This window comes from Balaenoptera musculus, chromosome X (assembly GCF_009873245.2).
Source record: "Balaenoptera musculus isolate JJ_BM4_2016_0621 chromosome X, mBalMus1.pri.v3, whole genome shotgun sequence".
Classification (NCBI taxonomy): domain Eukaryota; kingdom Metazoa; phylum Chordata; class Mammalia; order Artiodactyla; family Balaenopteridae; genus Balaenoptera; species Balaenoptera musculus.
In genome coordinates this window covers 117,377,678-117,449,766 of record NC_045806.1, presented here as the reverse complement: position 1 = coordinate 117,449,766, position 72,089 = coordinate 117,377,678, and the positions used below count along the sequence as shown (strand labels likewise).

The 72,089-nt window shown below is 40.7% G+C and overlaps 1 protein-coding gene and 2 long non-coding RNA genes across 3 annotated transcripts; 1 reads left to right on the top strand and 2 right to left on the bottom strand.

Annotated features, from left to right (window-relative positions):
* Positions 1-14,542: 14,542 nt before the first annotated feature.
* CDR1 (cerebellar degeneration related protein 1) lies at positions 14,543-15,478 on the top strand. The gene is given in 1 exon segment (XM_036840408.1): positions 14,543-15,478. A coding segment is annotated over 1 exon segment (900 nt). The 5' UTR covers positions 14,543-14,554; the 3' UTR covers positions 15,455-15,478.
* Positions 15,479-15,691: 213 nt separating this feature from the next.
* On the bottom strand, positions 15,692-21,181 carry LOC118888878. Its single transcript, XR_005018378.1, has 3 exons — positions 20,829-21,181; positions 18,366-18,465; positions 15,692-15,760 (listed from the first exon to the last, which is right to left on the bottom strand). It is a non-coding gene; the product is annotated as an uncharacterized LOC118888878 (long non-coding RNA).
* Positions 21,182-22,822: 1,641 nt separating this feature from the next.
* Positions 22,823-71,201, bottom strand: LOC118888879. The gene is made up of 5 exons (XR_005018379.1): positions 71,167-71,201; positions 70,724-70,828; positions 70,282-70,349; positions 55,619-55,705; positions 22,823-24,703 (listed from the first exon to the last, which is right to left on the bottom strand). It is a non-coding gene; the product is annotated as an uncharacterized LOC118888879 (long non-coding RNA).
* Positions 71,202-72,089: the final 888 nt, after the last annotated feature.

Here is a 72,089-nt window from a genome sequence, read left to right as displayed (position 1 = left end):
TAATATTTTGAAAGGAGTCTTTTATTCTCAGCAATAGGTCTCAACAGTGAGCTTAAAATATTCAGTAAATCATGTTGTCAACAGATGTGCTGTCATCCAGGCTTTGTTGTTCCATTTATAGAGCACAAGCAGAGTAGATGTAGCATAATTCTTAAGGGCCCTAGGATTTTCAGAATGGTAATTGAGCACTTGCTTCAACTGAAAATCACAAGCTACATTAGCCTCAAACAAGAGAGTCAGCCTTGTCCTTTGAAGCCAGGCATTGACTTCTCCTCTCTAGTTATGAAAGTCCTAGATGGCATCTTCTTCTAATAGAAGGCTGTTTCATCTATTGAAAATCTGTTGTTTCGTGTAGCCACCTTCATTAATTACCTTAGCTAGATTTTCTGGATAACTTGCTGCAGCTTCTACATCAGAAAATGCGGCTTCACTTTGCACTTTTAAGTTATGGAGATGGCTTTTTTCCTTAAGCCTCATGAACCAACCTCTGCTAGCTTCAAACTTTTCCTCTGCAGCTTCCTCACCTCTCTCAGCCTTCATAGAATTGAAGAGTTAGGGCCTTGCTCTGGATTAGGTAAGGTTATGGCTGGTTTGATCTTCTATCCAGATCCCTAAAACTTTCTCCATATCAGCAATGAGGCTGTTTTGCTTTCTTATCATTTGTGTGTTCACTGGAGTAGCGCTTTTAATTTCCTTCAAGAACTTTTCTTTTGCATTCACAACTTGGCTACCTGTTTGGTGCAAGAGGCTTAGCTTTTGGCCTATCTCAGCTTTCAACGTGCCTTCCTCACTAAGCTTAATTATTTCCAGCTTTTGATTTAAAGTGAGAGACTTGTGACTCTTCCTTTCACTTGAACACTTGGAGGTCATTGTAGGAATATTAATTGACATAATTTCAATATTGTTGTATCTCAGGGAATAGGGAGGCCTGAGAAGAGGGAAAGAGATGGTGGAAACAGCTGTTCAGTGGAAGAGTCAAAACACACACATTTATTGATTAAATTCACTATCTTATTTGGACACAGTTTGTGACACCCCAAAACAATGACAATAGTAACATCAAAAATCACTGATCACAGATCACCATAACAAATATAATAATAATGAAAAAGTTTGAAATATTGCAAGAGTTACCAAAATGTGACACAGAGACACGAAGTGAACAAATGCTGTTGGAAAAATGGCACTGATAGATTTGCTTGATGCAGGGTTGTCACAAACCTTCAATTTGTAAAAAAAACACAATATCTGTGAAGTGCAATAAAGTGAAGTAGAATAAAACAAGGTATGCCCATTACTACACACACACACACACCACACTACATTTTCTTTATCCATTTGTTCATCAATGGACACTTAGGTTGTTTCCATGTCTTGGTTATTGTGAATGATGCTGAAATGAATGTGGGAGTGTAGATATCCTTCTGAGATCCTGATTCCATTTCCTTTGGATATATACCCAGAAGTGGGATTGCTAGGTCATATGGTAGTGCTATTTTTAATTTTTTGAGAAAACTCCATGCTGTAGTGGCTACATCGTTTTGCATTTCAGCCAACAGTGTACAAGGGTTCCTTTTTCTCCACATCCTCACCAACACTTGTTGTCTTTTGTCTTTCAGTAATAGCCACTCTAACAGTAGCGAAGTGTTATTCTATTATGGATTTGATTTCCCTGATGACTAGTGGTGCTGAGAAACTTTTCATGTACTTGTGGGCCATTTGTATGTCTTCTTTTGAGAAATATCTATTCATGTCTTTGCTCATTTTTCATTGAGTTATTTGCTGTTTTGTTTTTGCTGTTGAGTTGTATGTGTTTCTTATACATTTTAGATATTAACCACTTATCAAATACGTGATTTACAAATATTTTCTCCCATTCCGTAGGTTGCCTTTTCACTCCATTGATTGTTTTGTTTGCTGTGCAGAAGCTTTTTAGTTTAATATAATCCCATTCGTTGATTTTTGCTTTTGTTGCCAGTGCTTTTCCTGTCATATACAAAATATCCTTCCCCAGACCAATGTCAAGGAACTTCTACCCTAAGTTTTCTTCTAGGAGTTTTATGGTTTCAGGTCTTACATTTAAACCTTTAATCCTTTTAGAGTTGATCTTTGTATATAGTGTGAGATACTAATATGTATTCTTCTGCTCTAAATGGAAAGTTCTGTATATGTCAGTTAGGCTCATTTGGTCTAGAGTTCAAGTCAGCTGTTTCTTTATTGATTTTCTGTCTGTATTTTCTATCCATTATTGTAAATGGGGGTATTGAAGTCTTTTGCTTTTATTTATTGCTCTCAATTTCTGCCTTCAAATCTGTCAGTATTTGCTTTATATATTTAAGTGTTCTGATGTTGGATGCATATACATTTATAACTGTTATATCTTCCTGTTGAATCACCTTTTTAATCATTATATAATGACTTTCTCTGTTCCTAGAGATAGTTTTAGACTTAAAGTCTATTTTGCATGATATAAATTTAGCCACCCCTGCTTTCTTATGGTTACCATTTGCATGAAATATCTTTTTCCACCCCTTCACTCTCAGCTTATGTGTGTATTTAATTCTAATGTGAGTCTCTTGTAGGTAGCATATGACTAGATCATGTTTACTTATCCATTCATCCATTCTATACCTTTTGTTTGGTAAGTTTAATGTTTACATTGAAGGTAATTATTGATAAGTGAGAACTTACTGTTGCCATTTTGTTAATTGTTTTATGTTTATCTTGCAGTTGTTTTGTTCCTCTCTTTCAGCTTCTTTATTGTACTTCTTTTTTGTACTCTGGAGCTCTCCTAGAGGTATTCTCATTGGCATGTAGTTCACTATTTTTGTTGTTTTTGTGGGAGAGATGAGTGTTGGGACCTCCTAGTTTGCCGTCTTGCAACAGGACAGAGACAATTTTCAGTAACTCATCAGGGCAGAGACATAAAGGCCGAGACAATTTTCAATAACTCAGGGATTCTATTTGAATATATTCTCTGAAATGGAAACATCCATTCATGAGGGCTTTACCCTCATAACCTAATCACCTCCCAAAGGCCCCATCTCCAAATACCTGCACCTTGGGGATTAGGTTTCAACATATGAGTTTGGAGGGGGACACAAACATTCAGTCGATAACACCCTGTAACTTGCTTTGGCCAATAGAATGTGGCAGAGGGATGATGTGCCAGTTCCATCTCTAGGCATCAAAAGGCTTAGTCCTTCTAAATCCTCTCTTGGATCCCTGCCACATCTTGAGAACAAGACTGCTGAAGAACAAGAAAATGTGGAACAAACCCCAGTTGTCCCAGCTGAGGTCATCCTAGGGCAGCATAAGGCTAGTGACCCCCAAATATGTAAGAGCACAGTGAAGAGCTCATCCACAGCTGATGGCCACCATTAATACACTCCCTATATCCATACCTGCTGCAATGTGACTTTGCAGTTCTTCCCATTAAAAGGTGGAGTTTATTTCCCCACACCTTGAATCTGGGATCCATTGCAACTTCCTTTGGCCAGCTGAATGTGGCAGAAGTGATAATGTGCCAGTTCCATCTATAGGCCTCAAGAGGACTTGCACAATTCTATTCTCCTTCTTGGAAGTTTGCCACGCTGTGAGAACATACTTGGGCTAGTCTGATGGAGAAGGAAAGGCCATGTAAATGGGCAACTGATTATTCTAACAAATTCCCAAATATGAGAGAGAACCCAGGCAAGATCAGCAGAGCTGCTTCCTAACTTACCCATAGCTGACTGCAGACACATAAGTGAGTCTAGCAAAGATAAGAAGGCATGCCCAGCTAACTCATAGGCTCATGATAATAAAAGATTATCAACTTAAGCCACTGTATTTTGAAGTGGTTTGTTATACCACAGTAAGTAAGCAATACAGGTCCTATCAGCAAAGTAACCCAGAAAAGAGTGACTTTGTATATCTTTTCTGTAGTGATCAAGTTACCACTGAACTCAAAATTGGGCTTACTGAAATGAGACATCTTAATCCATGTTGATCTTTGCACTAAAACTTTAAATAGCTGTTTTGTCCTTGTTTTAATAAGAAACCATGTAAAGAATGTCACTACTTGGATTAGTGGGAATCAGGGGAGGGTGAGAAAAAGGAGGGTAAGTAAATGTGACTTGGACATAAAATTGCAATTGAAGTTTGCTTTCTTAATTTTCTGGCATTTTATGTTTTGGTGCTTATAGTAAACAAACAGAATTGTGAATTATACAGGACTACAGAAATAAGCCCACTTGAACTTTCTGGATAAAATTTAAGTCTGATGATTTTTTATATTGGCTACATTTTCTGATATTCTTACTTGCTATTTGCAAAGATGCACTGGTACAGTACTGAGATAATAAATATCTGTGTTTATCTAAAAGCCTTTAAGAAACTGGAGCTCAACATTAAAGCTGCCTGCAACAACAGAAAAACACTAGTTCCCGTAAAAATAAAGCACTAATGATAACTTTTAGACAACTGCTTGATAATCTATTTGAGCTATTCATGTCCCACACTTCTGGATTCCTTTGGTGGGGGTGAAGATTTTTCTTTTCAGATCACTGGGGTTTGAAGACTATTGATGGAGATTGTCTGGAGCTACACAAATTGTGGCCTTTTTTTTTTTTTTTTAACTTCTTTATTGGAGTATAATTGCTTTACAGTGGTGTGTTAGTTTCTGCTGTATAACAAAGTGAATCAGCTATACGTATACATATATCCACATACCTCCTCCCTCTTGCGTCTCCCTCTCACCCTCCCTATCCCACTCCTCTAGGTGGTCACAAAGCACCAAGCTGATCTCCCTGTGCTATGCGCCTGCTTCCCACTACCTATCTATTTTACATTTGGTAGTGTATATATGTCCATGCCACTCTCTCACTTTGTGCCAGCTTACCCTTCCCCCTCCCCATGTCCTCAAGTCCATTCTCTACGTCTGTGTCTTTATTCCTGTCCTGCCCCTAGGTTCTTCAAAACCTTTTTTTTTTTTTAGATTCTATATATATGTGTTAGCATACAGTATTTGTTTTTCTCTTTCTGACTTACTTCACTCTGTATGACAGTCTCTAGGTCCATCCACCTCTCTACAAATAATTCAATTTCGTTTCTTTTTACGGCTGAGTAATATTCCATTGTATACATGTGAATTGTGGCCTTTTCAAAGAAATATAAGGCTTCCAGTGCTGTCATTTGAACTCATGGTTTTATAACACCTATCATGGTATAATAAAGCCAGTAGAAAAGGAAAAAAATTAGTAGCTTAAAAACACAACTGAAAAAATGGATTAATAAGCCCTCATTAAACCAGATAAAAAGAAACAGTGGCTTAAAAGCAATAACATGAACTTGGGTGTATTTTGGAAAAAAAAAATATTTTTGATTCATCATGAAAGTGAATAGTAGCCACCATGCTACTGTGTTCTACCCCAAGCAGTCATGTGAAACTATTTCCACTCTTAGCATCCTGAGTTTGCTCTCTCAGTTTTTCAATAAAAAGGAACTGGGGTCCTTATATAGTAGCATACTTTAAAATCAGCCTGAAACATCCTGTTCCTGGAGGAAGCAAGGACACTTTCGAAGGTGTCTGAGTTGTGACATAAGAGTCAGCGTAAAGTCATCACCACTGGTCTATGAAAATTTGAACATTAAAAAAGTGATTTTGGTCTCCTGGAACCAATGGAGTCTGTGAACGGCCAAATGTCCATGACGATACTCAACAGGGACGACATAAAGTAAGCAGGCAATACAAAATGCATATATGATTACAATCCTCAGACAAACTCTGTATTAGGACCATCTGAGTCTGGATATTAAATTGAATCTGTGGGCTTTCTCACCTGCTGGGGACTTGGGGGCAGATACAGCATGAACACCTGAGCTCGTCCTCATTTTTCACGTTGCTGATGAGGATGGAAACTTTCTGATTCTGAGCTTGGTTCAGAATGGAGGCACCAATTTTGCTGTGTTCTTCAGGAATGACATAAGACCCACGTATAAAAAGGTGGTTGCTGTAGTGAGTTTAGACATGTGAGGACCTGTGTGGACTTTTGCACCTATATGTTCCTGGTGATCTAGGTACCCAAGAGAAGCTTGGTTGCAATATGAAAAAGCTGAGACTTTATACCACACTCCAGGGAGGGAAAATGTGTTTTATTCACTAAAAATGAGAAATGCATGCAAGAAGGGAGACGACTTGGTGCTAACAATGGTAACCAGGAAAACATATTTTCTCAATAATTACTGGTAATGTGGTTATGAAATTAAGTCAACTATTAAGTTAAAGTCATAAAGTAGAAAGAGCATAGTGTAAACAACCAAAAATATTTTGAAGTCTAGAAAAGGGGCAGTGGTTCATCAAGAATTCAGCTTTGTTGATCCAGAGAACACCACATCATGAGAATAGCATTACTTACAGCTGTACTCCCTTCTAGGAACTTTGGGGGCAGAGTGATGTGGAGGAGGTGGTAAGGGAAATAAAAGTACAAAGTACGCTAAAGACCTTGTCTTTTGGGGGTGGGAGCACTGTAGATGAATGATTATTTCTTGGCATTGATAAGAAAATGTTTCCTCAGTGCCTAGAGATTTGGGGCCCCATTCCCAGCTCCATTCTGGGGAAGGAAGGGTCACACTGACTGAAATGGAAGCAAAGGCTCTGTTGAGGAATCAGGCCTGGAGCAGTTGACAGAAACTTCCAGAGGAGCTTAAGGTCATGGACTAAATGATGATATGCCCCCAAATAACTCTCAACGAAATGAGAGACTGACTATCCTCTGTTAGAGAGGATCCAGAAACTACAGAAACTGGGGAAAGGTTTACATTGAGGTGATGTTGTCCTGCACTGTTATTAAGGAAGAATTGTAAAGAAACCTTTGGTTTGGGTGAGGGGTTAATATCAATCTCAATGTTAAAGCATTTTAGGACACAGTCAAAATTGTCCCTCTTCAATAGACATCAAATGCTTTAAGGTTTCCTGGTCAAAAATGAAGTCTGTTCCCATAGTTTTGTGACCAGAATGTTGCATCCCTGAAGATGTAGGTCTCCCCTAATGGAAAACTATCATGACAGAAGAATAACATCTTCTAAGACAGGTATCTACACTCTTTGTGGTTGGGTAGGACTCCAAGAAAACATAGGGAAAAAGTAAATGAAAGTAAAGGAAGGAACAAATGCTGATTTGTAAGGGAGTGAGGAAACCAGCCTGCCTGGAATAGATGGTCCATGGTCAAGTAGAGAATAGGAACGGTTATGGTTATAGGGATAAGGTCATGGAGGACTTGGATGTCAGGTGTAGGAGTTTAGATTTAGTTAGGAATTGAGTTATATGGAGAAAATTATATTTTAAGGAGATGATCTGGTAGCAGTATACAAGATGGACAGGTGTAGTGAGAGAGTAAGAGGTTTGTGGAAGGATATAAAATCTAGATGATGAGAGCCTGAGCAAGGAGAATGAGACTGGTAAGGAATGAACAAATACTGGACACATTTAAAAGCAGATGCTTTTTTTTATTACAAAAGTATTATATGCTCACCTTAAACATATTTTTAACATATAAATTTTTAACAATATAAAAATACATGAACTAAAATATGTATATATCAGTGCAACCACTCTTAGAAGCTATATTTCAAACTCCAAAACCACTATATAGGAAAAAAGAGGAAACACACTTTGACAAATCTAGGAAGAAGAAAAAACCAAAACAATTTAATTGACAGAATTATTAATAAATATTTTACAGTTGTAATCTATGTAAAGGGTTTAATTATGAATTAAGAGGCAGACATTCTCAGATGAAGTTTAAAAAAATCGCATCACATGCTGTTTTGAAAAGATACGCCTAAAACAAAACACAAAAATGTTGAAAATATGGGAGTGGATAAAGATACACCAGACAAATGCTAACAAAAATCAAGTGTGGGGGGGGGAGAAATGTAAGGCAAAAAGCATTAAATGGGTTAAAGAAGGTTTCTTTATGTTGTGAATTAACACAATGCAATAAGAAAATCATGAAATTTAACACAATGAAAAAGAAGTTCAAATATGTAAAGCAGAAAAGGTTAAAAATAGGAGGCTGTGATAAAACAACAGTGGGAGATTTTACATACTTTTATCTGAAAAATTAGATCAAGCAGTTAAAAAGGGAAAATCTAAATAACAATTAACAAGTTTGATTTAATATGTAGAAATATGATATAATATTACCAAACAAAAAGAAAATACACATTTGCTTTAATTGACATGATTTGAAAAAGGTAAGGAGGCACTGCTCTAGGGACTTATTAATACAGAGAATTATATTCTAAATGAAATATCAACATAGTCAAAACATCACTACCAAGTCAGTTTTATTCCAAGAATGCAAGAATAGATCAACATTAGGAAATCTATTAGTGTAATTAATACATTAACGGATTAAAAAGAATAACAATATTATCACCTTGGCAGATACGAGGAAAGGTCTTTGATAACATTCTATATCCGTTCCTGACAAAACTATAAGTCAATCAGGAATAAGGACCAGAAGGGCATTTCCATAACTTGAAAAAGGGTATCTATCGGAAACAATGGCAATCATCATATTTTAGAGTGAAACAGTGAGTTACTTCTATTAAGGTCAAAAACAAGAGAAGGATGCCTACTCTTTATTAAGCCATATAAATCTGCACTGTCTTGGAAGTCATAAGATCTTTACCAATGTGCTAAAAACGAATAAAATTAGATGTAAACATTAGCAAGGAAAAGACAAATGTTTCATTATTTACTGCTGACATGATTACATATCTAAGAATTCAAGATAACTAACTGGAAAACCCCCCACAGAACTGAGTTTAATATGATGCCTATATACAAGATAAATGCAAAACTCTATATTGTAAAGATGCCAATTTTGACACATTACTCAAAAGGTCCAAGGCACTTCCAGGGATTTTTTTGTTTTACAGAAGTTGATGAGTTGATTCTAAAATTCGTCTGGAAAAAGAAAATGTACAAAAACAGCCAAGTAAATTCTAGGAAAAAAAAAAGAATAATAAAGGGGGGACAGATTTCAAAAATATATTACAATGCTACAATAATTAAAGCAGTGAGGTACTAGCTCAGTAACAGACAAAAATTGAATAGAAAAGAAACATAAGCAGCATACCCATAGAGAGAATTCCAAATCAGTGCAGATATAATTCAATACAATAAATAAGTTGGGAAGACTAGCTATCTCTTCTGAAAAAATAAACATAGGTTCCTACTTTCCACCATACACAACATATATGGATTAAAGCACTAAGCTATAAAAATATATAAACTAGTAGAGGAAAATAATTTTGGGTACAGAAGCCTACCTAAATATAAGACAAAACCAAGAAACTGTAAATGAAAGATTACAATGTTTACCTTTTTACATAATTAAAATCTATGTCAAATACCATCATAAATAAACTTTTAAAAAGACAAATGACAGACATTGGCAACATATAGCAGGCAAAAGGATACCAGCTCTAATATCCAGAGACCTCCTACAAATCAAGAAGGAAAAAAGACAAATGACTCAACAGAAAAAATAGGCAAAGGATATGAACAAGCAATCTCCCACAGAAGAAATACAAATAGCTAATAAATATATTAAAAGGTGCTTAACTTCACTGGCGTTTAGGGGAAAATAAAGGAATGAGATTCGATTTTTCATCCAAAGTGCTGACAAAAATTTAAAAGAATAATAGTGTCCAGCATGCCGGGAGGCAATTTAGCTCAAACCCTTTGATCTATCAATTACACTTCTAAGGTACTGGCCTATGGAAATACTTCTAAATGTGCAAAAGATAGATTCAAAAGACCATTTTTTATAGCATTATCTGTAATAGTTAGAAGAAAAAAAAACTTAACAACCTAAAGATGTATCATGTGGAAAGAGTTGAATAAATTATATAGTACACCCTACTATAGAATTCTACTAGCTGTTACAATGACTTTCTATTGATCTGGGGATGAGAAGTATGGGTTGATCAAGTTGTAGAAAGAATAACATGCATAGGATAATTTCGTTTTGTAAGACACACAAGAACACATAAACAGAAAAAGTACTTGGAAGATACAAAACAAACAAATAATCATGCCTGTCTCTGGGCTGTGAGACTAGGAGAGGGATATTTTCACTTGCTACCTTATAAACCACTGTACTTTTTACTTTTATAATAAGCATGTATTACTTTTCTAACAGAAAAAAAATATAAGCTCACTGTATAACATTTGGATTTTTAAAAAACTGTAAGGAAACAGAAGAAAAGCGATATGAATTCTCACCACACAGAGGCATTAATGTCACCACTTGTCTTTTCAGTCCCTGTTATGCATTTTTAACATACTTGAGATCTTACTCTACATAATTTGGGGCTTGTCTTTCAATTAAGATAATATTGTATTTTCCCTATAGAAAATTCAGAGAATAAGGAGACACAAGAGAATAAAAAGCACATGTATTTCCACCACGCAGAGATAATTGCTTAAGAAAATGTGAAATTCAAGTGCACAGAACTGAATTATGAGTCATGTATCCACACTGTCATAGAACATGCACACTATTTCACTGATCCGTGCCCTCTTTTATTTTGATCCAAGAAAAGATTGTTCTTTTATTTAATTTTCATAATACTCATACAATCATTAAATAGTCAATGATATGTTTTTAGTTATAGAATGAATACCCACCTACCCACCCACCCATCAAATCTGAGCACTAGAATACTGACAATAACTTCCACCTACTTCTATGATCCCCTCCTATTCCAACCCCCTTTCCTCAGCCCCAATGGCCATTATCCTGAAGTTTTCCTTGCTATTCCTTTGATTTCTAATAAAATATTTTTAATCCCAAATATATATGTACACCTAAATAATATAGCCTTCAGTTTTACTTGTTTTTGAATAATAAAAAAAGAATATCCTATTATATGTAGTCTTCTGGGACTTGATACCTTAATTTAACATGATAGAAGTAAAATCTACCCATATTATTATTATTATTATTATTTACCTGTAGTGCCTTCTTTTCTCTGCTGTATAATATTCCATTGTGTAAATATACCACAATCCTTTTTGGACTTTCACTACTAATACTTTAGTGTATATTCTACTGGTCATTTTTCTGAAGACATTTATATAGTTTTCTTTCTACAAAATTGGAATATTATACATACTTTCATGTGACCTGTTTCTCTCACTACTGAGATCTTGTGAACATATTCCTATTTCAGTAAATATTCTTCTGAATATTAAATGGCTGCATAATATGTCATCATACTGTTGCAACATAATTTTAGTTAACCACCCCCAACTGTCGGACATCCAGATTGCTTTTAATTTTTTTGCGATGATAAGCAATATGGATGCATATACCCTTTGACTCAGCAACTCTCCTTTTCAGAATTTATCCTAAGTAATATCTGAACATTTATGCACACAGTCATGTACAGGGCTACCACGTGGGACAACACAGTTTGTGTTCTGCACAACTTACACAATGTATGTGCTCATCACAGCAGTTTTTAGAATACAAAACAAATTGGAAAGAATTTAATGCCCACCAGTAGGAGACGAAGTAAATAAGTTATGTATTAAAATTATAATACAGATGCATGTTTACTGACATGAAGAGATGTTTACAATTTATTAGGTGGAAAAAATAGGATAAAAGGCAGTATGATTCCATTTTGTAAAAGAAAATAAACATACATAGAGTGTGGAAGAGCGTACACCAAAAATTTTACAGTGTTTGAGTATTGAGTTTATTTTTTTAATTTTTTCACTTTGCTTACTTACATTTTGAAGTGTTTTCAACAGTAAAACTTGATTACATGTATAATAAAAAGATGAATAAATAATGAATTTTATGCACAATCATTTAAATATCTTTCCTGAATATAAAATACTTCCACACTGTAAGAACTTTCGCAGAAAATAAGAACATAGAGAAGTAAACAAAAATCACACATAATCCTACCCACCTAGAGATAATTAGTTCACAATCTCCAATGTGTTTATTTCTAGTCATTTTTCTCTGATTATATATATTTAAAATAATTGCAACCATACTCCATATAATCTTATATGCTGATTTATCACTTAACATTATATAATATGAACATACCATAAATATTTTAATGGAAGAATAGTCTATCACATGGAAATAGCACATTTACTTAATCATGCCCTTAAAGTTAGACCCTTAGGTTTTTCTGTTTTTCACTATACCAAATAACTTTGGGAGGAATATCTTTGTGCATGAATTATCCATATTTTAGATCATTTCCTTGAGTAAATTTATTGAAGTGAAAATACTAAGTCAAAGAGTACCAACATTTTCATATACCTTGATATATATTGCCAAAACTGTATTTACTATATATTTTAAGGCAGCATGGAGAAGTAGAAAAAAAAAGTCAAAATATGTGGATCCCATGCCTGTCTTTAGTACTTGCTGTTTAACCTCTAGTTAGGTAAAAGTGATATAGAGACATCTGTCTTAGCTTAGTCACAAGGTTATTTTGATAATCAAATAAGAAAATAGATCCTCCAGCAACCATATATGTTACTTCCTCAGGGATGCTTTCCTTAACTTTCTGGACTCTTACAGCATCCTATACTTAATTTTCCTTCATGGCTTTACAGCAACTGATAAATAATTGTTCAATTATTTGTACATTGTCTGTTTCCCCCAAATGATTTTAAGCTCCATTAAAATATGCCTGGCACACAGTTGACGCTCAATAAATATTTGTTGAATGAAAGAATGAATGGATGGATGGAGATGGATGAATGAAGTGACAGCACTTTGTAAACTAAATCACTAGACATTTATTTGGAAGATATTTCAATTATTATTATTATTCATTTGTATAGATGATTCTAGATCTTTAGAGGTTCCTTGCCTAACCATAATTTCATTATGTAGCGTTAATGGTTGCCATGCCAGCCAGAGGCACAGGTAGCAACGTTGCTGGAAGCACCTGGTAGGAGCTGAGACTTGGAGAACCAAGTAGTTAGTTCTCTAGGTCACCAAGCTGGGAGTTAAGGAGTTGTAGTTACCATTAATCAAACACAAGGCAGTGGTCAGGAATCCAGGATGTCAGTGATATTTGAAGAAGCAGGTGGATCCTGGAGGTCAGAAACAAACTAATGGTAAATGGTCTAGATAGTAAGGTGCAAACTGGAGAATGGATTAAAGTAGATGGGAGAGTTAAATTCCAGGCATCAGTGCTCAAAGCATGGAGTTATGAATATGATTCTAAAGCAAAGGGTACTTGAATTCAGTGCTCCCTTGTGTTATTTCTGCCCAAACTGAAAATGATATCAGGAAATGTTTGTGCCTAGTTCCATATACATGAGCAAGGAAATGATAGTAGCTAGTTGAGGAATGAGATTTGTGAACACAAATAGGTTCTGATAAGTGACAGGATAAAGTGAGACCATTTATATATAAGATCTTATAATAGTTTACACATAAAATGGGAGCAATCAAGCTTCGGATCCTCTAATTCTCATCTTGATTTTCAATAGCAGATATTATGGCATAATGGATAGGGTCATAGACTCTGGAAACAGGCTAGCTGTGTTCAAATCCCAGTGCTGTACTTTATTAGTTGTGTCCTTTGGACAAGTTACTTCTCCTTTGTGTGCTAGTTTCCTCATCTGTAAAACAGGGATGAGAGTATCTACCTCAATGAGTTCTTGTGAAGATTAAATGAGTTGATGCATGTAAGGACCTTAGAACAGTGCCTGGACATAGTAAATGCTATGTTAACGTTATTATTATTATTATTTATGTCACATAAGACCAAACAACAAAAATTGATGTTATAAAAAAATGGATAAATACACTGTATGTCAGCTTTATCTAAAATAATAAAGTCTCTAAACAGGAATTTTTGTCATTAAAATAAGAATTTGACTTGTACCTAAACAGAGTTGACTGTATAACATATATGAGCATTAGTAAATTAGCAAAATTTATCACAGCAATCCCATCTATGTGTTTATTCTATAGAAGCTGTTTTATGAACACTATCTTTAAAAGTTGTCAAGAATGAATGCACATTTCCTAGAAGCAAAAACACTATTAAGCTGAAGTACAGTTGATCCATAAGATCTGGTCTATAAGAAGGAATGCCCTATTCAATTTTTTGAAGCTAATTCTACTAGAAGCAGAAATATTTGAGTTGGAAGGCTTGTCTATGGAAAAATCTGAACATGGAAAGGCTTGAACTTGGGAAGACTAATTTTGAAAACGTCTGGACCTGGGGAAAGGTCGGAAGGCCTGGACTATGGAACATGTTAAAATACCTGGATATCGTAGACACTGGAAGACCTGAATGTTAGAAGACCGGTACACTGGAGACGCTGGAAGACGTGGATATTGAGCCTGCTTTTGGAAGACTGAGTAGTTGTTTGGAAGACATGGAGATGCTGGAAGACGTGGAGATGTTGGAAGACGTGGAGATGCTGGAAGACACAGAGATGCTGGAAGACGAGCAGATGCTGGAAGCCCTGGAGATGCTGGAAGACCTGGAGATGTAGGAAGACATGGATTTTCTGGAAGACATGGTTTTTTTGGAAGATGTGGATTTTCTGGAAGACACCCCTTTGTTGGAAGACATGGATTTTCTGGAAGACGCACCTTTTTTGGAAGACGTGAATTTTCTGGAAGACACACCTTTGTTGGAAGACGTGGATTTTCTGGAAGACACGGCTTTGTTGGAAGACGTGGATTTTCTGGAAGATGCCGCTTTGTTGGAAGACATGGATTTTCTGGAAGACGCACCTTTGTTGGAAGACATGGATTTTCTGGAAGACGTGGATTTTCTGGAAGACATGGGTAGGTTGGAAGACATGAATTTGATGGAAGACACAGTTTTGTTGGAAGACAAGGATTTGCTGGAAGACATGGATTTCCTGGAAGACGTGGATTTTCTGGAAGCCATGGATTTGATGGAAGACATGGATTTTCTGGAAGACTTGGATAGGCTGGAAGACCTGGAGGTCATTGGAAGACATGGATTTCCTGGAAGACATGGCTTTTCTGGAAGACATCAATTTTCAGGAAGACCCGAATTGTCCGGAAGACCTGGATTATTTGGAAGACATAGATTTGCTGGAAGACTTGGAAGTTACTGGAAGACATGAATTTTCTGGAAGACGTTAATCTCTAGGAAGACATAAGTTTGCTGGAAGACCTGAATTTACTGGAAGACATGAATTTTCTGGAAGACGTGGCTTTATTGGAAGACCTGGATTTAGTGGAAGACATAGATTTTGTCTGGAAGACATGGATTGATTGGAAGACTGGATTTGGTGGAAGACCTGGATTTTTCTGGAAGATCGGGATTTGGTGGAAGACGTGGATTTTTCTGGAAGACGTGGACTGAGAGGAAGACCTGGATTTCTTTCTGGAAGACTTGGATTTTTACGGAAGACGTAAATTAGCTGGAAGACTTGGATCTGGTGGAAGACATAGATTTTTCTGGAAGACGTGGATTGGCTGGAAGACTTGAAATTGTTGGAAGACATGGATTTTCCTGGAAGATATGGATTTTGTGGAAGACTTATAATTGCTGGAAGACTGGATTTGCTGGAAGACATAGATTGTCTGGAAGACGTGGATTTTCTGGAAGACTGGGTTAGCTGGAAGACCTTGATGTTGTTGGAAGACTTGGAATTAGTTGGAAGACTTGGAGTTGCTGGAAGACTTGGAGTCGTTGGAAGACCTTGACACTGGCGCCATTGGAAACCCTGGACATTGGAGACATTGGAAGCACAGGATGTTGGAGACATTGGAAGCCTTAGATTTTGAGGACATTCGTTATTCTGGACATTGGAGACTTTGGAGGCCCTGAGTGTTGGAATTAATGGATATGGAAGCCATGGATACTGGAAGCCCTGAACACTAGAGACATTGTAAGTCCTGTACCTTGGAAGCCCTAAACATTGGAAGGTATGGACAGTAGAAGACCTAGACATTTAGAAATCTTAAATCAGAATCCCTGGATATTGGGAGACACTAGAAAACCTGGATATTGACATATTCATGTTAAAAGACATAGAATTTGGAAGATGTACTTTTCATGATGCTGGAAGTCAAAAGTGTTGGCAGCCCTGAACATTAGGACACCTGGACACTAAAAGATCAGGATATTAAGAGAGACCTAGTTATTCAGACACTGGGGATGTTGGAACACCTGAATGTTAGAAGACCAGGCTCTTGGAGATATTGAAAGACTTGGGCATTAGAGGAACTTGTGATGACAAGACATTGTAAAATCAGGATTTAGAAGATACTATAAATTGTAGGAACTGAATTATTTATGTGCTGGAAGATATTAGAAGAGCTAGACTTGGACACAATGAAATAAATGGACTCTAGAAGACCTGTAGCTAGGAGGCATTGGAGGATTGGGAACATAGAAAAATTGGAAGTTAGAACTCTGGCCCCTGAAAGACAAGACCTGGAACTTGAAGATTGATTTTTGGAGTTATTAGAAGACCCAGACTTTTAATGACTCCGATATTGAGGAGACTAAAAACATTAGCACTGGAGATGCTGCAAGCCAGAGAGTAGAAGACATGGATATTGTAACATTTAGAAGATCTGGCAATTGGAGATATCAGAAGCTATGTAGCTCAGAAGACCTGATATTAGAGACACTGAAGAATTGAAAGGCCTAATCTTAGAGCTATTGGAAGGTCATGTTGAAAAATATTGGCAATGTTGAAAGACTATCATATTAGGACCTGATGTAACATTAAAAGACATAATAAGGCTACTCAGTCTTTATGACTATGGCATCTCTTTCACTAAAAAGTAAAACACAGAGAAAGGACTTCTTAGGAAGATGACAAAGAGGAAGCAGGGAAATTCAATTAAAAGTGAGTAGTTTCAGTGGATTGGAACCTACTTCATAGTCTCAACGAACTGGGATTCTGGGGGTATACTGATTGACAGCATGAGGAATGAGGAATTATCAAAGAATAAGCAACAACATGGCAGGGGAACTACTTGACTTCGGGTCAGGGGTCAGCAAAAGTTTTCTGTAAAGGATCAGATAGTAAATATTTAAGGTTTTGCAGGCCATATGGTTTCTGTTGCAACTACTCAACTCTGCCATTGTAGTGCAGCCTTAGACAATACGTAAATGAGTTGGGCCAGATTTGGCCCACGGGCCTTAGTTTGCCAGGCCCAGCTCTAGATGCCAAATCAAGGGAATGGTAAACTTAACTACTTCCAGGCTAGCATTCACATGCAAAAGAATGGATAGAGCAATCTGAAGCCCAATGGTAAATAAAGATAGTATTTATGTGATGATATTCAGAGATGAAGCTGGCAAGAACCTAAGAATGTAGTTTAGATCTCCAATTAATTGTTTCAGGGCCCTAAACAAGGAGATTTGTATTCAGAGCCAAAATTAAGTGGGTAGCATTCAAGGCCCCTGGCCAGGGGGATAAGGTTCAGTGAGGATGCCCTAATTTAGTAGGTTGGAAGCTTAAGAAGAAACTCACAAAAAATATTTTTTTTAAAAAAAGAAGAAACTCACCCCTACAGACTGGGGTTATCCTGCCAAGACTAAGCACCACTCACCCAAAGAGAGAGAGAGTACCCAGCCAGTGAGAGACAAGAAGCCAGTGGCAAAGCCTTCATTCTATGTCCCATGTTCTTGTCATCATACCACTGCCAAATAATCAAGGGCCAACTCTAGGTGTTTGCAATGATAGAGAACAGGAAGGAGATTACAGCTTGGTAGGCTCATCTCAGGCACTCTGGCTTTAGATAATCTGATTTCTGATCTTACCCACCCAAGACTGACAAGCTTAAGAGATCAGGATTGAGCTGTAGGCCGAAGATCTTTAGTACTTAGATAGGGCTGAGGAAGAGAGGGACTATCACATATATTGCATAAAAGAGAACACTGGTAGATAAAACTGGTTAAGGTACACTGGGATTAGGCCTGGACTTAAAGGTTAAATAATGGAATATATAGACAATGGGCAGCCATTGATAATTTTTGAACAAGAAAGTACCAGAATCAGAATTGTGCATAAGGAAAGTTAGTCAAGCAGCAAGATGCTGAATGCCAAAGACCACTAGATAAATATACTAGAACACCAAAGACTCCAAATTAAAACACTTAAAAGGTTAGGATGTGAGTTATAACATTACAGTTGAATTAAGGTTGAATTAAGTTGAATTACAGTTCTGTTGCTCAGCACACATAGCGTCAGAGTTACGATGAATGCTCAGAATTCTGAATACCACTATTTCAAACTTCTTGATTGCCAACACAGAATACATGAAATACAAAGAAGTTCAGAAGCTAGTTTTAAGGAATTGTCTTGTTCTCACCTAGTAAGATTACTTAGACATCCAATTTTTCTCAAAAGCAACTGAGCTAATACTTTGTGGTTTCAGCAAAGTAGGTCCTATATAGCTTTATCTTTGGCTCCTATAACACAGAGTGACTGAATTACCTTAAAAGTGGGATCAAGTGGATGAATTCATTTCTAAAGAATAGGAATACATCCATGTGAGAAAAGTCATTACTTCTAATCACTACTTAAATAAATAACCACATTATAAATATAGTATATAGAATCTCTGTAGGTCAAGGTGTAACAGGGACGGAGGAATTATTGTTTCAGGTATCTCTCATAAGCAAACAAAGAAAAATATTTAACATCAATTTTTAGTCATTCTCTCTTAAAACCATCATGCATAACTTATTTTGAGGGAAATTAGATAAAATATCAAAATGGTAAAATTTGGCAAAGAGTAAACGATCAGGGCTTCCCTGGTGGTGCAGTGGTTGAGAATCCGCCTGCCAATGCAGGGGACACGGGTTCGAGCCCTGGTCTGGGAAGATCCCACATGCCGCAGAACAACTGGGCCCGTGAACCACAATTACTGAGCCTGCGCGTCTGGAGCCTGTGCTCCGCAACAAGAGAGGCCGCGATAGTGAGAGGCCCGCGCACCGCGATGAAGAGTGGCCCCCGCTCGCCGCATCTAGAAAAAGCCCTGGCACAGAAACGAAGACCCAACACAGCCAAAAATAAATAAATAAATAAATAAATTTTAAAAAAAAGAGTAAACGATCATATTCTAGTTCTATAATGATTATTCATGTTATAATAATAATAATAATAGCAACAATTTATTGAGCGCTTACTATGTGCCAGGCACTGTACTAAACATTTCACACAATCTCATAGCAATCCTATAATGCAAGTATTTTCGACCCTGTTTTACAGATTAGAAGCCCAAGTTTGAAATGGTTTAAAAACATGGCCACAGTTAAACAGCTGGTAATTGGCAGGGAGAGACAGGATTGAAAGTAGGCAGATCTGTCTGATTCCAAAGCCTAGGCCCATGCTGACTTCTCACACCCCAATAGGCTAAGGGTTATCCTGCCAGGACTAAGCACCATTCACCCAAAGAGAGGGAGTCCCCAGCCCAGGGCAGACAAGAAGCCGTTGGCAAAGCCCTAACTCTAACTTCCATGTTCCTGTCATTAGGGCACTCATCATACCACTGCCAGTTAATCAAAAGCCAACTCTGGGTGTTTGCAATGATAGGTTAATTATATCTTTGGCTTTATGTAGTAATGAAAGAAAAATGAAGTGCAGTGTCTCAAGCACACTAGATTCATATTTAATTTCTCAATATTTGTTATTCATGCTAATGAAATGTACTATTAATCCTTTCATCTATTTCTACTTGATTTTATGGTTCCCGAGAACATATACATCTGTTCATAGCACATCATATTTTTTTCTGAATTCTTAGAAAAACAACCATAACAAACTGACATCAAAGGCCATTAAAAGGTAATAAAAACTATGTAAAGTTCAGTGAGTAATGTATTTCACAGCACAAATATGACCCACGCACTCTTAGACTATACACACTGTAGAAGCCCTTTATTAGCATTCAGGTGCCGGCAGCTATGTAATCCAAATGTGTAGTTTAAAGAGCCTTCTCTGCATTTTGATCTTAAAAGATTTTAAGTAAACAAAAAGCTCTTTTTTAATGTAATGCCAGTTTTCTAATATTTTCTACAAATTTCAGCAAACTGGACTGTCCTTTCTCTCTACCCCTTTTTTCTTTCTTTTTTTCTTTTTGCCAGTTGTTAAATGTCTGTAAAGGAGGAAATTTCCATGCACTTCATAATATTGACCACAAGAACTTACCTGAACCATTTGACAACAGAAAGATTCTTTCTGCTCAAACTGTGTATAAAATATACTAAAAGAAATTTCAATTTTTCAATTTTAGGGACTATTCTTAACTTAAAAAAGAAAAAAGAAACACCCATGTACATGGCACTGTTGTCATTAACTTCTATTTCTACCACTTAGCCTAAACCAACTTTCACATCCTCCTATAAGTTCTGCTGACTTGTTAAACTGAACCATATTAAAATGTTCTTTTACCCTCATCAATGATACTTCTCAGATTATTTTAACTGGATATTACCTTAAACAAGAATTAGATCTATCCCAATATTTTATTTCAAATGGCCTGGGCCCTAGACAAATGTTTCCATATATCAAGCCAAAGTCTAGGCATTCCTACCACAATCAAAATCATACAATAGTCAGTTTCCCATTGTATTATTTTATACTAACTGGTCCCGATGGATGCTATTCAACTCAAAATTTGATTTGTCTAATTCTGGTCAAATTAAGACCAAAAAATTGCCAACACAATAATCTCAATAAATGGTAAAATTATCAAGAAACTACATTCTTTAAAAGCATATGGAACTACTGATTATGCTGGTAAAATAATCATTAACTTAAAAATATTTACCTCTAGGTATGATTAAGAGTACACCGATCATCCATGGAACCTTGAAACAGTTAACACAGATTTCTCTGCTTTGGTTTATGCAAATGATACAAAATGTTAAAGTGCTTTACTCACAATATCTATGCATTATATACATAATGCAAACCCTATAACTCAGAAGAAAAAGAGCAATTATCACATTGAAAAACTCACAGGAGGTACTCTCTATCTTTCCTTTCAGAGAGTTGATGTTATATTGGTTTCCCTTTTTTCTATGGCATCTATGCCTAACTCTCTTTTCTGAGAGGGACTAAAACATGATAAAGCTTGAACTACAAGAACAATTTTTAAAATAACAACAGTATAAGACAGCAATATTACTACTTACCTTGGTCTCTATGAAAGGGATTGGGTAGTCTCAAAATCAACCAATGAGGCTGATGCACCTTTCTCTCAAGGTAACAATGTCAGAGATAGAAGGACATCAGAGACCAAGTGGTCCTATTCTCTCCTTTGACAGATAAGGAAAGAGTAGGGTGATTTGAATAAGACCATCCATTGAGCTAGTGGCAGAGGAGAAACATGGAATCAAGTTTTCCTAGCCCCTGGGCCCACTATCATTTGTATTACATTTTCTATCATAATTATGTGTAAACTTAGAGCAGTGGTTTGCAACCATGACTATATTAAAAAATCATTTGAGAAGCTTTCAAAATAAACAGCTGCTGGCCTCACCTCTCACTCAGCATGTCCAGGGGCAGGTCCCAGAAATCTGTGTTTTTTGAAGCTCCCCATAATGATTTTGATGGGCAGTCAGTGTTGAAAACCACCGTGGCTTAGAGGAGAGTGAAAGCTCCTACGGCACAGTGGCAAGTCACTAGATCCCTATCACCCTATAATGGGTTTTCAACTCTCATCTGCCTCTTGTGAACATGTTGAGGAATGTCTGTCGTCTCAACTGTAACTATGCAAGCAAGCCTTTTGACTTTTGTATTTTTTCCCTTTTCTCTGATCACTTCAAACTCAGATATAGGTAGCCTATCTTTCAGACCTCCAGGCTGGGAGGGAAATTACTGGATTTCCAACATCTTTAGGGAAGAGGATATTCAACCATTCAAATCACTGGGAAGAGCAGATATGAGAACAGAGAAGATGGATGGAAATGAACTCTAGCAGCTTCTCCTCCTTGATTAGGTGCCAAAGTAAATCCAGGAATCCATTATAAATGTACTGCCTTCCAGGACCGACCAGGCCTTTCAGGACGTTATACAATTGCTGCAAAACAAATTAACTTATACCAAACTAATTAAAAGGAGAAGCTTTGTATCCTTTCGGTTGAGATAGCAAGTTAGGCTTAAACAGAATTAAAATAAATTTCAGGATCAAGAATACAAAATTTTCCAATCAAGTTGAGTACCCCCTCCCTAGGTCTTAGAGTTGAGTTCCTGAAACCCTCATTGTAGGGGAATTTGTGTTGGAGTAATATATAAGGTTTGGGGGGAAATTGGGGGAGAGAAGAGAGTATTATGAAAGCCCAGACAATTGGTTTGTTCACTGAAATAAAACACTAAGTAAAGTGACTCTTGGTGGTATTTCACTAATTTTACATTAGCAATAGTGATTGTTGGGCAATTAATTTCTATTTCTCTCTGAGCTCAAGGTGAGGAATATCATGCATCAATGAAAATGCTGATCATCACAGTAGTGACAGGGAAAGAATGGAAAAAACAGAATTTTGTCTGAATATGAGTAAGCTCAGCCTCCCGCTCCACTTTCATCCTTCAGCACGTGGATCATCACATCATCAGAGCTGTCAGTCTGAATCCCAAGGTTCAACTCTGTGTGAGGTCTTTTCTGCCTGCTGTTTGTAGAATGGGTTTGCATGACACAGCCTGATGGTCCAGCCTCTTCTCCCTGTTGAAGCAAGCAGAGAGAAAACACTTACTGGCCTTTGTTTGAAGGTTTCTTATTACTGCCTTATAGGGTTATGGGTAATCATTTAAGCCTTGCCTGAAGGTCAATAAATATTCCACCGAAGGATCTCTTTTCTCTGAATCATCACGGCAATTTGATTTGCAGAGTGGGTGCTTCAACATTCTTCAAGTTCTTGAAGTTAACCTATACTGACCTCTTTCATCAACTTTTGATGTGATCACATCTCTGAAATATTTCTCAACTGTCTTCTGAGGGTGAGAATCTACAGTTCAGCAATGTCACTTAATTCACTGTCTTCAAATCCTTCACCACCAAAACGTTTTGCAGATACTACAACATTTTCAGTTTCTTCTGCAACTGGAAGGAACCTTTCAGAATCAGTTACAACCTCATTCCAAAGTTTCTTCCAGGCTCCATTAAGGTTTGATTGTTTTATTTCTCTCACTGATTCTTCTACCACAGTTAAAGCGTTACAAACGGAGAAATTTTGCCAAGCTACTTTCAGAGTAATTTCTGATGTCTCTCTCATAAGATCTGCCGGGTAGTCAAATATACTCACAAGTGCATGGATTGAAGGAGTGGAGTCGTACTGGGGGGAATGGAGACGACTTCAACACAAAGATCAGCATTTACTATCACGCTTTTGTCACTGGGAGCCATGTCCAGAATCAGCAACACTTTGAATTCAAGATGTTTTGGGTTTAAATATTGTTTGACCTCAGGAACAAAACACTTCAAAAACCAGTCCAAAAAGAGTTTCTCAGTGATCCATATTTTATGGTTTCCTTTCAGGTACACAGAAAAGTGTTTCTGGCATTTTCTTTTAAGAGGGCAAGAATTTCGGAATCTGTGAAGCAACATGGGTTTAGTCAGAAAGTCACCAGAAGCATTGGAACAAAGAAGAACTTTGAGCTTCTCTTTCCCAGGCTTGAACTCTCTGGTCCTTTTCTCATCCTTTACAATAGATGTGCAAGTAGGCATGCGTTTCCAGAACAAGACCGTTTCATCAGCATTGAAGACCTGTTCAGGCAAATAGCCATTTTTCTCTATCCGTTTCTTCAGGATATTCTGCAGTGGCTTCATGATCTGCTTCCTCTGCCAGCCACTTCTTTTCATATAGACCATAGCAGTTCTTAAACCTATCCAACCACCCATTATGATAAATGTTATAATGTTCCATCCAGATCAAAATTTAAACTTGCATTTTTGTGATGCTCACTGCCAGATTATACACATGGAAAGAGGCTTATTCAGGCTTCTATGTTTTAGAAGCCACAAATGCAAATCTCTTTCCATTTTCTCTATTTTGGCATTTCAAGTTATGTCTGATTTTCTCAATGATTCTGGTGTGCCCCTTGATGCATTGGCCCTAATAGCTTTCTCATTTTTCTTTACTGATTCATTAACACACAAAAAAACGCCCTACAGAGGTCTTGGTTTCACCATTATCAAGCATTTCAAGAATTCTCATTTTGTTTGCTATAGACACCACCTTTCTTAACCTCTTCACTCTTCTTGCATTTCTATCATCTACCTCCTTGGTTTTTTGCTTGGATGCCATTCTCACCCAAACTTACACAAGTTTACAGTTACGGAAAGTTTTCTATCACTGAGCAATACACAACACTATAAGGAGCAAATGATGACATTCACAAGACAAATAAAAAGGGCAAAATAGCTTTTGCATGACTACACATGTGTGTGATTGACGGCCGCAGAGGGAACAATAGGCAGAAGAACCAGGGTACAAGCAAGCAACCCAAATGTTGGTCTTGTCACATGAGATAGTCAGCAAGATAACATGATGGTAACTTGAATTTGCATATTGTTACAAAACTCTCAAAGGTGCAGACTAGGTAAACTCAAATTTCGTATGAGAATGACTTGTAGTTGTGAAGGCACCACAGAACTCAGCAGTCAAGGTCAGGCTACCAGGCTGAGATGAGAACAAGTATCACCATCTAGGAAAAAACAGACACAAAAATAGGAAATGAAGTCAGGAACAGAAGCAGTCTGCACAAGTAGGTAATAAGCTAGTGAGGAGAACAGAAATGTGGAATAATAATAATAATATATGCCAAATTGCCCTTTCAAAGGCTGTACCAATTTGCATGCTCACTAAGAGTGGATGAGAGTCCTTTTCCCCCATGTGTTCACCAACATGAAATACTATCAGCTTCTGCAATTTGTGCCAAGCAGAAGGTGAATAACAAGGTATCTCATTTTTGTTTTAATTTTCATTTCTTAAATCATCTTTCCATATGGTAAGCCATTTCTATTTCATCTTTAACTTGTCTGTTCATATCCTTTGCCCAGTTTTTAATGTTTTTCTTACTGATTTGTAGGCACTATTAGCATATTAAGGAACTCTTATTTGTGATTCTATATTGCAAACATTTTCTTGAAGCCTGTCATTTACTTTTTAATTTTATTTTGTCTTTTGCCATAAAGATGTTTCAAATATTTATGTAGTCAAACGTTTCATGCCTTGCTTTGAAAAACCTTCCCCTCCCTAAGAGGATAAAAAGACATATAAAAATAAAAATATATACAAAAATACATTTTTATTTTTCACATATTTTCTTTCATTGTTTTCATAGTTCTGTGGTTTTATTTTAAGCTGTTGAGGAAAGGATGGACTACTCAATAAATGGTGTTGGAATAATTGACTATCCGTCTACAAGAGTGTCTGAAGGCCTCTCTCAATGGCATTTCTCCTCTGTACTAGAGCCACGGAGCTTCTGGTAGAGTCAGAGCCCCAAGATGACCAAGTTGGGGCTCAAGTTGATTGCAGTTGATACTCAGTTTCTCTGGAGGTCAGCATAGCTTGAGGAGGGTGATGTTTCCAGATGAATAAATAATTGCTATACATTTTGCTGGCTTAAGTTCCATCCTGCTACCAATCTATACTGCTAACTTTTATCAACTGAGTGACAGTACCGAGTTCTCAGATCTCTGATCTTCTGGTGGCACAACAGGAGAAACCTGAATATGAGTTGGCTGTTAGATGAGATTAGGTGATTACTATTGACTCTATTAGGTATAATAATGGACCTGTGGTAATATAGGCAAATATTCACTTTGGTGGGGGAGCTGAAGTAAACACACATGTTATGTAATCAGTTTTGTTTTATGGAAAAATGTTAATTGTTAAATCCAGGTAGTTGGTAGGTAGGCATTCATTGCACTATTCTATTTCTCTTTAGGTTTGAAAATTCTCATAATAAAAAGTGTATGTGTGCATATACATATGTGCATGAAGTAATAATCTCATGTTTCATGGCTATGTTTTAGGCACTATCCCATATCCATCAGTGGCTTTTCAGGTTAAATACAAGATGAAGAGTTACATCTAAAGACCAACTGATCACTGGAGGGAAGTCACTTTAAATGAAATATTTTCCTTTATTTTTAGTCAATAAATTAAATACTAAGGCATTATGAAGCTGAATCCCAATATCACTTTGAAGGTGAGAGACTCAATTTCCAAGTCTTTTTTTTTTCTCTACCAAATTTGAACAGAAGATTTATACCAATTTTACTAGAAACTTGATTATTTGAACCTGGGGATAATTCAACTTCATAATACTAATAACTGTTTTCTGTACCATTCAAGAGATAGAGATTTATGAAAGGAAATAAGGAGGAAGTAGGAGCTTTAAAACTGATAACTCCAGGTAGGGAGAATGATATTACTCTATGTTTAATTAAATCACTGAGTAAAACTTCATTCAACCAACTTTCCAATGGTAGCTATACTTCTACCCATAAAACTCACTTTGGGTCAGAGTTTAATCCTGTGTTCTCTGACTTTGCTAAAGATATGTCACTTTTGCAAGATGCTGGAGCCAAGTTAATGTGAAGAATAAAGACTCTGAAATAAACTTCCCATGTTAGCTTTCAGTTCTGCAAGCTGTAAGGAGACTTGAAGCTGTTAGGATGCTAATAAATAATGGAATAATCGAGTGCACCTCTTCTCAAGGTATTTTTCCAAAGTACCTTTAGCTAGAGAGTGTAACATCATGCTTCTAGTCCTCATGAGTCCGAGAATGCCTGGCATCCTCTGTGAGGAGAAATAGAGCCTGGCTGGTTGAGCTCTGTAGTCATGAGCTGGGGCTCACCCTGCTCAAGTGCCCAAAAGGGCAGAAGGATCTCAGGATGTTTTTCTGTCAGCATTTTAACCAAGAACAAAGAATTTTTTAAAATGCCACACCCTGTGAGGATTTGTATGGACAAACAAGATTGAGTTCACTGCAGCTTTTGTTATGAAAGGACATTTGGTCTTAAGGAGTTTGCTTTTATAAAAGCTGTGCAGAGCTATCATCCTCCTCCTTCAAAAATCTTAAAACACACACACACTCAAGTCGCGAGCTCAAAAAGTACAGACCGTCAGAATCATTTAACATTCTAAAGTATGTACCCATAAATGGTAACCAATGGTGAGGTTTCCATGAGAAATCTTATTTTTTCAAAATTTATAAACTACCCACAATGAATTTACTAATATGTTAAACAAAGATGTCATCCAACTGACTTTTGAGACCAAAGGGCAATAATAGAGCACTTCAAAAGTAGATCCTCATGATCAAAACTTTCAGCCATTCATTCCTTCTCCTCGGTCAGCTTATACTGACAAAGAGCTTATCATGTACAAGGCCATGTGATATGAGGAATAAAGAAATGAATTTTAAAAACTTGATCTCAAGGGACTTAGTCTCCTAGGGAAGATAAATAGAACACAATATAAGGTAGAAAGCCACACATTACAAAAGAGTTGCAAACAATGTGTTATGGGGGCCTAATCTGCCCCTTTCTGTCCATTCCTTTTTTTTTTCTGGCTGCACAGTGCGGCTTGCAGGATCTAGTTCCCCAACCAGGGATTGAACCCGGGCCACCGCAGTGAAAGCGCCAAGTCCTAACACTGGACCGCCCGGGAATTCCCATGTCCACTCCTACTTAGATACAGGCCCTTCTCATTCCATTTGAAGAGTGGTGTAAATTCCTAAGTCTGCCTGCCATTCAACCCTGTCAATGACACTGCCTCCAGAGCAACCTTTCTAAATAGGGTCTGATCCAGTACTTCCTCCACTTTAAATCACTCCCATGAAAGAAGTCCCCATGGCTTACTGAATAAAGTCCAACTCCCTCTGTACGATGGCACCTGCCTACTTTCCCAGTCCTATCTTTCACTACCTCGTCCCTTCCTCCACTGTAATCTACAAGTCAGCCAGTTAAGGGGCTATTTCAATCATCCAGATTTCCTTAACCTTCAACGCTAGTTCAAGTACCACCTCTTGCAGGAAGCTTTCCCTCCTCCCTCTGGCCGTCTCGAAGCACTGATCGAAGCTCTCAGAGCCTCCCTCCCATGCTTACTCTGATTACAGCATTTATGACATTTCCCTGTAGCGCCATCTGTTTCCCTGTGTTTTCAGCATTTGTGAATGCCTCGACAGTATCTGGAACAGAAGAGGTCCTCATTTTATTGCATAAATGCTTCCACTAGAGAGAGTAAGAGCTACATGTAACACTCACAAAAGGGTCAGCATTTGAATTGGACCTTGAAGATGGGTAGGATTTCCAGTGCGTGAAGGGGCAAGTTGAGTGGGAGGTGAGGGCGGCAAAGGCAGAGGCAGGAACTGCTAGGGAAGTATGGGGGTTTGATTAGATGAGCCTGAAACAGAGGGTGGCTGAAGTGGAGAGTCAAAAATAAAATTGGAAAAGTCTGTTGAGGCATATCATGGAGGGCCTCCGATGCCAGATTTCTTTGGTGAGATGGAGTTGCGTTTAACCGTCCCAATATTAATGAAAGGATTTATGTTTGCAGTGAATAAAAAAGCAGGTGTTTAAATCAGACCTATTCTTCCCTGTTACTAGGTCTCAGCACACACATTCCTAGGAGAAAAAGTCCTAACTAGTTGTGTCCTAAATAATTTAGGGATATCATGCTGATATTTATTATCACTTAGCTATTATGTTCTTGCTATTTTAATCCTTGATAACAAAGACAGGTATGAAACATCTTCACTTCCCTTTTCTGGTTCAATGGGTCATTAATCAAATAGACATCAATAAGTTAATAATAATCTATTTTCCCCATTAAAATTACATGGAAAATCATGCATATTTCTTACTGGATCCAAGCATTCTTTACAGCTCTTAAAATTCTTCCTCCCCCACCCCGCCTCCCCAAAAGTCAAAATGGATTCTATGTAGCAATAGTGCCCTCCGCTGGCTACAGAGAGGAACAGTTAAAGCCGTGGAGAGAAGGCATGCAACAGCTCAGGGGTCTGCCGTGCGCTCTGCCTGACAAGGCCCACAATGTCCACACTTCCCCAATTTTTTCTCCTTTTATGTTAAGCAGAATTTTGAGTTAATATCTCCTCAAGGTAAGCAAACTCGTCTTAGCAGGGCAGGAATCCGGCAAGTGCTCCAACAAATTTCACCTTTTTTCCTGATCTTTTGGAGGACTAGCCACACCCAAAGCTTCCAAAGATTTTTTTTTTTTTAAGAAAAGGCACAGGGGCTTCCCTGGTGGCACAGTGGTTGAGAATCTGCCTGCCAATGCAGGGGACACGGGTTCGAGCCCTGGTCTGGGAAGATCCCACATGCCGCGGAGCAACTGGGCCCGTGAGCCACAACTACTGAGCCTGCGCGTCTGGAGCCTGTGCTCCGCAAAGAGAGGCCGCGACAGTGAGAGGCCCGCGCACCGCGATGAAGGGTGGCCCCTGCTCGCCGCAACTAGAGAAAGCCCTCGCACAGAAACGAAGACCCAACACAGCCAAAAATAAATACATAAATAAATAAATTTATAAAAAAAAAAAAAAAGAAAAGAAAATGAGATGACTTCTCAGACCTAGGATTGCTGGATCCAGTTCTCCTGAAACTTGTACTATTCCAAATTTAGCAATAAATGGGCTTTCTTAAAAAAAAAAAAAAAAAGAAAAGGCACATAAATTTAAACAATAGTTTCCTGATCTCCTCCTCCATTTGCTCGTCCTCTTTACCTCATTTTCACTGGCCTGCGTAAGACAAAAGAAAGCTTTTAGTTAAGGAACCCTTTAAGGAATCTGGCAATGGTGGACCTAGTGGCCGGCCTCGTCCCAATCTGGAATATAACCAGGCCATCTCCAAAACCCGGGCTAGATGCGCCGTTTGTCCCCTCTCTTAACCTTAAGGACAGCGAACAATACAAGATCAGCATGAAAATGGTTCCAGGGGATAGTGACGATTAGAAGGCGCTTTTAGCCAGCGCCTAGCAGAGTGTCTGGTCTAGCAGAGTGTCTGAGGTAAGATAGGGGGAGACGCACTGTAAATTATGGAGTGTGATCCTTATTAAAGGTGTTTTTATCATTGCAATTTCAGACTGAATTGCAATACCAGGAAATGCTCATGACAGGCCACCGTGGAACGAGGCATCCCCAAGTTCAGAGGCATCCTTCTTTCTGCAAAACCATTTCAAAAGCCCTTCCCTGCTACTTGTGGGTCCTTTAAGGTATTTATATTCAACCCAGTTCTGAATGGGTTCCTAAGCCCTAATTAAGGGATCACCGGTTCCTTTTGTGCCTTACTTCCGTGGGGTGTTTTCGGCGGTTCCAATGCAGAGCTTTGCAACCTGGGGCGATTATGTAAGCGCTCACCTTCCGTCTCCTCCAAGCGCCACAGCGTCCCCGCCGCCTCCGTGAGCAAAGCCGGGGCAGGGAAGCAGCAGTCCCTTCCCCGGAGCCAAGGAGGCACATACACAATAAAACCCAACTCATTGCAACGGAAGATCAAATAAATAAGTACCACAGAGGTCCTGGACTCGGGACGACGAGAGAGGAGGGAATCACTTTAGAGTTGATTTGCAAAGCCGGGGATTAGGGTGAGGCCCAAGTCAGGGTCGGATCATGTCTTTATGTGATATTTTCATATTTTGTTCATCTTGGAATTTTTTGCGTTTAACTTTGAATTTTAAAGGTAGTGCATTAAAACTTTTATCTTCATTACTGAGTGTCTCGTTGCCCCCTTAAATTTTGTGCCTCACTCAAATCCCCTGGTGATGGGTGTGATCGTTCAGCTAGAGACAGGGAAAAGGCAACCCGGAGGAGGCTCCTGGGAGCCGAAGTTTGGGCTGCCACAGGATGAGGAGGAGGTGGCCGAAGAGGAGGGCTCCGGCTGGCTGGCTGGGAGCCGACGATGCTCCGCTCGCTCGGGTAATTTGTGGCAGCCCCCAAGGGAAACCAGCTTGGTTAAAGGAGAATACCGAAAGGACGTCGGCTTACCTCGTTCTGGCTGCTCCAGACCCCCAAGATCTCCTCCTAACCCCCAAGGCCCGCTCTGCTCCCCGTGGGGAGGATGCGTCTCGTCTGGGCAGGGCGCCTGCTCTGAAGCAGTGCCCTTCGGCGCAGCCTTTATCCACCGGCTGCTCTCGGGAGAGAACTGCCCCCACCGGAGGCCCACTCCCTCGGCGCAGGGCCGGCTCATCCTCCGCAGGGATGGGAGGACCGTTTGCTGTCATTTCCGACCTGCTCGCTGTGTGTCAGGACACTTCCTCAGTTACACCCTCGACCCGCCCAACCCCGCGCCCCACTCGGTCCCAGCAGCTGCAGCCGAGAGGCACTTGATTAACTCGGTCAAGGCCAAAGTGATTAGAGACTCCGCGAGGGTCTGTAATTCCATAGCGGTAACAGTCGCTTGGGCGGGCGGCAAACCTTAAAGCAGGACCGAGCATCAGATTTGGGTAGGATGTAGCTTTCGATGTCTTTCGTGAAAAGTCATCGAGCAAATGAAATATGTGTCAACATTTAGTACTAGTAGTGCATCCTACAAGTACGCACACAAAGAAACCCGTCAAAGCAAGCCCTACCAATCGCTGCCTGTGCACCCTTGAAATCGCCATCAAGAGATATGAAAAAAAGTTTAGAGAAGGGAAGGGTTTCTGGGGGGAATTGTCCTAAAGTAAGCCTAGCCCCTTAGAACACCAGCCTGGGGGGGACTGGATTTGTTGTTTCCACTCAACTCCTTTATAAGACCTCGAATTTCTCTGAAGCTCTCTGCAAGTGCCTGTGGGTTGGGTTTCTTACAAAGCAATTAAAATGTCTTGTCCAAGTGAGACTGGCAGCTAAGAATGCTAAACAAATACATCGCGAAAAACGGATGTCAAAAACGGCTGTTTACGCTACACAGTTGTTTTAATGTGTTAAGGTGTACATTTCCCCCAAAGCGCAAAAGACATATTTTGCTTCCGAAGGCCTGTCTTCAGATCTTTGGTTATTTTTCAGGCCTTAGTCAATGAGTAATAAAGTCCATAAGTACAAGAACCAATGCCAGATTTAGCAAATAAAAACACAGGTCGCCCAGTTCAAATTGAATCTCAGATAAACAAATATTTTTTAATGCAAGTATGTCCTATGCAATATGTGGGACACACTTATACTTTAAAAACTCTTCGTTGTTTAACTGAAATTTAAATATAACAGGGTGCCCTGTTTTTTTCTGGCAACTCTAAGAACAATGCAATGACTGCTTGAATTCTTTTGTTTATAGTCCAACAAACAAGACGCAAGTCTACATGGAGAGGTAGGCAAAAAATATCACAAGGATTCTTAATAATTTATACACAAAAAAGAATGGTCACTTTGAAATATTTATTAGGAAAGCAGTAAAAAGCTTATTTATATTAATTGAGGAGACTGTCAAATCGGGTAGTTAAGGGTATTAATGCAGGCATCTACAAACTACTCCCTGGGGGCCAAATCAGGCCTGCAGCCATTTCTTGCGTGGTTTTTGAGCTAAGAATGTTTTTCACATTTTTCAATGGTAGAAAAGAATCAAAAGAAGAATAATATTCTGTGGCCAGTGAAAGTTATATCAATTTCAGTATCCATAATTAAAGTTTTATTGTAATTCGACCACACCCACTCATTTTCTTACTGTCTCAGGCTGTTTTCAGGCTATAAAAGCAAACTTGAGTCATTGCAACAGAGACTAATCAACCTGCAAAGCCAGAAATATTTACTATCTGGGCCTTTACAGAAGTTTGTCAACCTCTGATATGGAGGAAACCATTACCTGTAAAGTGCTGTTACAAATAATTGCTAACTCAGTCAGCTATAACTCTGAGTGGACTACACATTTTCCTCATTTGCAAAAAATATTTGCTTAGCTGTCCTTTTTCTAACAGTCAAAAGAAAAAGACCATGTTTTCATAGATACAAAATGTTGGTAAATTGAAAATCAATGGCGTTTGAATGAGATTTGTAACAATACAGGCCATCTCTGCTTTTCACAATTTCTAATTCACCCTTTGTCCACTGCTGCACCGCTTCACAAACCACAATATCTCTGTGGTTTTTATATCCCTAACTTGCACAGCAGTTGATCAAAGTGGTTCGCCTGCCACCTAATGGGGAAAGATGTGAGTGTGTTATTATTAATTTAGGTAAACTGACTAGCTAGCTTTAAGCTGTAGGACCTTGGATGGTGATGATTATAATAGTAATTCTTTACATTTGAATGGTAGTTTGCCATTTACAAAGCACTTTCCCGTACAGTATTTTAATTAATCCTCCCTCAGGACAATGCAGTGTTATAAGCAGATCTTCTTTGCCCTGTTTTTCGGATGAGGAAACTGAGTCTGAACATTAGCTTATTTATTCAGGGTCATACCGGTGGGCTGAAACCCAAGTGTTCTGTTCGCCGAAGCCCTCTGAACTTAGGTTCCCTCATTTCTACATTTCTAGCTCTACTTTATGAATGCTTTTGAAAGCTTCTATTTGCCACAAATACAGTTATTTTAGGAAACTTCCATGGATAGTCTTTTTAAACAAACATGAGCCATCTAAAATATCCCCTCTCAAGAAAAAAAATTCTAAGGAGGCCATCACAGTTTTTTCTAGGTAAATGTTTAATTAATGTTTATCAAAAACAGGATATGAGTTAAGATCCATTTTCTGATGGAAGGTGCATAAATTGGGCAGAAGACGCTTAAGGCTTAATCCTTGGAGGGCTGTTTGATTACTGGCAGAATACCTGCCACCAGCCACCTTTAAATTCTTTTCGATTAAGACATATAATAACCATTTTTCCAATGCAATATGACTCCCTTACTTTTAGGCCTACAAAATGATGTTTGCACAGAACTTTAAGAGTGTAAGACATAGAGGTCTCAAAAAGAGATCCATTTTAATTGCTCTGTGTCTCAGGAACTTCCGGGGGCTTGTTGTGAATCTGCAAAGGGACCTTTGAGCTTGCTGCGCTAAAGCTCATTTGAAAAAGGAGATTTGTGGTCTCTTCCAGTGCTTATTAAGGTGCCACTGTCTTGTAACAGCAGTCTGTGTGCTTAGTGATGACCAAGAACCAGATTAAGTGAACCAAAGGTTAGGGCAACCCATAAGAAAGAGTCATGTTTACGATGAAATCCATCTGCTGAATCTACAGTCGGACACACAATGGGAATATACTCAATCACGGGCCACCTGCTAAACACAGCCGTACTTGTTGAGTGTGTCCAAAAATGCCCAGAGGGTCAAATGAGAAAGAACAGTTTCCACAGCTTTGCAGATCATTGTTCTCAGGCTGTGCCTGTTTCTTGTGAACACGCCCCCAGTGGGAACACTTTAGAATTACAGTCATCCCTCGGTATCTGCGGGGGGGGGGGGGGGGGTTGGTTCCAGAGCCCCACCTCACCCCTCGCAGATAGCAAAATCCGCAGATGCTCAAGATCCCTTACATAAAATGGTGTAGTACAGTCGGCCCTCCGTATCCGCCGGTTCCGCATCCGCGAATTCAGCCAACCACAGATTGAATTTGTGCATTCAATTGGTTGAATCTGCGGATGCGGAAACCGCGGATAGGAGGGCAGACTGCACTTGAAAACAGCCGCACTTCATATTAAAATTTTAGCTTGAGCTACGGGTATGAAAACTAAGGTACCTGGGACATGGGAATTAAGTTCTTTTACTGCTAGACTTTCAGCACAGTCTTAAATTCACCACAGATTATCCCTACTGTTTGCAAGCTTTGCTGATGTGATTTGTATCATATATGTAGGAGCTTCCTGAATCTCTAACTTGGACATGATCTTGGACCTGTTTTATTGGTTTTCCCCACTGTCTTGGCAGCCAACATTCTGGTTGAGCCATTTCTAGCTGCTGAAGCTTGGCTATGTGTGTGGCTATTACATGGCTCAACTCAGGTGTACCTCAACAATTATGCAAAGAGGATAGTACTGATCATTTTTAAATAGCCCCTGAGATTCACTACCAGTTTTCTTAAGTAAGTCAGGTCATCCTAAGTTGTCCCTATAAGTTCACAGCACAAAAATTCCCTAAAGTTGCTACTTATTTGCATCACAACTATTATTGTTACTGCTACGACTACTGCCACCAACAACTGACACATATAGTGTTCCCTTTTGCTAGGCACTGTCCTAGGAGCTTCATATACATGAACTAAATCAATCCTCATGGGTTGTACCTGTGGGATACAGTCTGTTGTCACCCCCATTTTACAGATGTTAAAATCAAGGCCTAGAGAGGCTAAGAGACTTGGTCAAATTCACTAGTGAACTTGAATATAAATGGTGGGGCAATATTTGAATGCAAGCAGTCTGATTCCAGAACCCTAGCTTTTAATGAATATTGCCTCAATCCGAAAGCACAGTCAGAAGAAGAAAAGACACACTGCCTACTCAATGAAGTCCAACGACCCAGCTTGGCATCCACTACCTTCCATGATCTGGCTGCATCTTATGTTTTCCTCACACTGTGCCACCGCCCAGCCTAGTCCACTCCAGCCACTTCAGGGGACTTACTGATACCAAGCAGGACCCTGTGGGGCTCCTGGGCACAAACACCTTTCTGTGTCCTCCATTTCTTGATTACAGGAAATAGGCTTCATTCAGCCTCCAAGACCTTCCGCGAGTTCCAAGGGGCAGGTTCAAACAGTTGCTAATTAGGGGAGGGAGGGGATGCGGAGACAAGAGGGGAGCAGTCAAGAAACAATAGTGTAGCCTTGGGGCAGGGTCCTGGTTCCCCCTCAAGGGATACACATAACAATATCTGAGCTGTTGTGCAGATACTGAAGCCCCCACCAGGTGGGGGAAATTAACTTAGTCTGATCAAGCTTATACCTCTAACCACTAACTTAAAGAAATACAAGAGGCCAAAACACATGTTAAAGGGCACCAAATTAACGTTGTGCTGCCCACCAGCATGTAGACCCCAGACCGGTTGGAACCAGAAGGTTGATGATGCTGATGCCCACTTACCTCACCACCAACCAGTCAGAAGAAAGTCCACGAGCTGATCACACCCTCTTTGAACCATTACTATAAAACTTCTCAACCCTCCAGGTTGGGTCACACAGTTTTGAGGGCATTAGCCCACTGTGGCCCCCTTTGCCTGGCAAAGCAATAAAGATACTTTTTTCTACTTCACCCAAAACTCTGTCTCTGAGATTTAATTTGGTATCAGGGTACAGAGGCTGGATTGGGCTTCATTAACAGGAACAGGCCACGCCTCTATTTATGCTGTCCCTTCTGTACTATCCCCTCCATCAGCCCTTTCCCTGTTGAACTTCTATTCATCCTGTAAGGCCCAGCTCCAATTTTGTCCCGTTGGTAAATATTGGGTTGGCCAAAAATTCGTTCAGGTTTTTGTGTAAAATCGTATGGAAAACCCAAAAAAACTTTTTGGCCAACCCAATACCTAAGGCCCCTGCTGGAAGTAAACGCATCCACCCCTGAATCTCCCTCATAACCCTTTGTCTAAATTTCTCTTAGGCACTTAGCACCTTTTACATGGTACTAGAACTATTTATGTGCATGGCAGTCACATCCACTAGACTATAAACTCAGTAAAGAAAACCCAGCTCAAACTCTACTGCAACCATGACTTCTTCCGCAGCTTCCCCAATGATATTAACTCCTAAGCTCCCTCATCACTTTGTTCTTACCTTAATTGTCTGTAACAACCTTACCCCAGAGTGCTGTCATAGTTTGGGTATCTATCTGCCTTTCCCTAGGAGGTAAACTCCTTGAGGGCAGAGGGTGGTTTTTTTTTTTTTGTCTTTGTATCCTCAGCCTAGCATAGCCTCTTGCTCATTTGCTTTTTGAATGAATGAATGAATGAGTGAAGCCTTTCCTGATTTCCTCCAACTAGAAGTAATCACTCCCTTCTCTGAACTCCAATAGCTTCTCGTTCTTCCTTGTGACATTTTTGTCTCTTACCTTGTGTTAGAGTTATCCATAGACAAGTCTTAGCTCCTTGTTAGACAATAAGCACCTTAAGGTTGGGCTATGTCTTAGACATCTCTATGGTTCCATCACCTGGCAGAATTCCTGGTTCAGTAAATGGGCTCAATAAATATTTTTTCAATGAATGATTCATCACAATGAATGTAGCCCCTTAATGATGGGCTCATAGGCCCCAAAGAATAAATGAAAGAAGGCTGAGCTGGGTGGGAATTAGCCATCCAGGCTGAGGTGAGCTGTGTGTGATGGAAGGGCTGTGAGCTCTATAGGACCTGTCACGGACACTGATACAAACAAGCGGCCGTCACTTATCATTGTCAGTACTGACATTAGAGGCAATTCATTATTCTTTGCTTTGCCACTGGAGAAATTAGGAGAACAAACATCACCACTCTCCAAGAGAATAAGACAATGTGATAAAAGCTTATACGGAAAAAATTAGTTTCAGGTTCATACAGTAGCTGCACATGTTCTAGAAAAAGAACTGTGCATTCATTTGCCAGTGCAACTGTATCCCAAACCTAGAATTCCTTTCACATTACTAAAAATTTATCTTAGCACCTAGTACTATAAGAAAAGTAATAAATTTAAAAGTGTATATTATTGGGTTGGCCAAAAAGTTCGCTCGGGTTTTTCCCTAGCATTTCAGATGCTATCTGGGCCAGTTCATTGAATTTCAGAGATTCATTCAACACATCTAAGTTCCAGTGCTCAGTATGTCTTCGATTAAGCCACCCTATTGTCAATGCCTATCAAATATCTTACTGTAGTTAGCCTAAACATGTTAAGTTACAGAGTAGTATTTTTAAATTTTTTTTTATCTCCCCCAAACTTACAGTTTAAGTAGCCTGAAGACAGAAAGCCAATCGTGGCAATCCAGATGTTCCAATGGATCAAAATTCACTTGGCGGCCAGCTGCCAAATGGCCAAACAACCACCATCGGAAAATATGGAGCCCAATTCTCCTCTGGTCTGCCACTGACTAATTGGGTGGGTCATTTTTCTGCAGCAGTGGTGACAGCCCATTCCAAGCAATCACAGACGTGAGAGTAGTATGCGACCAGCATGCAGACAGGGGACTTACTTTAAGGTATTATACACAGTTTCAGACTGGGGAAAAGTTTGTGAAAATGTATAACAACAAATTTAAGTAATAGAGTATTCACAGTTTGGAAAACACTAAGCACTTGTCAAAACAGCAGAGTTAATTTCTTTTAGAATTAAATGAAAATGAAGGAACGATAATTAGGCGTATAATTTCCCATAAAAATGTTTTTAAGATTTGTAATTATAGTTAATTGCTATAAAATATGTTGATTTAAAAAGCTGTTAACGAAATTGAAAATAAAGTAATGGCATTGTAAATGCACATTTCCTGATGTTTGCCCAGGCACATGGGCTAGGGTAAAGCCCCAAATGACTTTGCAACCCAGCTCACTGTAGTACCTGCTGGGCTGGCTATATATTCAGCCTCCCTTACACTTGTTGCACCTCTTTTTTGCTTTCTTGCTTTGTCTCTGCACGTGTAAGGAGTTCTATTATTCTCTGCTCCCTTTCCCATTCCATAGAGCTCCTGTGATGGAGATTCCAAGAGAAAATGATCCATGGATTAAGAAAAAATACAATGAAGTCATGGAGGTGATCTGGCTTTAAAACTGGAATTCCATTGGAGTATGCCAGGGTTGACTCTCTCTACGCTTGACCTGACTTCAAAACACATCACTTTTATTCACTGTAGCCACAACTATCTCTTAATACAAGAGGTTTCCAATTTCATCCTTTCTGAAGTTTCATTCAAATGTGATTTGGGTTATGACTATAGTATAAAGATGGACTTTCAGAAGAAAAAAAAGCATGATGTTATCTTTTCAAACTTCACCTTAATATTAAAAAAAATCTAAATCCATGGCTCTGTAATATCTCTTTCTTGAGCTAACATCACTATCCTCTTATGGCTGTTCTCAAAAAGAAAAAGTTGGGTACTTGTTCCTCGTTTGTTCTATTTTTAGTGAGGAGAGGTTATATAAGCAGTTCAGAGAATTATTTTTTCTTCAAGCACTTAAAGGTACATGTTTCAATAATATACAGTTACTAATTACCATTCTAACTCTCGCTTGTCCATTTTAATAGCTCCTTACTTAGTAGAATTTACTTACATCGGGCTATAAATTAGCTGTATTTATCATTTTTCATATTTGAGAACAATTTGATCCCCTAAAATATCTCTGTAAAGTAAAATGTGTACTCTGGCCACTGTGAGACTCAAAGCCATTGGCAAAAGATGATATCTTTAGCTCTCCATCTATGTCTAGTATCTCTTTTATGAAAATGCTAGGGGAATGAAGACACACTGAGTCTAAATATTTGGTAGAGAAACTAATTAGCTTTTAGCAATTCACTCCCAATAACACCCCGGCACTTTCGGATTGATCCAAAAAGTGGGCAATTTCACTGCAATATTAATATTCATTAATTAATTCATTCCACAAACCTTTCCTCAGCTGCTATTCTGGGCACATCACTGTGCAAGGTGCTGGAGATATGTAGAGTAACTCATCACATCCTGACAAAGGTATGAAGTAGGTCCTACTATGATTCCTAGTTTACAAGTGGAGCTTAGAGAAGTTACTTGCCCAATGTCACATAGCTAGTAAGTGGCAGAGCTACCCCATAATATCTCAGACAACATGACACCTTTTACTTAATCTTTCACTCAGGGAAGTGGTATTTAATCAAAAATCCTAGGCAGAAGATTGGTAAAGCCTCAGAGCACTGTGGACACATAGGATTATTTACTGGAACTTTTCCCTTATTAACTCGCCACTGCCTTGGCAAGACATTACCACCACTGTAGGTGGCACCAAATTTGGCCATTCACGATCACAGTAATTCAGCACCTTTTTTTCAAGCACCCCTAGAGTCAGGAAGTGCTCTGACTTCCCAGGATCCCAAGATACAATTCAGTAGGATCTGATTTAAAAGCCTAGGGTTTTTAGTTATTTTGCCAACCTATTTCGAATTCATTACCAGGTCTCCAACCTTGGTCATCCATAGAGACTGGGCAGGCACTGGCAGCCCTGCGAATTAAGAAGACTATCAGGAGATGAGAGGAGTAGCTTCCTTCTTACCCTGATAGGGCCCAGCCACAAGTAACTGTGGGTTTAGTGAGCATATGGGGATGGCAGACCTCAGAGAAGGTGACTCCCAAAATTTGAGGGTCCAGCTAGAAAATGCAGCCTGTGCTACTAGGAATCAACATGAACTCGATGGTTGCTTGCTCCATGCTAGAGGACGGCCCAGTTCCAATCAAGCCACCTTTTGTATGTTCCCTTCCTTAGACCCCTTAAGAGTCCCCTCCAAAAAATCCCTCCACTAAAACAAAAGCAAAACAAAGTAACACAAATTTGGCAGAAGGAATTCTCTTAACCAAAGAGATAGTCAAACTCCTTGAGCCCCATTTTCCTCTCTGAAAACAGACCAAGTAATACTAAGTATCTCCCTGGGAGGCCAGTTGGAATGCAGTAAGCTGATTTTCAGAAGTAGCAGTAAGACAGAATTAATTCAAGTTAGTGTTTCCTGTCTCTTTGCTTAATTTTAACAACTGAAGAGCTAAGGAGAAGGTCCTTTCACTCTTGAGAACTAGTTCAGGGTCTGAACTTAGCCTGTTTGGGTGTTGCATCCACCTTTCATCCAGCAGCTTCCAACCTGGGGTTATACATGTTTCTGGCATTCATGTAACAGAGTCTTATTTCATTATGATCACACCATCTATGACCTTATGGAAGAAACTCAGAGCGTAGAAGAAAGATCACTATGAGTTGTATTAGGTGAATCAAAATCATAGGGAGGAGGGAATTAAGTATTTTTAAAAGATTCCCCACGTAATAAATTTTAATAATAAAATGTAAATTCAATTCAATTCAATTAAAAAAAAGATTCCCCATGTGATTCTAAAGTGCTTCCAGGACTGAGACCACAGGTTTAGATGGTTTCAACCTTGGGAGGTTTCTAAGTAATTGGAACTCATTTCACATGCAGTAGGAGTAACTCTCTAGACCAGGACTATCCAATACAAATATAATATGGATCATGGATATAATTTAAAATTTTTCAGATAACACATGGATAAAAGTGAAAAGTAACAGGTAAATTAATTTTATAACATTTTATATAACCAAATATATCCAAAATATTATCATTTCAACATGTAATCAATATAACAAAATAATGAAATACTTTATAATTTTTTCGGAACTAAGTCTTGGAAGTTCGGTGTATATTTTACATGTACAGCATATATTCTGTACTGGACAGCACGAATCTAGGAGCAAAGGCACTCTTCTACCATGGGAATATGTTCAAAGGGATACACCCCAAATGAGGATGGTTTTTACGTCCCTATTGGCTACCACTCCAGAATGGCATCATATATAGTAATAAAAGGTGTTTCACAGAATTGCTGGAAGGGTCTGTAGATATTTGGTCCAACTCCTTTATCTATTAACAAAGTGATTGAGGCCCAAAGGTGGAAGGCTTATACCAGATTGTACTGATAATTTACGGCAGCACAAAGAATTTGTGCTGAAATTTTCTGGAATTTTAGGCTCTTCTCACTATCCTGAAAGAGATCAGTAGTTGAAAAGGTGGTGTCTGTCCTAGCTCTCCCTCTTTTGGATTAGCAAAAAAGCGTTTTCTCTAGTGCTGAATAAAACAAAGAAACTCATCAGAAGCTTTTCATGTTATGTTAAAAATTAAAATACCGAATTTTCACTTGGTTGGAGTTTTTTTATTAGTGTAGCAGGCTTGGGCCAGCTTATTTGATGCCTCCTCAACTGCAATTTCAACACACAGGCAATGAATGAGGTGGTCAAAGGGCCAAATTAACTCAGGAGGTTCCCAGTTGAATAGAGTGATTGATTTCTGGAACAATCCACACATCTGGAAGGAGCAATCAGAAGCCTCATTAACAGACTTGTGTTAAACAAAAGGGTGTCTGAGGCGTTAAAGGCCACTGGTTGGTTACAGTCTCTCATCTGTTTTGTAAGGAAACAAGAGTCAGTCAAGGTCACTTAAATACTAATAGCAACCTGCCTGATATTCAGGAGTGTGTGGTAATGAAAAACTCTTTCCAAAAAAAAAAAAAAAACACTCTTCAACATGCACCTCCCTAATTTGCAGTTGTGTACTAGAGAGAGCTGTGGGTCGATGTGTCTGGGTCCCATTTGTTCCTTTAATTATTCTCCCCAGTGGTTTGTGTTGGGGTTAACCTGGAGACAGGTCTGCCTCACTCATCGTTGGCTTCTCTATGGCTTGTCACTGTTACACCACATAACTGTGCAAATAGCCAACACTCAGATACAAACTGACACTTACACACTGATTCTGTCCTTTGTGCATTCAGTCATTGACTGAGCACTCCCTGCAAGGGACACAGAAGTAAAGGACATAGAACTTCTACCCTCAGGATGCTTAGATGCCTGAGAAAGGAACATACAAACAGCTGAAATAGATCCCCCAAAACTAAGTGTTCAGAGGTATGCATATGCAACACTATGGGAGATGCATCTTTTTACAGCTTTCTATCCATATAGTTTGTGTTTAGATCATTTTGACTAGATCTGGGTGAGAAAGGGACACGGACATGACAGGGCGAGAAGAGACAGGCAGCTTTGATAAACTCCAACACTTGAAATCAGGGCATAAGGATGAAAGCTACAGTCTTAGTTTATTCTGCTTTAATTACACAGTGGTGAGAAAATCCCCATTTACCCAGAAAAGTAATGCATTCTTGCTTGTCCAATTTTGCATTACCCCGAAGGAGTTGGGTGTGAATTTTCACCAAAAATGTGAAAGACGGCCTTCCCAATCAAATATATATTTACAAGACATTAACCATTTGCCCAGAAGAAGCAAGAGAATCTTCATCATGGGGCTTTCGCAGAGCCCAGTTAATCTGGCAGTGTTCATGAGCCTTATTGGGAAGATACAAGCAAATGACCGTGCCCGGCAGTTAGAGCAATAAACACAGTGCAGGACTGTTGATGTTAGGAACAGAGAAGCCTTTCCCCACAGGAAAGTCTAGGGCCTCGCTCTCTCCACCTCCTTCTCTTGACCTTGGAGTTGATAAAATTTTTAGGTTTTGCCACTGAGAGAGCAGAGCTGGGAATACCAGAGATCACTGAAGATTTTGTTTCTTGCTGGTGGTGGAAGGGACGATAGCGAAGCGTTTGAGATGAGCCTTGAAGGATGGGATGAGTTTGAACAGGCAAATTGAGGGAGAGGAACATTCTAGGCAAAGGTATGGCACACAAAGGGAGAGAGGGAGAAAAGCGTAAAGAACTGAGAGGAGCCAGAGCGAGGCGATCCTACGCTTCCAAGTCAGGAACTCCTGCAAGCCCATTAAAGAAGCTGAGCCAAAGTTCTCCACTGGGGCTAAATCGAATGCCCTGTCCCTAGAATAATCATCACTCAGGAATCAGGGAGTGGGGTGAGAGGATGATATGGCATAGGTGAAGGAACAATGGCAAACATCTCTCTTCCCTGGGCTAAGTTCCTCTCTCTCCCAAAGCTGTTTCAGCTCCTCTGTCTTTCTTAAGCCCCCGTGTAATAATGAGGACTCTGAGGTTAAATGTGCAGAGGGCTTTCTGAGCTCCTGCAGAGCACTGAATAATAGAGCTTTACAAACTAAGGGCTTTCAAAGTCCTTAATCCCAAGAAATTTAATAATATTCACAAACACAAGTTTAAATGAAAAACTTGAAAAGCAAAAAAAATGTCTGCTATATTAATAAAGCATTAGTGGACTGTAATAAGGTTTTGATTTAATCTCTTTAGAAAGCCCTTAATACTCTGCATCACATACAAAGCTAATCTTCTTGTTTCCCCTGAAACTCCACCTCAGCAAATTGTTCATCCAGCCATGGCAAGAAATTGGAGCCTCTTCAAAACTTATTCTGCCCACGAGCAAACCAGTTGAGATTTTCAGGTCTTATTTTATATCACATGCATCTCACTTTGGACTCACAGTGTATTTCATAGATTAAACAGTCCTCTATAAATAGTCATGTTTTTAAGTGGCAAAACTTAAAATACTTTCCAAGTAGTTATGCACAGATATGACTTCTCTTCCTCCTTCAATCACTCTTTTTTTTCTCCTGTTAATCTGTCTTATGTCAATTAAATTATTAGACCGGCCAAAAGAACTCAGGAAGGATAAGGAGGAAATTTCCCCCTCCCGACACTGTTCAACATGATTGTGGCCAGTAAATATGAATGGGGTAAACTGTAATTATCTGGCATTCCATAATAATATGTTTATTGTCTGAATAAGCTGGGTAAAATTACAACAGAGAACTGACCTTTAATTGATTGGGTTGAGGGAAGAGAAAGAGATTGAATATGCAGAGGAAGAGATCTGTACCACTCCCAGATCAAGTGTCCACTGGCTGCCATTAACTGAAACTCAATGAAATACCTTTGCTGCCTCATGGTTTCACTTCATCTACCCAAGAAGCAGTTTCCTGATTATTTAAATTAAATGTTAAGCTCATAACTTTAATAAAGTTTCATTAAAATGAAAACTGAGATGGTTCCTTCTGGAGTGGAGGTTAATACTTTACACTCTTCTTTTTTTTTTTTTTTTCTTTTTTTTTGTGTGTCCTTTTGGTTTGTAGGCTACCCTTAGCCCAAGATGCTGGGCACCCTCCGCTCTGGGCAGAGACTCTTTGAGCTGAGACAAAGGATACATTTACTAGGGCCTTTGTCTGGGGTAGGGAGTATGTGTGAGCGTGTGATTACGAGGAACTATGTGGCTGTATTTACACACCAGTGTGCTCACAAGGGTGGGCATAACAGAGCCCTGTTGCTATGTGCGTGAATATCCTTTGGGTCAGTGTACATCTGAATAGTTTTGTGACTATCTACACATGCGTGCTCACTTGTGGACCCCCTCAAGTCTTTGGGGGAGGTTGAAACAGATTCTCAGTAAGAATTTCACTGAGTGAGAATATCTACAGACACGCCAGCAGCAAACACCAGAAATCTGGGAATCCTCTACTCCTCCCCCTCCTTGAACCCCCATCATCCCCTCAGTCCACTGTCACCATCGGCTCCCATCACCTCTCCCTGGACTACTATTCGGTCTTCAATGCCCTCCCCTCGCCACCCCTCCGAACCGCAGCCACAGTGACCTTAAAAAATGAAGTTAGGATGGCAGCGCGCCCCACCCGAAACCGACAACAGATTTACACTGTCAGGGGATAACGCCCATCTCCTCCATGCGACTCGAGGGTCCCTGCATGGCCGTAGCCCTGCTCACTGGGAACTCTCCTCTCTCAGGCCCCGGGGTTTAGATGCGTCGCCCCTGGGCCTGGTCCTATGCCACACCCCGAGCTTTGGCCCTTAGGCGTTGCTCCTAACCCTCACATCGCGGAGATTATCACTTGCTGCTGTAACTGCCCAGTTACAATTGGCAACTGTAATTGACAGAGAATCCAAGTCCGTCTGTCACGTCCCACCTCGGGACCCCTACCCACAAGACAAAGCCTAAGCCGCCGTAGGTCAGAAGCCCACCACGCACAAGCGCACACATCCTTTACACTCTTCTTATCTCAGTTCTTTACCCGTAAAGGAGCATGAGGTGCCTTTAAGTGCATAAGGCGTTGTCATCCATCATACGCTCTGCTCCTTATTAACAGACTGTTGGCCCGTGAGAGGGAGAGCAGAGTCCAGGGTGGGGATGGGATATGGCCAAATGGGCCAGGGCACCAGAGGAATTTTACTGCCCATGGCCAAGTTCTGCCCTTAGTGAAGGCAGCTGCACACAGGCATCCCTTCCCACTGGTGGCTGAGAGGGAACAAAGATCCAAGTCAGGACACCAGGCTTAACATGCTCACAATGACTGTGGTCCAGAGTTCCAAGCTTTGAAAAAACATAAAACCCAGTTCATCCCACCCTCTACCTAAATAAACCTTTTTTATTGCATTTCTTATTTTTCCTACTAAGAAAACTCCTATACATTTATGGTGGACATTTTTGGAAATGCAAGGAAAATTTATTTATACTGATGCTATATATAAAATAGATAACTAATGAGAACCTACTGTATAGCACAGGGAACTCTACTCCATGCTCTGTGGTGACCTAAATGGGAAGGAAATCCGAAAAAGAGGGGATATATGCATCTGTATAGCTGATTCACTTTGCTGTACAGTAGAAGCTAACACATTGTAAAGCAACTATACTCCAATAAAAATTTTTTAAAAAAGGAAATGCAAGGAAAATGTATTTACCTTTCGTTTTGAAAATCAATTCAGTTTTGCATTTGAAGCTTACATGCTGTTTTCTTCAGAACACTAAAGGTAGTGCAAAGGCAAGGAACCAGATTTGAAACTGTAGGAACTCCAGCCCCAAGAAGAGGGGCAGACAGAGCAATAAATGTAGTAAATGCCAAGGGTGGGGGGCATCAGAATACTTAATCATGAACATGGTACAATGCAAGCAAAGTTTACACCCACATGGCTGTTCTTTCCAGAACATTCCCAACACCAAATAGTCTGTTCTACTATCTCCGTAATTACATTTATAGCTATCACCCCTCTTGTCATAATTTTGAATTTAACCCTTGCATGGAGTGTGCATTACATAATTTTAAGTGAGTAATCACTGTGATGTGTGCTGGTTATATAAAACCACCAGGAATGTGAACATTCTTATAAAAGTAATATCACACTGTATCCTGCTCTCGTTCAATTACTTGAAGCATGAATCCACCACACCACATCTTCTTTACTTTCTACTAGGGATTATTATTTAGTCAATTCTATATGGAATATGTCACATTTTTCAGCCCATGCAGTGAAGAAACTTAGTAGCTAAAATCTAGAGGAAGAAAAAACTCAGATTGCTATATTTTTAAGTGACCAAGTCCTCTTTTCGTCTCCTTGCAGGTGGTGTTGTTCGTTCCTGAGACTGTGGTGGGGGAGGGAGACGTGAAGAGAGAAAGGAAGTTTCCAGCTCACTCCCACTTCACTGTGAACAGTGCAGGTGATGACTACAATTCCTCGATCCCATTTAAGGTTCACTTTTCCATATTTTCTCGGGCTCCCAGAGTCCATATGAAATGATACGTAGAGAAACTAAGGATATGCAGAAAAAAATAGATACTACAGCTCTCAACAGAAGATAACTTTCTACCCTCCATTTTTGTTCCTAATTTTCAGTGAGTGAAATACGCATTGGCTATCCCTGTTGTTCTTAGTGAAGTAGGTTTAGGGCATCTTTCAGCTGCGTTTAGACTGTCTGGAAACTCTGGGTGAGTCAAGACTGCAATCTGACCATAAATAGAGGAATGACATTCAGCTTAAGGAACAAGTGGTCCAGTCACACCAGGAATACTGTCCAAAGCTTTGGGATCCTGGAGGCCTGGACTACCAAGAGGAGGGAAAAAAGGGCAACATGGGCAGTGGGGATTGGCAGACAGAGACTAAGCTAGGCAAAGAGAAGAGTTAAATGTCTTCAATAATTAAAAGCTCCATGTGTCAGCAGGAGGTGACTTGCCCCAGAGATCAGAATGTGGCTCCTCAGTCCAGTACGAGGCAGAACTAATGGAGATGGTGCGAGAGGCTGAATGGGCTGCCTCAGGAAACACTGAATTCCCCATTCCGGGAGCTGTTCAAGCAGAGATAGGAGAAACCATTTATTGGAGATTTCAAAATTGAGATATAGGGATTGCACTAAGTGGCCTTGAAGCGTTCTTTGCAACTAACTATATTATCATCTTCTTTTCTCTGGTCCTCAGTCTCAACTGGAGTCCTAAGAAAACTGCTGGAAATCTTCCTATATTATAAATGAGGTCGTTGCTGAGCTCCCAACCTGCGTTCACCAACAGGTATGGCCTCTGTTGACTGGTGTGGGAACACACAGTAGGGATTTCTGGCAGTGCTGTAGACAGCTCAAAAAACCTCTGATTCCAACCTGAGCGGGGCTTGACCTAAGTCAGGTACAGGCACCTGCACAGATAGCCCCCTTCCATCCAGTTCACGAAGCCCCCCACAGTACCCTCCCCACGCCTCATCCTCTCACATACAGGCATATTTGTGCCTGCACCCAGACCTCTGCATGCAACAGCCGACTTCCCTTTACAGGCTCCCTTGTGATGAAAGCCTCTCAAAACGCACGTGGTCAGTAGCAAGATCTTTAGCACAAATGCAGCTGCCCAATCAGCATCCTTATCCCCTGTCTCCAGTCCTGATGTAGGCTGTCACGCATCTTCCCCAAGCCAAGTTGCTAGGCAGCAGGAAGTCTCAGATCTGGACCAATCATAGACCAGCTGTTGGCTGTTTGCTGTTGGTTTACCAGATCCACAGCTTTTGCTGCAGACTGAACCTAGAGTGCAAACTCTGGTGCAAAAACATCAAAATAATGCAAATATATCCTGGCCATTTCACCCCTTGCATGGTGACACAACACAGTAACCCTCCTGTTTCCCGGTAGAAACATGTGACCAAATGCACTGTATCATCTTAGGCAAGGGATAAACAGCCTTCTCTTGGACACTCATTCCTGCAAAGCTACACCCCTATCCTCGCTTTTGCCACACACAAGATACAAAGTCTTGGGCTATCTCTGATTTGTGAAATAAGGCAAACTGTCTATCATCATACTCCATCAGTGACAGGGGATATTGCCAGGATATTTCAAATGGCATTTTCTGTGACCTCATTTGAAGTGCTACTTTCCCCTCTGTCCATTGCATTATAGCAACACCCTGCAGTTGTTTAAATAAGACTCTCAGGATGTACCGCAAAGTCACTGACAGGCATTCTTGCATACTTAAAAGCCATATGGTATTTCCTGGCTTCCTTGAGGCCTCCATTATGCCATTTTCCCCCTTTACATCCAGGAAAATGAGTTCCTTCACACAGTGGAAACGAAAGTATCCTTTTCTAACTCAGATAATTGTAACTCAATACAATTCCATTCTAAGCAATAAGAAAGCTCTTATTGGGATAAATTAGGAGGCTGGGACTAACATATACACACTACTACATATGAAATAGATAATGAACATGGACCTACTGTATAGCACAGGGAACTCTACTCAATATTTTGTAATAACCTATAAGGGAAAAGAATCTGAAAAAGAATATATATAACTGAATCACTGTGCTATAACCTGAAACTTACACGATATTGTAAATAAACTATACTTCAATTTAAAACATTTTTAAGTAAAATACAATAAAATCTGTTGCTTTCATCTAATCATATAAAAAAAAAACTCCTGTGGCAGTCTGAAGTGGCTGGCACCCATGGCTGTGCCCTCCCCCAACCCCAGATGTACTACATGTGCCCTAGAAAAAGCCCTTGAGACTAGGTCCCAGGGGCTCAGAGGATCTTTCCTGCCTGCACTTCCTCTCCTCTCTTCTCAGCCCTCTAGTCCTGTCCAAATAGCAGCGATTTCCATCCAAGGAGCCTTGATACAGCCCTTTTGACAGCAGTGAGATGCGCTGGCCAGGCTCTTGAAATTGCAGAGGCATTGATTTTCTGCCTCTAGAGCCCCCTGGGATATCTGCTCTACAGCCATGGGCCAGAGCAGCCTCACTGCTGAGCCCAACTCAGGCGCCCAGGGCCCCAGGCAGATGGGTGCCGCACAGACTCCATGCTGGGAGGGGAATAAATAATCTTTTATATCTGTTTCAACCTTCACAGATCACAGGTGCTTCCATGGGCATTTCAATCTGATTCTAACAATTAGCCTTATCTGGGTTTAAGGAGGATGGGTGTAATGTCACTGTCATTTTACAGATGAGAAAACAGAGACACAGAAGATGCCCCAGGTCATATGAATAAATGGGGGAGTCAATACAAAGTACTGTTGAGTGATACTACCACTCCTGTGATGTACTTCTACAACTATTACTCCTAACAACAATAGTAGCTTATGAATACTACATTTATGAGTACTGACAGAAAGAATTCGGTGCACAACATTAGAAAAACAATGCTTCTAATTTAATTTTGCAATTTCAGTTCATTATTCTCTGGCAAGTGTCTCCTTTTGAACAGGATCGGCTACATAATTTGTGGGACCCAGTGCAAAATAAAAATGTGGGACCTCCTTTTAAAAAAAAGTATTAAGAATTTCAAGACCATGACAGCAGAGCATTAAGCCAAGCATGGAGCCCTTCTAAGCACAGGGCCCTACGAGGCTGTACAAGTCACAAGCCCATGAAGCTGGCCCTGCTTCAGAGGCCTCAAGACACACAAGTCTTAGTATAAGTGTAGGGACGAGGGAGGAAACATGGTTTTGGTTCTCTTATTCTTCTCATTTCATGAAAACTTTTAATTTTGTTTCCCCTTGTAAATCTCTTATATCATCATGAGTATCATTAGAATCAGAGATTCGCCACAATTCCTAGATGAGAAATCTAGATTGTTTTCTTTTTCATTGATTCTTGACATAACGCACTTCCTGTGGAGTTTTTATTCATCTTGCTGAGCCTCTCGAATACTGTGTAAAACAAAAACTAGGAAAGCAGTTCAATCTCCATTCCTCCCACTTTTAGGCCCTTCAATCAAGAAAGGATACATTGAATATGTTAAAACGAAGCTAAAGGCTGCCTCTGTTAGCACACTTGTGAAGAACAAACAGTGCCATTGAATGCACAGCCTCACACAAGACTGTGCTAAGTGGTTCTCACTACAGAGATGCTAGACATTTTCAGTCTGGGGTGATCCAGTCTGTGCCCAGCCATAGCCCCACCCATCACGATTCTTCCCTAACTCTCCCACTTCCAAGCCAGGAAACAAATAAAAGAAAGCTAAGAAAACCACCTAACAACAACTAAGATGAAATGTATAATGTAATGTTATTTAAGTGCACTATGATAAATTTTTAAATAAGAGCCACATTCTGTATTTTTGTAAATACAGTCATAAACAGAAAAGGTGTTTTCACTAGGCTGATGTCTTGGAGTTTGGCTTTCTGTCCTCCATGATCCTTTTTCCTTGACAAATGACTTACCGTATTTAAACAATTCTAAGATGCATATTTTCTTCACATTTTCATATCTCTGAAATCAGAATGTGCCTTATAATCAGTGGCATTTTACAATCCCTGTCGGCCAGGAGGCAGTTGAAAGGGAGATGTCACTGCCTTATATACTCACGGTATCATGATATATGATAAAAAATATATGTCTATATATGCCCCAAAAAGCTCTTTCGGTAAGTATAAAATTAAAATTCTATGGACATGAAGCATTACATCATAATTTATTTGGAAGTGTTTTTCTTCTTTCTTAGTGTTAACATAAAAACATAATTACTTTAAAAAGTATCTCAAATATGATGAAACACTTCATATCTTCAATAGAATGCAACATCTGCCACTGACAATTTTGAAGAGTTTGAAAAGCTTCACATGTACCCACTGAGAAGCCATCCAAAGTTCATACTGGGAAAATTTCTAGGTACTAATGAAAGACTACTTTTTAAATATCCTTAGTGGAATATTGGTTTGTTTGTTTGTTTTTTAACTTTTTCCTGCTTAACAACAGGAAATTCCCCAACTCAGAAACCCAAACACTACTAAAAGGAACTGGCCACATCAGAATACCAATGTTAGTGGACAAATCCATGTTCTCTGTGGTCATGCTTTTAGAGGAAGTTAGAGAATTCCAATATAAGCTCTAGAGCAGCAATATCATATATAACATATAATGCAAGCCATATATGTAATTTTAATTTTCCTGTTGCAATATTTTAAAAAGTTTAAAAAGTAGGTGAAATTAATTTTAATAATATATGTTGTTTAACTCAACATATCCAAAATATTATCATTTCTACATGTAATCAATATAAAAATATTAATGAAATATTTCATTTGTTTGCCCTGTCTTTGAAATCTGCCGTGTGTTGTATTTGACACTTAGAATAATATATCGCAGTTTGCACTAACCACAGTTCAGATGCTCGATAGCCACATGTGGCTAGTGGCTCCAATATCAGACAATGGAGGACTAGTCAATACATACACTTATCAGCAAAACAAAATAATCCCTTCCAGACCATTTTGCTCAAGCGTGATCCGTCATAGAAGCATCTGACAGAAGTTCAAGAGTGGCAGCTACTTCCACTGCACTCTCGTGACTGTGAACTACAATAAACTGGTTATCCTAACAATGACAATACGTTGCTCTGGAGCAATCCTGCTGAAGACAGCCTAGAACAGTGGTCTCCAAACTAGGCTACTGGTACATGAATTCTTTTCAGAAAGTATGCGAGCAGGGATAGTTTGTAGGAAATCCACGCTCAGATTCTCAAGATCCACGTGTCTTCTTGCCTAAAACTGATCTGCCCAAGAACAACTTCATTTCCTACTTGCTTAAAATTAAGCATTATTTTGCAGCTATTCTCAATACTAATCACTTACATGTGTCATTAACTGGAAAGAAAAGCACCTCCTAACTAGTAGCAATATATACTGTTGATGCTGATTCTTTTAAATATAATTGGAATGTTTTTTGTACTACAAAATGTTTACACAGCTAAAACTTCCACATAGAAATTGTATGTGATTTCTTTCAGATAAGGTACATCATTCAATTAAACTAGTTGAAACCTGTTTTCTCAGATTGTATCTTGAAATATCTTTCCAAATTAAAGTCAATCCTCATTTCATTTTATAAATAATTACATATTTTCTACCTCCTACTATCAAAAATTAAAATATGGTAGTTGCCAGACCAATTATTTTTCAGCTATGTATACTCTTCTCTTTCATAAAATGTGGTTGAAAAGTTTGATTCTGTGGCCTAATAAAATTAATGTTTTTAAAATTTTTTATACATTATTCTTAGTTATTTCCAGAAACCCAACACCAGGATATATGTTTACCAAAGGAAACTATGCATGCCATCCGATTCCTTGTTTTACACATGTTAGCTACATATTACACTGTTTAATTTTAAATTACATATAAGAAATAAAGTTATTATTCATTTTGAAGTGGATAAAAATCTCATTATCATTTTCATCTTCTATTTACTTTGTTAGTAACTATTTAACAAGAGGTGTCCCCAAATTGATTTCTCCATGGTTTAAATAATGCTCCTCAAAATGCATGTTAATTCATGGTGGGAATGTAAATTGATACAGCCACTATGGAGAACAGTATGGAGGTTCCTTAAAAAAATAAAAATAGAACTACCATATGACTCAGCAATCCCACTACCGGGCATATACCCTGAGAAAACCATAATTCAAAAAGAGTCATGTACCACAATGTTCATTGCAGCTCTATATACAATAGCCAGGACATGGAAGCAACCTAAGTGTCCATCGACAGATGAGTGGATAAAGAAGAGGTGGCACATATATACAATGGAATATTACTCATCCATAGAAAGAAACGAAATTGAGTTATTTGTAGTGAGGTGGATGGACCTAGAGTCTGTCATACAGAGTGAAGTAAGTCAGAAAGAGAAAAACAAATACCGTATGCTAACACATATATATGGAATCTAAAAAAAAAATGGTTCTGAAGAACCTAGGGGCAGGACAGGAATAAAGACGCAGACGTAGAGAATGGACTTGAGGACACGGGGAGGGGGAAGGGTAAGCTGTGACAAAGTGAGAGAGTGGCATGGACATATATAGACTACCAAATGTAAAATAGATAGCTAGTGGGAAGCAGCCGCATAGCACAGGGAGATCAGCTAGGTGGTGACCACCTAGAGGGGTGGGATAGGGAGGGTGGGAGGGAGACGCAAGAGGGAGGAGATATGGGGATATATGTATACATATAACTGATTCACTTTGTTATACAGCAGAAACTAACACACCATTGTAAAGCAGTTATACTCCAATAAAGATGTTAAAAAAAAGTGACAAATAGGAATATAATTTATATATACTGCGCTCTGTCTCATTAGAAGTAAGTAATAGTCATCCTCTGAGTCATGAACTAATTTGGGGGAAAATAAACAATCGAACTCACTTAACGAAAGCATTTCCAACCAAATTCTAGTTTTCATTTTTAATAATCACTTATCAAAATGTGTAAAATTTATACTGTTCTGATAAACTGTGTACTACTAATAATTTAATGATAAAACATTTACTACTTAGAGGCTTAGAGTTATAGGAAAATGTATTTCAATCCGTATATACTTTTTTGCAGAGATGTATGGTAGGGTGACCAATAAAAAGCCTTTAAACATAAAAATATATTACATTAGGATTAATTATGTGAGGGACATTGCATGGAATGGTGCTTTCAAGGAGATAAAAAATCATGTAAAATTTCTGACTGTTCATGGTTTTTTCTTATATGTTTGCTCTTAATTAACAATGATGAGTGTCAAGTTTCCATGGTATTTTTAGCTCATTGGATGGATGTAAAAATGTGGTTAAATCATTTATTTAAAAGTATAAGTATTTATAATATGCTGCAAATGATAACTGTACAAATACTTAAACTTATGATAAGAAATTTCAGAAGCTAACTTCAAGATGTTTGACAGGGTAGTTTTTCAAAATTCTTTTAGGTAGCCTATAATTAGAAAGTCTGAAGACCACTGCTATAGAACATAGTCTCGATGAAGCCCAGAGGAAAACTGAGTGGGGGAAAGAACTTTAGAAAGAATGACTTCTTTTTATTTTATTACTATTTTTAATTTCTGAATACAGCAGTCCCCCCCTTATTCCCAGGGATGTGTCCCAAGACCCCCAGTGGATGCCTGAAACCGTGGATAGTACCAAACCCTATATAGACTATGTTTTTTCCTATACATACATACCTATGGCAAAGTTTAATTTATAAATTAGGCACAATAAGAGATTAATGACCATAACTAATAAAAGTAAAATAGAATAATTACTACAGTATACTGTAATAAAAGTTATGTGAACGTGGTCTCTCAAAATATTTTATTGTACAAATTTAATGCCTTTTCCATCTTAACTAAGCATTTATCACTCACTAGGGCTGTAATTTTTACATTTTGAGATGTGATAGCAAATCTGGCACAAATTTCCTTTTCCTTCTTCACAATTTCACGGATAGAAGATTCGTTCTTACTGTAGATCTTAGCAACCTCAGCATACGACGTTGTTCTTTCCCTATAAAGTCAAGAACTTTCATCTTTTCACTTACAGGAAGCACTTTGCGGCCTCTCTTTGGCATATCCGAATTGCCAGCATCACTACTTTTGCGCTTTAGGGCCATTATTAAGTAAAATAAGGGTTACTTGAACACAAGCACTGTGATAGCTTGACGGTCTATCTGATAACCAAGTGACTAACGGGTGGAATATGCAGGACTAAGAGATGATCCGCGTCCTGGATGGGACGGAGCAGGATGGCGCAAGATTTCATCATGCTACTGAGAATGGCATGCAATTTAAAACTTATGAATTGTTTATTTCTGGGAATTTCCATTTAATATTTTCGGACCACGGTTGAGTGCGGGTAACTGAAACCACGGAAATCGAAACGGTGGATAAGGGTAGGAACTACTGTATAGCAGAAACCACTATAACTTGATGTATACCAGCTTATTCGCCAGGACAGTTACACAACCTTGCAATGGGTGAAAATTCAGGGACGCTTCTCAGCAATCCACAAATACTGTACTTACTCAAAATGGTCACTAGGTGGCAACCGTGCAGTGGACAAGAAGCCCTCTTCCGCGCTTCCGCTGGCCCTCTCAATCTTCTATCTCCTCCTGCAAAAAGGAAAAGGATACGAATAACGTATAATAGTGACAACCACAACAAACAACAATAGCAGGAAATATTTGTCTTAGGTCTTTCCATTTGCCAAGGACAGTAATAAGCCCTTCTCATCTCTGAAAATTTCAGAAATAGCCTTGTCTGGGAAGGTAATTTATTTTTCATTAATATCATTTCCAAATAATGTTAACTAATTCACCTCTCTAATATAACCATTCACTTTAACCACAAAACTCAAACCCCGTCCAGCTAAGAACTTCAGCTCTAGCAAAACCAAAGAGCAGCAGCAGCAGCATCTGTGACATTCCAGGCAAAAGGCTAAGCCCTTCATTTCACTGAATCTGCAAACACCTCTAAGAGCTAGGTGTTAATACTAGCCCCATGATATAGGTGAGAAAGCAGGAAAACGGCCCCAAATCATTGAGCCAGTAAATGCTGGATCTGGGATGCAAACGCAGGTTTGGTTTTGTTCGTTTCCAAGTTCAATAGCCATGCCCTTAAATATCACACTCTGTGATGCCTTGGTGGTGTGTGTGTATAGCCATCTATGGATCTTTCTATATTTGCCTATGCGTGTTTATATTTCTGTGCTTCTTTGTGATTCTGTGTCTGTGATTCTGTGCATGTAGAAGTGTGTGGATGCATCTGTGTGTGCACACAAAAACATATGTGATCTTTTAGAGATCTTTCTGGTAATTTCCACATCTGCTTTATATAGTATAGTCAACAGAGGGAGCTCAAGAATTTTCATTTTCTCTTGAAGAGACTAAGAAAAAGATGCATTAAAAGTCACCGCCTCCTTTGAAAAAGTATTTATGTGTCCTTTTACATGTGGTTGAGTCTCTGTTTTCATATGTATAAATCTGCATGTGTCTCTGTCTGTGCATGTGTACGTCTGAGTTTCTGTTTGTAGCATGATTAAGTCCATGTATGCATCTATATGCTTATGCTGGCAGATATATATGTGTCTGTGCATTCATATATTTGACGTACATTTAGACTGGAATGCTGCGTGGGTAAAAGAGTACATTTGTAGATCATCATCGTGTGCGTGTGTGTGTTCTAGTGAGTGCACACACCAATGTATGTATATGTTGATCTGTGAGGGTGCATGTCTGTGCATTTGTGTGCCTGTGGATCTGTCTGTATTTTCTTAGTGTGTTTGGGTCTGCGTCGTCTGTAGATATATGTGTATATCTCTCGCTTTTATAGGCTGAAGATGTTGTGTGCTTGTGTATTTCTGGGTGGGTGTGCCTGGCATCTGAGTGTACATTTGCAAGTGAATTTATGTGCCTGTTTACGCAAGGGCATTTACAGAGCTCTGTGTGCATGTGCCTGTAAGGGGGTTTTGGAGTGTGTCAGCATCTGAGTGGGTGAAATCTTGTCTTCTTTGTATATATCTCTGCCTGAGACCATGTGTATAGACAGCATCTATGCCTGTGTGGACATGTTTAGTCCTCATGTTTACTGTTTGCAAATTCATCTGTATGAGCTTCTGCATGTCTATGTATCTGTGTGTACGTAATATATGTATACATGTGTGTGAGTGTGAGTCTATGTGTCTACACCTGTACATTCTTGCCTGTAAGGCTCTTTATCTGTGTCTATTTCTATATTCACCCGTGCACGTCTTGGTGTTCATGCATCTGTTCATCCACCTCTGGCTGCTCGTGTATGTCTGTGTGACCATCTTCATGTCTATGGGTGCATGTGTGTGTGGGTCTGCATAAATCTGTCTGCATGAGAATGAATTTCTTTGGATGACTCTCCAGGTGAATGCATCCATGTGTTCATGTGCAGGTATTTATGTTGCTGTGTGTATTTGAGGACTCTCTGTGCACGGGAATTTTGCCTGTCTATGTGTACTCATATGTCTCTGTCCCTGTTTGTTTGTGCATGTCTCTGTGGTACATATGCTCATTTATGTTTGCATGCATACGTGACTATACACACAAGTGTCTGTGCAAGTGTGTGTCGGTGAAGGTGTGCTGCTCTCTGCCTTTCTATGTCTGTGTGCACAGGCCAATAGACATGCATGCTTGTGTACCTGTGTGTCTCTGGGTTTCTTCAGGTGTGTTTGTGGGTCTCTGTGTCTATGTGTACAGTCATGTGGAATGTGTGCGTATGTATAAATCTGTATATATGTATCTGCACACATCTGCACAAGGTTCTGTGTCTGTATCTTTGTGAGTCTATATGGGTGTGAGTCCCTGTGCATCTCTGTCTCTGTGCACATGCTTGTGTCTCTGTGAATACACCTGAGATTCTGCACGTGCGTGTGACTCTGCATGCTCCTCTTGTGCATCTGAGTAAGCCTGTGTGTGAGTGCAGATGTGTTTGCCTGTGTGTACTTTGTGTGGCTCTCTAGGCCTGTGTGTCTATATGTGTAGGTATACGCTTCTACGTATAAATCAATCTCCCTCTCTCTCCCCGTTTTTCTCTCCCCCTGTATCTATATATAATACATATCTCTCTATATATAGAAGCATGTCTCTCTAAATGTATATAGCACCATCTGTGTGCATATATGCATGTAGAGATTTCTTTATGGATCACCTCTGTTGTGTCCGTGTGTGCACGTATATGTGTCCATGTACAAGTGCATTTATGTGTGCACACCTGCATGCTTGTGTTTCCATATACACACCAACACGTGTGAATACTCCCATGTGCATCTCCATGTGCATTTCTATTCATGCACATGTGTGCACGTTTATACGTTTTCATGGTGAGCATGGGCACTTAGATTGCATGTATAGGCAGGAACATGTGTGTGCAGGTGTGTTTTAATAACAACTATGCCTCTGTGTGTAGATTCATGTGACTCCATGAGCATGAAAATGGTAGTAAGTACATGTTTAAAACCCATGTATCTACCTATGAATAAATCTCCATATTTCAGTGTTTGTGTAAATGTCTCCATGTCTCTATCAGTAAAAACGCATACACCTGTGTCTTCATATGGATGACTCCGTGCGCCTGTCTGTGTGTCTGTGTGGGTTCATGTGGGCTTGTCTACATTTCTGCATAAATGTCTGGGGGTGTCTGAGAATGGGTGTGCACCTCATGAGCCTCTAGAAGCATCTATGTGTTTTTGTATGTGTGTATGTGTGTGCATCTGTGTTTTTGCATCTTTGAGGTTATGAATCAGTAAGCACGTCCTCTGGATGCCTAGGTCAGCATACATATGTCTCTGTGTGCTTCTCTGGGCCTGTGTGAGTGTGGAGTGTGTCTTTATGACTATACATTGCTCTGTGCCTGCATACAGAACTGTGGGCATTTGTGTGCATCTGTGTGTATGCATATGTGTACCTGTGTATACATGAGATGATCCCTGTTGGGACTCTGGGTTATATGTTCATATTTGTGCAAACATATGTCTTTGGCTGTGGCTGAAAGAATGTATGCTCTGTGGGATTATGACACACCTGAAGGTCTGTGTCAGTGTGAACATCTGTGGCACTGTGTGTGTGTGTGTGTGTGTGTGTGCTCTGGTGTGTGTGTGCTTATCTATGATGAATGTGTGTGTGTAGATTGGCCACTTTCTTCCAGAAAGACTTCTCTGCTCATTTCTACACCTGCTTTTCTACAGTTCAGCCAGCAGAAGGGGCTCAAGATTTTCTTCCTGCTCTTGAAGTAGCCAAGAAAATAAGCATTAAAAGATGGCCTCCCTTGAAAAATGTTGATTATTGAAGATGGCAACTATGGTCCAATAACACAGGCTTTTATCATCTGAAGGCCACAATTGGTGGCTGCTCAGATCTTCCAATCCCGCTGCCATCAGGGGCATTTCTGTTGGAGACCCTGGTGTGCACCTATCCTCCTTCTCCTTTCTGGCCCTAGGCAGGGCCCACCTGTTGCCGCCTGACCAGCCAGAGCCCACGGCACACACAGCCTTCATCCCACCTTCTGCTTCCCCAGGCCTGCATAGGACAAAGGGCTCAAAGGTACTCCTACCTTCTTCCCCATTCTACTTCTTTTCTTTGGCTAGAAATTCAGATTAAGATACCTGGTGTTGTTTAACCCCTACAAGAGCCTCAGAGGCAGGAACCAGTGTCATCCACAGTTGACAAATGAAGACTGAGGGTCAGAGAATCAAAGCGAATCGTGAGCATCATATGGCCAATAAGTGTCAGAGGCAGAATTCAAAACCAGGCCTGACTGACACCAAACCTTTCTTCCTTCTACTCCACCACCGGGCCTGGGAGCACGTACACCTGCTCCAAAGACTGTGTCCTGAGCCTTGATTCTCTCCTGAAATTATCTCCTTTAATCCTTGGAGTGGCTGACAAGGAAGTATTTCATCCATGCTTACAAATGGGTATACAGACTCAGAGAAGTGAAGTCACTTGCCAAAGTTCCGTGTGAGCGTGTGGGTCCTCTGTTTGTGTCCTGTGGAGCAACAACTTGTCGTTGAGGCTTAAATGTGATAGAGTGTCCGCCTCACAAAGGGAATCTGAATGTTCTCGAGGAAGCGTACATATTGTCCTGCTTTTCTTGATGTTGTGAGGGTTTCTGAGTATTGTGTAGCAGGTCTGGCTATTATTAGGGGTGTCTGTGAAGTCTGGGGCCAGGCTGGGTGCTGTGGGATGAATATGTGTGCTGTGGACTGTGTCTCTCTGTGTACGGCTCTTATATGAGAAACCAGTCTGAGCATCCCAGGGCTAGTTTCTGGGTTAGGTGGCATGCCTCTGTGTAGTGGGTGCGAGGCTAGATGTCGTGGGGTGAGTCTGTCTGAAGGAAGGTGGGCCTAAGTGCTGGGGCACAAGTACATGTGAAGTGTGTGGAGCGTTAGTCAATTCATCGCTCTCAAATCCCTTTGTCCTGTGAGCGAGTTTCTCATGGTGTCACTCTGTGACTGGTGTGATTCATGTGTGCACCGTGAGGTTGTTCTCTACATTAAAGGAGTCATAGCTCCGGGGTGTGAGGCAAAGCTGTGGGTGGTGGGTTATCTCTGTGAACTATGGGCCCTGTAAGGCCTGAGCATCCGGTTTGGAGTGACTGTGCTTTGTGGGAGTGACCTGCAGTGTTGTGACTTTTATGACTATGATTTTTTGGATGTGCCATTAGGTAAATCTATGGACTGAGGGAACATGTCCTCATTGTAGGGCATGTCTAGGTGTTGTGGTCTATACATTGCAGTCTGTACATCGTGGGATGTATCTTGGAGTCGCAGGGTGAGACTATGTGTCATGGGTTGATTCTGGAGATTCTATAGTAAGGTGTTGTGTCACAGGGCCAGTCTTTGCATTGTAGGGTATGTCTGTGCTTCATGGGGAATCTATGTGGGTTTTTTAAAGGCAGGGCGTCCCCTCAGGTGGGGTTGTGTCTTTACATAGTATGGCATTTCTGGAAGTTGTGGTCCATGCTGCGCACTGTATGACATAGGCTGATTCTGGATGGGGTGCTGGGTATGTTCTGCTGTTTTAAAGAGAATGTGTATTATTAGGGGTGAGTCTGGGTGTGAGGGAGCTTATGCTTGTGCTGTGGGATTACCCTGTGTGCTGTAGGCATATCTGCTTTATGATGTAATCTTGCATGGTGGGGTATGCCAGTGCATGATTGAACATGTCTTGAGTTCAGGATCTTTCTGCTGGGTGAGGATTTGTTTTGCGGGGTGAGTTTGTGTGGTAACGCGTGTCTATGCGTCACAGGTGTCTCTCAGTGGTGTGGGGCGTCTCTGTATTATGAGGCTTGTCTGTAGTATTGTTGGTCATGTGTTGATTTGTGGGATGAGGTGAGGTTGTGATGAGATTCTGTGTGTGTAGGTGAGTCTGAGTGTTGTGGAGCATGTCAGTGCAGTGTGGGGAGAACCTGACACGGAGTGACTTTGTAAGTTGTGATTTTGTTCTAGGTGCTTCCCGGTGAATTTGCTTTGTGGAGAAAGTCTGAGCCTGCTGTGGCCATTCTGGGGCTGTGGGAAGTGTCGGTGCATTTTCAAGGTGTTTGTACATTGTAGGGTTCTTTTCACTGGAGGCTTTGCCAAGGTGTTGCAGGGGCGAGTAAGCGCACTATAGATTGTGTCTAGGTCGTGGGTCAAGGGTGCCCTGTGAGGCAGGGCTGGGTTGTAAAGCACGTCTGTCAAGGAGAGTAACTGTGCAATGTGGAGCATGTCTTCATCCTGTGGGGCAAGTCTGTGTGTCCTAGGGCAATTTTAGGGGTTGGGGACACATGTTTTCTTTGTGGGGTATTTGCCTTGCAGAGTGATTGTGTGTGTGTTGGGGTGAATCTGTGCCTCAGAACACAGCTTTGTGTTTGCAGGAGAAACCTTTGTGTCATAGGGTGCACCTGTCCATAGTAAGTTAGCTGTATCTAGGGACTGTGGAGCTAGTTTGTGCGTTGGAAGACGTCTGAGTGTTGTGTGGCAAGACTGGGAATTTGTGGTTGAATATTTTAGGTCTATTCCTACCATAGTGGGGTGAGTTTATGATGTAGAGTGAGGCTGTGCAATATAGGGGGAGTTTGGCTTTGTGGAGCTTGCCTGTGGGTTATAGGGCACGTCTTGGTGGGAGGGGGTAAGTCTGGACATTGTGGGGCAAGTCTTTCCGCTATAAGTTCATTGTAGGTATTGTGAGGCATTTGGGGAGTATTGTGGTGCAAGACATTTTGAGGCAAATCTAAGCATTAGAGTGATGTTGGATGCCTCACGGAGCAAAACTTGGCTTTCCTGGAGAATTTTTGCATTGTGAGAGAAACCTGTGTATTGTGATACTATTCTATGGGCTATGGTGGGAGTCTTACGTCATGGCGCAGGTGTGACATCATAAGCTGGTCTAGGTAAATGATGGGTGAGTGTTTCTTGGTGTTGTGGTGCACGTTCCGTGTGTTTGGGGGCATATCTGGCAGTTGTGGTGCATGATGGGTTAATTATTTGCTTTGTAGACGAGTCTCTGCGTTGTGGGCTGACACCGTGTGTAGGCAGGAAAGTCCGTGCATTATAGGATGAATTTGGAATTTGTGTAAAATTGCGTATATATTGTCGGGCAAGTCAGTTTTCTGTCACATGCTTTAGAGCTCCTGGACAAGAGTATGCTGGCGCAGAAGGAGGCGAATCTATGCATCCGGACATGACCGGATGTCGTGAAGGAGTCCAATCGTTATGAAGCGTGTGCTGTAAGAAATATTTGTAAGCTGTTCTGCAATACTGTGTGTTTCCGGGGAGTCTACATCTTTGCTGCCCACTTCGGAATGAGTGTGTATTTTGTGCAATTTGAGGTGCTGTGAGGTGAGTCTGGACAATGGAGGGAGAGCTCCATCGTGTGATTGGGTTCTGCGCACTGCTTGGGAGTGCCTAAGTTGTGCTTGTTGTCTTATACTCTACCGTGTGTCTGGGCACTGTGGGACAGATGTGAGTCGTGAATTGATTCTAAGTGAGAGTAAATCTATGTGTCATGCTGTGTTTGATGCAGGGTGGGTTTGTATATTTGGGGCTGAGTGTGAGTGTTTGGTGCAAGTCTGGGAATTGTGTGGTAAGTGTGTGGTGGGATGAATCTGTTCTCTGGGATAGACCTGTGAGTTGTTGGTTGTGGTTGTGCCTTAGGATGCAATTCTGTACATTGTGGGGTGACTCAAAAACTTGTGAGCTGAATTTGAGTGCTGTTGTTCCTTTCTATCCATTGCAGGGCAACTGTGGGCTTGGTGAGGGTGTTTCTAGGGGGCATGTTTCCATATTTTAATGTGATTTGGCAGCTATTTTCAGAGTCTGTGTGTTGCACTCTGAGTTTGAGACTCCAAGGGTTAAATCTGTGTTTTGGTGTAAGTCTGGCATTTGTGGAGTTAGTGTGGTGTGGGGCAAAAGTGTGTGCTGAGCTCATCTGTACCTTGAACAGTGAGCCGATGTGCTGGGATGTAATTCTGTGTGCTGTGAGAGGAATCTGTATCCGGGATGGGTCTCTACATCTACATTGTAGAGTGTTTCTACGTGTTGTAATGCATGTGTGTACACTGCTTGGGCAGATCTTTGCACCATGGGTTAAGCGTGTTAACTGTGGGATGGTTCTACAGATTGTAGGATGGATGGTGTCTTGTCATGCTATTCCACACCTTGCTGGGAGAGGAGGTTGAAAGTTGTCATTGACCACAAGTGTTAGGGATCCGTCATTGCACTGAGGGCCATGTGTGTGTATGTTTTGTATCAACTGTGAGAACTGTGTGACACATCTGTGTGTCTTGAGTTGACCTTATAGAATGCCTGGGGTGGTTTTGTGTTCTTTGGTGCAGGTCTATGAGTGGTGGGCAGAGTCTTGGCATTGTCTTTACAGAACGTCTGGATGACTGTGTGGCGAGGGGGAGAGACGCATGCTGGGGCATGTTTCTCCATTGTAGGAAGAGTCTTGTGGCATGAGATGTGTCTCCGCATTGTGACTTCACACTGCATTGTGGGGCATCTCAGTGCTTTCTGTTATGATTCTGTGCTTTCTGAGAAGAGTCCAGAGTTTGCATTTGTGTCTGCACGTTGGGTTCTTGCAATTCTGTACGCTGTGCGCTGAGCTTGCAGTTGTGGGGTGAGCCTGTGTAATGGGTTGTGGACGGGCATTGCAGGGTGTGTCTTTGTGCTGCAGGACGGGTCTAGGTACTTCATTGCTCCTGTTTTCCCTGTAAGCCAGGTGTCTGCCCAGCAAGGTGACGGGGTATTGGGAGGCACGTCTCTGTTGTAGGGCATGCGTGTGCGCTGTTGTGCAGCTATGTGCTTTTAAGGCAGGTCTGTGTGCTGTGCATTTCTGTCTGTGCATCAGTGATATGGGGTTTCTGAGTATTGCGGAGCGAATTTGGGCATCATGGGGTGATTCTGGATGTTGTGGCTCATGCCTGTGTACTGCAGGATACGCCTTTGTGTTTGGGGACAAGTCTAGGGATTGTGGTGTTAGATCAGACGGAGGGGGATGAGCGTGTGCTTGGTGCGATAAGTCTGTGCACTGCAGGGGATTAAGTCCGTTATGAGGCATGCTTGCGTTGCATACAAGGTGTTCTGCCACCCATCTGGATTGTGGAGCGGCTCTATGCATTGCACAGTGTGCTTGGGCAAGCCCGTGAGGTGGCGGCATATCTGCACATTATAGGGCCTCTTCTGTGCTGGGGAAATGCTTTGTAGCGAGCCTGGTGTTGTGGGTCTAGTGTTTTCATTGTGGAGTGATTGCATCTACTGTGGAGCAAATCAGCTCTGTACTGTGAGTGCGGGCATCGTGATTCCAACCCGTGAACGGTAGGAGGGTCTGTGGGTTGCCTGGCACACCCCATGTTATGAGGCAGGTCTAGGCATTGAGGGGGTTACCTGTGCTCTGTTGGGGTTAACGCTTGGCGTTGTGAGGCATGACCATGCTGTGTGACGAGTGTGTGCACGGCGCGGTAGACAGGGCTGTGTGGAGCGTATCTTGGCATTGCGTTAGCACTCTGTGCATCATGGGGCGAGCCTGTGGGTTGGGGGCTGTGTCCGTACCTTGAGAGGCATGTTGTGAGGCATGGCTGTGGGTTGTGGGGCGGCCTGTGAGCAGTGAGTTGCCTCCAGATGTTCTGATGTGGGTGTGGGTAACGCAGGCAGACATTTGCGTTATGAGCCGTGTCTGCAGATTGTGGCATGAGTCTGTGGTTACAGGTTGTGTTTGAGTGCTCTGGGTCCTGCGTATCTATCCAGGGACTCTGTGGACACAGCTGAAGGTGTTTGGGGCCCTTGCTTTGTGATGTAATTCTGTTCCCTTGGGGGGCTGGGGCTTGTGAGGATGCCGTGCATTGTGGAGTACACCCAGGAACTGCGAGGCTAGACCGTGCGCAGTGGGGCAAGATGGTGTGCCGCGGTGCCATTCTCTACTTTGTGGCAGGAGTGTGCACTGTGAAGCCGAGTCTGTGCACTGCAAGGAATGCCAAGGTAGTACGTGTCAGGTCTGTGTGTTGGAGAAGGCACGTGTTGTGGATCGTTTCTAGGGATTTTAAAGTGAGTTCTTGGTGTGGTGAGGCCAATGTGCTCTGTGGTGACTGTGTGTATTGTAGACCATGTGTATATATATACGATAAGGTGCATTTAGCTGAATGGGATGAGTGTTTGCATGGATGAGTTTGTGTATCATGGGTGTGTTTGTGTATTGCAACGTGTGTTGTGTAATGCGTCTATATGTTATGCCGAGACTATGTGGTAGATGCTTCCACACCTGGGTGTTGCGGGCTAAGTGCAATCAATACGGGAAGTGTAAGGAAAGGGTGGTGGGAGTGAGCTGTGATGTGATTCTGTGCTGCATGGGGGTGTACTTTACGTGTTGTGGGTTACTTGAATTATTTGAGATTGAGATGTACCATCATGATCTAGTTCCATGTGTAGAAACAGCAACGATAACAACAACAAGATCAGCTAACACTGATAACACTAATTCTCTGCCAGGCGCTCTTCTAAACACGTTACAAGCATTCACTCATTTATTCCTCTTGACAGCCCTCATAAGTAGGAACCATTATTATTCCCAATTTATACCTGAGAAAAATAAGGCACAGAGAGGTTAAGAAACCTTTCCAAGGTCACACAGTAAATGATACATGTGGGCTTGGAACCCCAGCAGTCTGAATCCTCAGTGTCAGCTTTTAACCACAATCTACACTGCCCCTTTGTTTGGGGGTGTGCATGTCTCCGGGCCCTGTGCAGTATGTCTAGGTGTTGTGGTATATCTTGGGATCTTGGTATCTTGCAGAGCACCTACAGATAGTAAAACTTATCCAAGTATTGTGAGGCTTATCCCTGAATTGCAGGATGGGTCTTGTGGAGAGGGCGTTGTTTTATATCCGGTTGGGAAGCGGAGGTGCTAATGCTTACACTGTGCGGCAAGGCTTCCATTGTGGGCCGACTGTGTATGCTGTGTGCTGAGCCCCTGCTTTAAAGGAAAGATATGTGGTGATGTAACTTTGTGAGCTGTCGTAAAATTTTGTGTGTTTGAGGGAGTGTCGATTTGGAAAGGTGTGTTTACTTGTGAGTCTAGTCTCTGCACGATGGCGTGTCCCTACGCCTTGTGGAGTGAGTCTGCGTATTGTTGCCCAAGACTGTGCTATGTAGGGGAAGTCTGTAGATCGTGATGCAGTTCTGTGAATGGTGAGGGAACCACGTGTGCTGTGGGAAATATGTTTATGTTGCAGGGGTCTCCAGGTATTCTGAGACCACTTGCTGCATTGAGGGGGAGGGTCTGTGCATTTTAGGATGCCTCTGTGTAGGCTGTGTGCGTATTGGTGTGGAATATCTCCGCGCGTTTGGGGGCCTGGCTGTGCTCAGCTCATGGGAAGTGTCTTCGTGTTGCAGGGCATTTGGGGCAGGACGCTGTGCGTTACAGAGTGAGGGTGTGTGTTACGCAATGCTGAGCACTTCCGTAGTATGCACTCAAGGTGTCTTGGGAGATGTGATATGGATTATGGAGTGTTCTCTGTGTTCGTAAGGCGAGCTGGGTGAGTCTGTGTGTTGCAGGATGCGTGACGATGGTACAAGGCTTGGACATTGCGGAGCATGACTTTAGGAGTATGTTTGTGAGATACAGCCACAAGTTATGGGACAAAAATCTGCGTGCAGTAGGTGTGTTTGTGTGATGTCGGGCACATTGCTGAGTTGGCGGGTGTGTGTGCTGTGGGTCTGGATGCTGTGGGGTGAGTCTGTATTATGCAGCAAGCCCGTGCATTGTAGAGCACGCTTCTGAACTGTGATGCAGCTGTGTGAGTGGTGAGCGGCATCTGGCTTAGGGTCCTGTCTGTGCTTTGTAGGGCTCATGGCTATTGTGGTGGGGTGTCTGTGTGCTGTAGAGTGTTTCTAGATGTTCTGGGGCTAGTCTAGGTATCATGTGGTGAATCTGTGTGTTTTCAGATGATTCTAGGTATTTGGGGTCAGCCCTTTTCACACTAGCAACAATGGTGGGGGTGATAGTACCACAAATTAAATTAACAATTGTAATAGTTCCTGTGTGCCAGGCACTGTACTAAGCGCTTAGCCTATCCTAATTCACTGAATACTCACAACAACCCTTTTCAGTAGGTACTACTGTTACCTTTGTTTTACAGATGAGCAAACTAAGGAACAGAGAAATATACTTACCCAAGGTGACACAATTAGAAAGGGGTGGAGCTTGGATTCGAACCCAGGTAGCCTGGGTCCAGAGGCCTTGCTCTTAACCATTACACAAGCTGTGTCTGTTGTAGGCCAGGGTTGTAGCTCAACAGGATGGTAAAGCACGTCTGTAAACTATGATGGAAATCTCGGCGTTGCATGGGTAATAGTGTGTGTTGCGTGTCTACACGTTGGGGAATGCTCATGTGCTTTATAGGTTTTCCATCTTAGAGTAAGTCTGTGTTGTGATGCAATTCTGTGCATTGTGGAAGAAATCTATGTGTTCACGGGCATTCCTGTGAATTCTAAGCTTTGTGGGTGTGATTATGTGCTGGGGCAAATCTATGCCCTGAAGGGCTTGACTGTGTATTTGGGCTGAGTCTCAGGGTTCAGTGGTGTTTGTGTGTGTCATGGAGCAAGTCCGTGTATTGATGGGAGAATCTGTGCATTTGGGTGGAGTTCTGTGTATGCTTGGGCAGATCTTGGTGTGAAAGCAGTCTGCATGTGCTGTAGGGAGACTCTCTGTGCTATGGGGGGTTTAGCCTGTGTTTTGCGGGGTGAGTCTGCGTGATCTGGGTCGTGACTGGGTACTGCAGGCCAAGTGTGTGTCCTTTGGGGCTGGTCTGTGTCCTGTGCTGCTTGTCTGCGTGTCGTGGAGCAAGTCTGTCTGTCGGGGTAGAGCCCGTGTCTCTCTCTGTGTGGGTTGTCAAGCTATGTCGTGAACTGTGTTCTGGGGCAGGAGGGAGGCTGTGTCATGGGGGGCGAGGTCGTGTGCCCTATGGAGGGTCTGCGTGCTCTAGGGAGTGTCTTTGTGCCACGGGATAAGTCCCCTCCCTTGGCGGGAGTCTGTGTGCTGTGAAATGTGTCTGTGTGCTCCGGTGAGGGTCAGTGTGATGTGAGCAGTGTGTGCCCTGGGGAGAATCTCAGCTGTGGGTTTAGTCGGCGGGGCGCTGGGGAAATCTGTGAGCTGTGGGGACAATCTTTGTTCCTTGGGGCGTCTCTGTGCCATGGGCAGAGTCCCTGTTCTGTGGTGAGAGTTTGTGTGTTTGGGGAGTATTGGTGGGTGGTAGGGCGTGTCTGTGGCCTGTGCAGTGAGTCTTTGCGCCTTGAAAATATGCGTGCTTTTGGAAGCATCTGTGTTCTGTGGGGGGAGTCTGTGTGCTCTAGAGAGACTATGTACCCGAGAAAGGCTCTGTGTGACTAGAGACGATTGTCTGTGTGTCATGGGTAGAGTCTTTATGGTAGGGCCAGTCTGCATCACGTGGGGCAGGTCTGAATCCCTCAGGTGAGACTTTTTGCCTTAGGGAGGATATGTGTGTCTGTGGATGAGTCTGGGTGATACAGGGAACTTCTGTGTGCTATGGGGCAAGTTTTTGGCCGCGGTACTTATCCATTTGCAATGGGAAGAGTTTGTTTGTGTTATTTGGCCATGGGACATTAGAGGGTGAGTTTGTACATTGCAGCACAAGTCTGTTTCAGGGCAAGTCTCCTTTAATATCTACAAATAATAATAGCCAACATTTATACAGTGGTTATCATCACCAGACACTGTTCTAAAGGTGCTATTAATATTCCCATTTTACATCTGAGGAAACTGAGGCACAGAGAGATTAAGTAACTGTGCTGTGCTCATGCAGCTAGCAAGTGGTGGAGCTTTGAAACCAGGCAGTCTGTTACGTGTGCCCACACTGTTATGGATCCCCTTGGGGCCCTGAGTGGCCTCAAAGATTGGGAAGACTTCGTGATCACAGGTGGACATATTGAGAGCAGGTAATTTGGGAGGAAGAAAAAGGGAGTGGCTCAAAGCCTTCCGAGGATTAAAAAAAAAAATGCAATGCTCTATAGACAAGAATGGTGGCATTTTAGCCCAGAAAAACTGACATCATGACTGCAGAATAACTCCTTCAGAGACTGGAGCCCTCAAGACCCCTCCCTTGCCTCTGCAGCCGCATTCTGCCACTGCGGAGGAGCGAATGCGCATGCCCGGGCGAGCTGCCATTGCCATGGAAACCAACCTCCAGTTACAAACAAATCACAGCCTAATGTGGCAAGTCAAGAAATGACTGGGGCTGTGGCAGTGAGCCAAAGGAGCCCCTCGCTGTAAGGGCAGGCAACGCATCCTCCCACCCACGCCCCTTTTTTTTCTTCCAGAATCAGTAAAGGCTAGAGGCCAGAGTCAGAAGTCAATAGAAAAAGAAGGCTGTGTTGGGAGTGGGGGTGGGGAGGGTCAACAGGGGGTAGCAGGTGATTTTAACAGTCAAATATTTCTGTGAGCAACATTTAACCCATCTCCCACTAAAAGACTTCGTGGTTTATGCTTGAGCCTTCCACCTGCAGTGAAAAGAGGTGAATCCCTGGGGTATGTCCCTATCTAGAAGAGATGGTGGATGGTAGCAGTGGTGGCATGGATTGGGGGACCCATCCCACCTCCTTTAAATCCCTAGATCAGACTACGGCCAGCAACAGGCTGGCAAACATTATTTTTGCTCCTTATGCATTTCTTACATTTTACACTTATACCATTCTAGAAAATTCCAGGAACTGAGTCCAGACAGCTTTAATTCTCCGAGTACCTAGGGAGTAGAAAAAGAGGTTGAAGGAGGAACTTTCAATAGTGTTAGGAATAACACTAACCCCGGGAGTATTATTTGAACACACAATTAGGCTGTCAGCTGTTTGCAAGAGGAATAGCACATCTGGAACAGTGGTTTTACACGTCAGGATTCCTCAATTTTCATTTGTAGAAAGCATCTGATAAAAATTAAATTTTTTAATGTTTAAAATTTTTAAATCCTGTTTGAAAACCACTGCCCTAAACTGCTTGTGTCTAGAATTCATGAAAGGCATCAGCAAGAACATGATGCTATAGAATGCTGCCAGAAGCTGCAAGAAGGTAGGCGCACTACTGTGGGATGTAACCTTCTCGGGTAGAGAGAAAATGGCTGACCTGTGGGAAGCTACACCCTATCTAGTGGGAGGACAGTTCTTGCCATTTCAAATCAGTGGAAGGAGGTTGGATTATTCAATAAATGATGCTGAAACAATTGGTGACCTATTTGGAAAAAACACAAAATTAGATCCCACTTCATACCATATGCCAAAATGAATTTTAGATGAATTAGAGTTAATTGTAAAAAACGAAGCAATGAAATGACTAGGAAAAAAATGCACGTGAATATACTCCTCAAAAGAAAGAAAGAAATCACAAAATCAAAAATTTATAGTTGTGGATATCTAAAAATGTAAAGCTGCAATTTGTTTAAGAAAACCCACCATAAATGATAAAAAATGAATAGGCAAAAAAACAACTGAAAAGTAATGCTTTACCACATATGATAAATTAGGCGATATGTATGGGGTGATGGGGAGAAACCTTAAACTGGTTCATACCATTTGATCCAGGAATTCCACGTCTACGAATTTACCCTAGGAGAAAAGAACCAGAAAAGCACACAGAGATTTATATGGAAAGATATTCCTTAAATTATAACAGCAAAAATTACACATAGAAGCATTCAATAATTGGACATTTAGTGGGACACCTATATGATTGAAAACTAAGCATCTATAAAACATCACATTCTTGTGGACTATTTTAAAATATGGGGAATTGCTCCCAATATTTTGTTCAGTGATTAAAGCAGGTTGAAAACGATATGTACATATGATCTTCATTTTGTATATAAGTATATATTTTTATGCATAGTTTGCATGTATTCAGAGAAGAGGGACTGACTAATTATATTAATAGTAATTATCTCTGGGTTATAGGATTATGGGTAATTTTTATAGTCATCTTTAGATTTTCCCCAATTTCCTACAATAAATGTGTGAATTTTTATAATAAAGGGGAAAGGTGGCATTTTAACAAGATATTTTAATAAGTGCTATAAAAGTGGTGAGAGTACAGAAAAGAAAGTCTAGGAAAAGAGACAATAAAAAAGAGTACATGTGCCAATGTATATCAACGGAGGATCAAACCAAACAAACTCAGTATGTACTATGTAAAGATTACAGTATTATTTGTATGTTAATAGGTACAGAATTTCTTATACAAGATGGACTCCTGGAAAATTTTCTTCACTACACCAGAAGATGGTCACATGTCCCTGGATGCGTCAGTCATTCTCTTTGCCGCAGTGCTCTGTTCAACGCCCCCCGCCCTCCTATGCCTGCATCACGCTCCCCCCCTTTCCTCCTGCAAAACATGCCACCAGCAGACATTTTCAGCTTGGAAAAATGGCCCATTTTGTCAACTTTCTTTAAAGCTATTTCATTCTTATTTTTCCTCCCTGATTGCTATTTTGGCATCT